The sequence below is a fragment of the Sceloporus undulatus genome, chromosome 4 (genome assembly GCF_019175285.1).
Source record: "Sceloporus undulatus isolate JIND9_A2432 ecotype Alabama chromosome 4, SceUnd_v1.1, whole genome shotgun sequence".
In the NCBI taxonomy this organism is placed as follows: domain Eukaryota; kingdom Metazoa; phylum Chordata; class Lepidosauria; order Squamata; family Phrynosomatidae; genus Sceloporus; species Sceloporus undulatus.
In genome coordinates, this window is record NC_056525.1 from 209,896,973 (window position 1) to 209,969,061 (window position 72,089).

At 40.3% G+C, this 72,089-nt stretch overlaps 1 pseudogene; it reads right to left on the reverse strand.

Annotated features, from left to right (window-relative positions):
* Positions 1-5,373: 5,373 nt before the first annotated feature.
* On the reverse strand, positions 5,374-45,843 carry LOC121929138 (annotated as a pseudogene).
* Positions 45,844-72,089: the final 26,246 nt, after the last annotated feature.

A 72,089-nucleotide genomic window follows, 5' to 3' on the forward strand; every position in this document is an offset into this window, starting at 1 on the left:
GACCATCCAGTCCAATCTCCCTACCATTCAGGAATAACACAATCAAAGTGCTCCAACAGATGGCTGTCTAGCCTCGGTTTTAAAACTTCCAAAATAGGAGGAGTGTGTTCCACTGTCAAACAGCTCTTACTGTCAGGAGTTTTCTTCCTAATGTGAGGTGGAAACTCTTTTCCTGTGTTTGAATCCATTGTTCCATGTCCTTGTCTCTGGACCAGTAGAAACAAGCTTGCCTCCATCCTCAATAGGACATCCCTTCAAATACTAAAGAGGCTGTCATATCACCTCTTGATCTTTCTTCTTCTCCAGGTAACATCCCCAGCTCCATAAGTCTCTCTCTCTAGAACATGTTTTCAAGACCTTTCACCATTTTGGTCACCCTCCTCTGGACAGCTCCGTTTCTCAACTTCCTTTTTGAATTGTGGTGTCCAGAACTGGATGCAGTATTCCAGATGAGGCCTGACCAAAACAGAATAGAGTGGTAACTACTACCTCCCTTATGACCCGTCTTTACATGCACATGTTGTGTTCCCTTTGGTCAAAATATGTGTATGAATAAAAATTTTTTGTTTAGTGTGCATATTTTCTTTGCATATTCATAAATATTCATTTTAACATTCTATAAGGAAATATCATTCAAATTAGAACAGTTTTATTTAAACAAATCCAATACTTAACATATGTGTAAGTTTTACACATAGGTTTCACAGCTACACTCAGTTGCTTCTCCTCTGTCTCCAAGGGGGTCTAGCCAGAACCGGTGATTGGGTCACCTTGAGCAAGAGTGCTGCCACCTCCTCCTCTGCTGGAGGCCACAGTGGAAACTGGCTCTCCAGCAGCATCTCATCTGAACCAGGGCAAGGATAGGACAGATGAGGGGAAGAAATAGTGACTAGGATGGGACCCACCAGATGCCATGACTAGCAAATCTCCTCTCTTTCCTCTTTCTCTCTTCCTTCAGGCAAAGGCGCTGTCGAAGTGCCCTCCTCAGCCTTCCTCTTTCCCTCCAGGACAGAAATTTTGGGAAGTGGAGAAGGAGAAGGAGGAGGGGAGGATCAGGGCCCTCAAGTTTCACACACACCACTTGGACAAATCTTGTATCCCCCCCCCCCCGGCGGTTCCTGCCCCACAGTTTGAGAACCACGCTGTAACTGCATGTTCTGTTTTTTTATTCTGATTCCCCCCCTCCTTGAAACTGCTGTTCTCCAAATTGTTTTGTTGAACTCATCACCAGTCGTTATTGTCTACATTATTTGGAAAAGCTAACACAAAAATGTGCTTTCAAAAAACACTGATTCATACACATTCCAAACAGTATGTTTGTGGTATGTATTCCCACAAGGTATGTCTATGCTCATACTTTGTACATACAGTTCAGCTGTTCCGCTGCAAAACTGAAAACAGTCCCAAATTTTGGAGCAAAAGACAGGTGCGGGGATTGGAAAAGAATGATATCATGACAATACAACCATTTAAATTTTTATTTAATGCATTTGTCTTATAGAACACTCAGAATGATCTACATGCTTATATTTTCATAAGTGCAAAAATAGAAAATGTACAGAATATGCAGAATACCCTTCTGTATATTTAACACAATTCATAATATCACCAAACATGGAAAAATAAACTTATTGATTGCAGCACCCATAGTGAACAATGAACTTGTTCTCCTGTAATCTTAATAGTAAGGAACTGTTAGAACAAAGTTAATGGAAATTGAACAATCTATTTTTGTTTTATAAATAAGGGGGGGATACAGAGATTGCTAGTTTCATGTAAAAACAAGCATAGCATCTGTTTCATTTGTGGTTTAAATCTCATCTGCTTACAATTCCGTGAACTATGTACAACTGATAATGGCAAGATGACTCTATAGTCATGTAAGCCAATATCTGATGTAACATAGGCCATCAGTTGAGCCTTCCAGGCTAATTAAAAGAAGCTGCTCACAGTATGAAATAGCTTATGTCATATGTGTTTCCTGCTTCTGTTGATCAACAGTGTTATTTATAATGGATAGACAGTTAAGCCTGAGCTTCATTAAAAAAATGCAAAAAAAAAAGGCACTGTTTTCAATAGATCTAGAGTTTCCTCCGTTATGAGCACCTTTGTTATATCACCAGCAGTCCACAGTTTGAGTGCAAAGAGGTGTTCATCCCACCATGGTGGGATGAGGAACTCCTTTTTCCTTAGGCCATGGGTACTGGTGTGTGTTTACTGTGAACTGACCTATGCACTGTTAATAATAGAAGTTTCATGCATGTATTGTAAAAATAATATTCCAAAAAAAACAGCTTATTCATAGCAATGTAAAAGAACAGGTAACAATACATATATTGTATAGTTATGCAGATTACATATGTATTCTTCATAATATTTTAACACTCAGTACAGAATCATATATTTACAATACTAGATCTCTTTAAAAGCATACTACAGTGCTTCTACCAGTTGCTATACAGTGGGACCTCAGTATCTGTGGGGGATACATTCCGGACCTTCCCTCACAGATACCAAAATCCAGGATGTTCTCAATGGCAGCACATGCATGCGGCTGCACCACCACTGGGACACACAGGGCATCTCTAATGGCAGGGCGGCCATGTGCATGCACCACCATTGGGGACAATGTGGACTTGCAGCCCGCAGATGCTCAAATACCAACATCCCATTGTACTTTTAATTTAATGATTAAAAAAAAAATAAATACGTAAGATCTGCATTTTGCTCATAATTCCTACCAGGATTCAGAAGAGAAACGTCAGGAGCTTATTTCACCATGAGCTTATTTACCAAACTAAAGGGATATTACTTAATGAATTTTCCCTAGGTGGGATTCAGTACTGGGTAGGGTTACCAGACTGAAAACTAAAGATGGTTTCTCTACCTTTAAGGTTATGTAGATGTAAGAATTTCAGTAGGCATTGCTGTCTCACAACCAGCTAATAAGCAACACCTGCTGAAATTTCCACTTCTATACGACCATTAAAGATACAGCAGTTCTCTCCAATATTAGTTTTAGTAATCCCTTACTGGACCAGCTGAGGAGATTTTTGTATTTTGGTTTGGGTGTGAGTTCTGTAAGATGCTGAAAATGATGAGGCCCTTTATCTTTTAAGGAGCTGTTGCCTGCCGCACAGTGCTGCTAAGAGAACAAACAAGTGCACATACTTAGTGTTTCACTATGAAGCACAGACATGATAGTAGGCCTAAGGCATAGGTGAATAAAGTGTGTCCTGCGGGCTGCATACAGTCCCCTGGGCTATTTTTTTTGTGGGGCCCCAGGCATGCCCAGGGGCAAAACATGAAACCAAATGCTCTCTAAGGAGTGTGGGGGCATTTTGGAGGTCCTGGACTATTTTAGGCCAGGAAAGAACTTTTAAAAAGGAAAGATAGAGAGTGAAGAGGACTTCCTCTGCCAAAAACACTGTCCTGGCCCTTGAACAATGGGTCACATCTTATTATTAGAAAGGGGCTGTGCTGGACCTGAAATGATCCAAGGAAGGCTGTTAAAATGGCAAAATGCCCCCATGCCTGCAATATCTTGTTTTCAGGATGTGTGGTGTACAACCCTGCAAGGTCTCCTGGAGGTCACTGCAGACGTGGCCTGTTAGGCCAATCACAAAATCACAAGATTTGTTCTTTAGTATTCTAGAAAGGATTAAAATACAAAGAGTCCATGCATTTCATATTTTATAACTGAAGACTCTCTATCCCTTTTATTTTTTATTGCATCAAGTAAGTCCAGAACAGGGTAAATGTGACTTTCTAGGTATTGTTGGATCATAGCTCCCATAATCCCTTAGTCAGCTTAACCCAGCCATTCCCATGAGGAATGGTGGGAAATGCCATCAAACAGCATATAGAGGGCCACACATATTTGCTTCCTGATGAAAATACTGGGGAAATACTAGGAAAATACTGCTTGTACACAGTGGGAACCAGGGAGATTCGAATTCAATTCGACTCCAACTGGTTCCCACTGGGCTGAATAGATGTATTTCCAAATAAATCTATTCAGACCCCAAAACACCCCATTTTACCAGCGTCTTTTGATGCAGGTTAAATGGGTAAAAATCATGGCCACCCTTTCGATCACATCAGCAATTCAAATTAAGTGGGAACCATGGGGGTTTAAACTGGATCTTTTCAAATCATGATCCGGTTTAAAACGTAGTGGGAATGAGGCCATTTTAGATGAGGCCCATTTTCTATGTAGCCTGAAAAAACCTAGGTCTTCCATTGATGTTATTGCACATCTGGAGACAATCCAGGAACCTGCCTTAGTGTTACAGCAGGGAGCACCTTTTCAAGGGGACACAAACAGTCCATAATGCAGCACTTTAGGACTGCCTGTGCAGGGACGTAGCCAGGATTTTGGGAAGGGGGGTCCAGACTAAGTGCCACAATTATAATGAGGCTTGGGTGCGGCGGCGCAGCTTCACCACCATTCATTTATCTAATGGAAGGGGGGGTCCGGAAACACCCCCCCCTTTGGCTAGTCCCTGGCCTGTGGCCCAGATATACCAACTGGAAAGAGAAGACATGATGTAGCAAGAGAACACCACAGGCAGCTCTGCTCTCTCTTGTTGTGTCTAGAATGTCCTTTTAGCAGCTTTATCTACTGTTTATGCTATCACAGATGAATCTGAGTATGTATTTGTAAGATAAGATATAACTTGGCCTAGGCTTCCTTACAGTCTAATTATGGAACAAGAAACATGCATACACCATTGCAAAGTAATTTTCTCCGTTTACTAAACTGTCTGAGGACCTGTGGTCATTTTTTAAAGATGTTTTAAAGAATTCTGAAGATATCTTTCAGAAAAAAATATCTACTGTGTTCTATATCTGTTCAATCATTGTGCATTCATTCTAAGGTAGATGTGCAAAAGGAATAACCCAGAAATAATACTGTTCTAAGGAACCAATTTGTGTTAAATGGCTCATTTCGTATGTCAAATTCGACACTTTTTGTTTTTTCAGTTTACCAGAAGACATTTGTGAAATCCAAAGAATTGCCCAATTACCTGGTATTACCCCATATTAACCTGTTTGTGGAATAATAACTACTTTGGATTTCTGGTTCTTCTTCTTCTCATTTCTATTCTTCTTTTAATAAATGCTGACTATCCCTACCTATAAATGTTCTGGGAGATTAACTTTACCATTGTGCCAGGACTAACGAATCTATGCTTCCTCTAAAAGTGATTTTTTCAAACAATTACACAAAGTACATTAAAGTTTAAAAAATTACAATATACATATAATACACATACATACATACATACATACAACAATGTGCAAATTTCAATATACAAATTTTGTTACATACTCATTTAGCTTGAACAGGTGTTAGAATGGTGCACAATTTTACTTAAACCAATATAAATAGTTTGATGTCACCCCTGGAAAGCCAAAGATGTTAGTGCAAGATCCCCATAACTAGGGGGACAAGCAGAACACGGCACTTCCTACTTATGGTGCTTCTCCGATCCAATTCCCCCTAAAGAAAAAAAAATCATATAATTTTTACTTAGAGGAAAAATGTTGAGTGATCTCCATCAGACTAATAACTTTAATTTTTCCATTTTCCATATGTAGGGCTGATTTCACTGTGATTTAGCACCAAAAGCCACAAAAGTGAGACTTCATACAGAATTTAGCTTCATCAGATATTGAAGAGAATCCTGTTACATACCTATGTACAACTGACTTTATGTGCATGCATTTTGTTTTATTTTTTTATGTTCACTAGCTGCTTACACAATGTCCCAAAACACACCCCCAAGGTAGCTGTCAAGCCCCAGGGGTTCTGCCACTGCCATGTATGGTGGTAGGGAGATGACAAGGCAATGCATATCCCAGCACTGCAGCTGGGGAAAAAATTGAGGTTCCTCTCCCAGTGTATATGCTCTGTATACTTTTTACTAGGTTTGTGTGTTGTGTTGTGTGCCTTTAAGTCATTTCCAACTTTGGAGACCCTAAGGCAAACCAACCATGGGGTTTTCTTGGCAAGATTTGTTCAGAGGATGTTTGCCATTGCCTTTTCCTGGGGCTGAGAGAGTATGACTTGTCCTGGGTCACCCAGTGGTTTTATGGCCAAGCTGGGAATCAAACTGTGGTTTCCAGACATAGAGTCTAACACTCAAATGACTACAGCACTTGTTTTCATTATCTAGGATTGCAACCAATGAATTCAATAACTTTCCTATCCCCTGTGCCTGTGAAATATGTTTGAAGTTTATGGACAAAACCTAGAGAAATCTGATACAATATTTTCCATGGTGACAGAAAGAGCCTATGGTGATTTTCATACATCTTATATACCATGCTTTTTCTTATCTGGCAGATTCACAATACATTAAATTCAGAAAGTAGCAAAACTTTTTTGTGGGGGAATTTTGAATTATGAAAAGAGGTATATCAAATACTATTAAATGCAATGCAAAAGTCAACTGACTTTTATGACAAGTATTTAGCCCTTCTCCACTATATAGAGGTACAAATGTTGTTTTTTAAAAAAACTGGATTCCCATAAGATTTTACCAAGCATTGCTTTAGATATGGAGGTATATGGGCCAACAGTCAAGAGAAAAGGACTAAGACTTAAAAACAACAAATGCTAGGAGACTGAAAACTACATTTGTGCTTCATTATAACTTTGTACAAACAGTTATCAAAGCAGTTGCAAAACTAGTTGGACAAGACATTGGGCCCGGTACACACTGCCAGGAAGCGGTGACCTGGCGGCAATAGTAGGGCTAACAACTGCGCACCAACCACACGTTCCCAAACCCTATGACATGCGGGCGGCGCTATTATAGAATGCACCACCCACACGGGGGCCATGTAGATGATGCATGGCCAGCTGAACATCCACACGTCTCTTACAGAAAGCGGCATCAGAAAGCCCTTATCACACCGCAACAAGGAGCCACTCTAGATGGCTCCTTTTTTGCTATGCAGCGTTCCTGCATTATTTGGTTGCTGGCGCAATGCTGCACAGCAAAAGGAGGTAGCGCTTCCGTCTGTCTGTGTGTACAGCTCCTCAGTGACACTAGCCATAGAAGCCATTGCATAGTGGTTATGCAAGACAATTCTCTTGAATACCATCCTTACATCAATTGTGAAAATTCACAACTGACAGCATGATAGGCTTTGTGCTAGAGCTGAACTGGACAACATGTAGCTCTCCAGATGGTGTTGGACTGCAACTCCCATCATCCTTCAACACTGTTTATGTACTTATACTGTAAATGTACATGGCACTAGAAAGATAAACGGAAAATGGAGTGCATTAGATAACAAGATAAATGGATGGTCAGCCAACCAGGCTAGGGTTGCCAGATCAAGACTACAGTAGACACTGAGATTTCACGGGCAAAAACCTGAAACCTAGGGACACCCCCCCCCCTTGTGATGTCAAAAAGGCTGAGCCCTGGTGACATTCCAAGAGTAATACTACAAGAGTATTCCTGGCAAAGCCATTAAGCCTGCTACATTGAAAATTAACCGTAGTTGAAACTCAGGTCTAACAAATGAAGAGAAGACACAAGGCAGTGAGATGCAGGGCCGGCCCTGAGCATTAGTACCCCAACACAAGCAGATGTCATGTATGCTGACACACATGTGAAATCAGGTGGAATAAAAAACAGAAACTTACTTTGGTGCATAGTTGCATACCAAGTAAACAGCTCGTCGCAAACTGAGCCCCAGACATTCATGTTTTGGCATGTGTGAATTGCACAGCCAATTCGATTGGAAGTAGCCCCAAACCATCTGGAGAAACAGTAATATTCTTTTATTAAAAATTATATTGGAAAAAACATTCTTCTCTAGCACAAAAGCTCCAGGTTTGAGTAAAAGCATGATCTAGGAAAAATGGAAAATTTATCACCTGGGTATAATGTGTGCACATAGGCCCATAGCATCTCAGTGACACCTCGGATTCAATCCTGAGGATGGAAAGGCATAATCTTTACTTCATCATACCATGGCTTTACCAGCTGGAGAATGGATCGATTCTAGGTAAAAAGTAAGAAATGGGGGATAGATTCCTCAGTATCATTGATGTACAGACCACATCTGTATTATGGACTAATAACACAAGTGAACTCTCCATTTAAAAACTGACAGGCACTACCATTCCACAATCATGGTATCTGAAAAACTGAGCTCCTTTTTCAGTGACACTAAGTATAGTACTGGAATGAAATGGACTAATGTTGCTAGGGGGGGGTCACTATTTTCAATGCTACATAAGAATGAAAATAAGAATGAGCGGGGTTTTTACACACGGGGTTGTGCAGTGCAGAAAGGGATTTAAATCCCGGAAAAATCCAACAAGAGCCGGATCGTTTTCACACTACATCGGGGGCATTGAGCATTAATCTGGCATTAACCCAAACAGAAAGTGGACAAAATCAGCTGCTTTTTCTTTTGGGATTCTCCCAAAAGTAAAAAGCAGTCAATTTGTCCACTTTCTGTGTGGGATATTTTCGCATTAATGCTCAATGCCCTGATGAGTCTGAAAATGATCCCACTTTTGCGGGATTTTCTGGCATTTAAATCCCATTTCTGCATGGGATTTAGGCATTAGCATTGCATGTGTTAAATTCCAAAGAGAGAGAGAGATCTAAGTGTGTGTGTGTGTATGCCTTCAGGTCACCTGTCGATTTATGGTTACCCCATGAATTTCATAGGGCTTCTTAGGAAAGGAATACCAGAGTTGGTTTTTGCCAGTTCTTTCCTCTGAAATACACCCTATAGCACCTGTATTCATTGGCAGTTTTCCATGCAAGTAGTAACCAGAGCTGACCCTGCTTGGCTTCCAAGATCAGACAAGACCTGGTGCCATTAGACTATTTAGGTCAGGTCATCTGACATGCAAGTACAGTAAACACCTATATCATGAAGATATGTTTCCAGACTCACAGATAGTGAGAATTACAGGTCATAGCTGTGGTACACAGATCCCCAGGATAACACAGGATTCTGTCCTGTCTTTCCCTATGGCCTGTTAACAGACTGCCAAAATAAAGCTGCTTCGGGTCTCTTTGGAGGTATGCTATTTAAATGATGCATGCATCCTAAGAGTCCGGAGGTCGCACCAAAGCCACACTCAGTTCCTAAGCACTGGTAGCAGCTTCCGGATTCTTAGATGCATGCATCATTTAAATAGCATACCTCCAAAGAGACCCGAAGCAGCTTTTTTTGGCAGTCTGTAACAGGCCTTTGTATCCCTAAGGCTTTTCTTCCCTCAGAACAGTGAGGCTTCTCTGCACTGTCCATTTGGGACGTCCGGAGGACGTCCCATTTTAAAAAGGGGCGTCTCTTTAGACGCCCTGGCCTAGTACGGACTCCGTCCGTACAGATGGCGCCGGCCTTCTACATGGCCGGCGCCATCTTTGCGTATCGGACGCTGAGCGTCCGTACGCGTCGCGTCCTTTGTGACGTAGCGAGTGCGCCCTGGCGCCTTGCTACGTCGCAAACACGACTCGAAAGAAGCTCCATTTTGGAGCTTCTTTTTCAGTCTGCAGGGGAGCCGTGCCGTGTGGGGCTCCGGCTCCCCACGGACTAGCCGGCTGCGGCGGCAGACCGCCGCAAAGCGGCGGTCTGTACCCGCCGATACTCTAACTCGGATCTGTCCATACTTCTTTAAGCGCTTTACTATTAAATGTTTAATATACACTTGGTAGGCATTTCTGATGTCATACTTAATAATCACTTCAGGCCACTCCTTTGAGAACAAGAAGAAAATAACTTTTATTTGCAGAAAGAACTGTGTGGTATTTCTTTTAGTAGTTGTTGGTTCTCAAAGCTGTGGTCACAAAGTGTATTACTTCAGGGTTACAAACTGACTTGCTTCAGTTCACTTAATAGTTTCAGTTACACTTACACTGTGTTTTAGTTGTTCGCATGCACCTTCCTTTAAAGCTCTTCATTAGGAGTATAAAGCCTATGAATCTTTAGCTTATTTACAGTTCTACAGATTAATGTGGATCTGAGTCTTTCTTGGTTTTCCACTGCTCAAAGAACTTATCACTTTTAAACTGATTTCACAGAACTCTCGTGTCCTTCCAAAATCCTCCTCCTTATATAGGAATCTGTATATTATTTATTTATTATTATTATTTATTTATTATTTTATTATTTTATAGCCTGCAATTTCAAGGTAACTAACAATGCAATGAAATATGAAAGCATGACTAACTTAACAACTTCTGGAATAATTTCCTCTTTCCTTGGATGTGTACAGTGGGTAGGATATTTATTTTAAAAAGAACTAACGCTGTGTTGTATGAGACCACTACAATAAAAAATATTTGAAAAATGGTTAAAGAATGGGCTGGGAAAGTCAGACAAGAAGAATCCTAAATGGCAAGAACCTTCACAGTTTGGGACTTACTCAGAGACAAAAAACAATTTTTAATGGACAAAGGGGAACTTTCTGCATAGAGACAGCATTTTCGTCCAGAAAATAACCTTGCTATACAGAAAACAAGAAAATGCTGTTTCCTGTATAGGAAAATACTATTTTCTGCCATTAAAAAATGTATTTTCTTTCTTTTTGGTTTTTGAAAAGTATTCTCCATTCCTTCTCAGTCCATAGGGACACAGATACATCCCAATTATCTTCAAAATGGTTGCAATTTTTTATTAGTGTTCCTACAGAGAAAATTCTTTATTCGTGCCTCTGACAATGAAATTATGAAGACTTACATCCCTAGTTCAACTGAGAGTGTGCAGAACTAAGTTTGTTCAGAGTTCATGAAATGAAAACCTCTTCAACTTATCCACCTACCTCAGTGCGTACAGACAGATTTGTCCCAGAAATCTCATAAGTATGAGGGCCATGGTCCCAAATGCAGGTAGCAGCCCATGCTTCAGCAGATTTGGCTAAATTTCATCCCACACCTGGCAAAATACAGATCATTAGTTTCTATTAAACACAAAGGAGGGGAATAATTCAGAAATAGGAATCATATTGGAGAAAGCATGAGAAAGGAAGAGGTGGTAGCAGCTGCATGTAGTGTGACATTTGTACGTCTAGTTTGGTGCTCCATATTGCTTACTCTCAGCCGGATGGATTGACTCGTTCCCACTTACCCTCAAACTGTAGCATAACATTACAACACTTCTGTGATATAGGTGAGATTAAGGGGTGACTTCGAGGATTTTCTTGTTTTCTTAATCTCATTCAACACTAAAATATTATCTACTATATAAAGACTGCATAGAGACTGCTGTCTACTTGCACTGAATGTGTAATCTCTCATGAGATAAGAGCGTTCTGATTTTTTCAGAGATTTCTATTTCCCAAGGTATTTCTAATTTCAACACTTTTATTCCTTTTCCTTTCCCCATAAAACCTTTGGTTCATTTGGTATGAAACTTAATACTGATGAGCCCAATTTCAGAGGCTACATAATCATGTTTGTCCACCATTAAGTAGGGGGCCGCCTCAATTGGTTGGGCACAGGCAGTGTTAGTTTGTTCTAACCATTTGAACTGTCAGGGATTGGCCTGGATCATGGGGATCCATATCTGTGTGTGTCCTCCAGCTCAGGGTTTAAAAATCAGTGACTTGGAGGAAAAATGGAAGTTGGATCCAGTTACATAGCAAATGGAAAGGGCCGCACAGGGTGATGAGGCTGTGGCAAAAACCTTCACTTAAGCCACTAAATACACATGCACAGTTTCTTTCTCATCCTTAGTAAAGGGGATTATTTCTAAGGCACATGATTAAAGATGCACTGATCAGTTTCATGCAAGAGTAATATGCTGTTTCAATGGAAGAAGAGTTGTGATGGATAGGACCAAACCCACCTCTAGCATCCCATCCCACAGTAAGATGTCTATGGAATAACCATAATACCAGATATCTAGAGAAGCTCAAAAGCAGAGAATGAGAGCAAGAGCACTGAACTAACCAAAGGAACTGACTATGCAAAACAAGATGGTTTTTTAATCGTGTCTTCTCTGTCAGCAATGCAATGTCTACACTGTGATATTAAGTACTTTGTAACAATGCAGAAATATTTTATGGTAATACCAGTAAAGTGAATGTACAAGCATTCCATTCCATTCATAAGAAACCTTTCTATATGTGTATATAAAAATACAGTTAAAAGCTAAACAACTTACTTCAAATGAATACCACACCTTTTTTAGAACTATCTTTTCAGAGTTTATACATTATTGCCCCCCACCATAAAGTACACATTATAGTCCTTCATGCAGCTATACACCATGGCATAGATACGATAGAGTCTATTTTTATTGGAAGAATTCCACATTATTATCCAAAGCTTACATACTGCAGCAGTAAGGTCTTCACGTGTAGGAAGATTTTGACATGGATCACTTTTTACTGGGAAAACAAATGAATAAGCTTAAGATGGAGGGAAACAAACAACCTCTGTGCCCTACATACATACATCATGAGATGTGACAGAATGTAGTCCCATGAGATTATGAGAATGGTATTCTGTGAAATGCTGGAGTGGTCTTTCAATGGGAAAAAAAAGATGAGTGAATTTTCTTTGCCTCGTGTCTTGTTAAATTCTTCATCTATTCAGGGACGAGGCAGCCGGGGGGGGGGAGGAGTCTTGGGGGTCCGGAACCCCCCCCCCTCTCATTAGAAAATGAATGGTGTGTCCGCTGCGCCGCCGCACCCAAGCCCCATATAATGGTGGCACTTAGTCTGGACCCCCCCCCTTCCTAAAAATCCTGGCTATGTCCCTGATCTATTTCAGACTAGACTCAGAAGCAACCCAATTAACACAAGGCACAACACTATCCACAGTGAAAGAGATCCATTTTGAAAAATCTCTCCCCCCCCCCCAGTCTTTTTTGTTATAACAGTGATAAAATAACTATGGCCTACAGTGTTGAAATCTGTCACCACCCAATCCCTCACCACTGGCTATTCTGGACTAAAACGAAGGGGAGTTTTAGGCGACAATTTTGTTTGAAGCCCCATCAGAAACTCATCCTCTGGAGTTGGACAATTCAGTCTCAGAGGAGTCAGATGTCCAGGAATTTACAGCTCCTGATGACAGAGGCTGAGACAGTAGGAGGCCTTGATCCCCAGCAGGATGTGGAAGAAGCTGAAAGACATGCTGCCATCCTTTACAAATTTATCAAAGGGACAAGGAGAAGATTACGAAGACCTAGTGATGTCAGATAGGAAACACTGACTAATTAGGAACTACATATCTTGAGCCTACTGCCTATAAATACCCAGCAGCTCCCGGGTGTGTTCTGTTGTTTTTCAGACATCTTGTCTATGTGACTGCCAGTACTCCTTGTCATTTGGTGTTGCTTGATTTGAACTGGATACAATTTCACAATTTTGTTTACTCCTTGCGGGGCTTAATGTATCGGGACTACTGACTTGATGTAACATCTTCGGACTGGCTAACAACCACTTCTTACTTCTTACTACTATGTGGGGCTAATCGGTGATTGGCCAGGACGGATAACAGCTCTTGCATGCCAACCACCTGCTTTCTAGGCCCTTGCTGACTGAAGCATAGGACAAGGCCCGTATTCCCCAGCTGAAGAAGCCCAGGTGGCAGATGGAATTGGGATTGGAAATATAGCATGCATATTCTCCATCATTTCACATAAGAAAAACCAGGACAAAGGATACCAGCAGCAGACGGACAGGTCAGTTGCAGTGGTGTAGAAGGAAGAATACAAGCAGGTAGTACTATATCAAATACAACTTCACCAGGGTTCCTACTTCCAACATTTCACATATGAAAACTAGGACCACATGTGGCTAAGCAACATCAGAGTGAGGTCAAAATGGCAAAAGTTTTATAAGGAAACAACATACAAGAGCAGTTTGCTTTTACTGAGCCTGCTGGGAAAGGCAAGATTTCATCCAATCTTTCCTTTTCACCCTGCTAGTGAAACTGAGTGCAAAACTAATTTTGCATTTGAATTCAATGTGCAACAACTGAAACAATCTGAGAATAAAGGGTGAAAGTGGAAGGAGGAGAGGAAACTTGAGCATTTTAAAAGAAGCTAAAAACAGAGGATTATCTCTTGGACTATGGTCCCATACAGACAGGCCAAAAATAAAGCTGCTTTGGGTCACTTGGAGTATGCTGTCTTAAATGACACCATGCATCTTAAGATGCCAGAAGCTGTGCCAAGCTGAGCTTCAGTCTTTAGGACTAGAGCGTGGCTTTGGATGTGGCTTCTGGCCTCTTAGGAGCATGCACATTCAAACAGAATACCTCCAAAGTGACCTGAAGCAGCTTTATTTTGCCTGGTGTATGGGTTCTATCCCTGCCAACTGGACAGTCAGAAGGTATGAGCATGGGAGAAACGGATCTTAATGTTTCCTGCAGAAATTCCCTGGTAAGTTTGATTTGAGAGGAATTATTACATTAGAAAATAAGATGCAGGCATGATGCTGTTACTCTTTTTCCGCAGCACCAGAGCAGCTCAGGGAAGAGGGAGATTTATTATAGGAGTTTATCACTGGGGGAGAAAGCGTCATGCTCCCTTTTTTTTTCTGTTACCATTGTGCAAAGCGAAGAAGATGATCACACGACGTCAGGATGATCACGGCCCAGAAGTTATCAAAATGTCCATGTTCCCGTCAACATTGTATTAACTATTTAAATCGTTAATAAACATCTCAAAAGCACAACTAAATGTTATTGCCACAAAATGCTATTCGAAATAACAGCAAGGACGGGCGGGGGAGGGGAGAACCACCAGGACTCTTTTGCGCATGTGCAAAGATACAAAAATGGAACCATAACTCTCAGGTATGTACACTAAAGCGCATTATTCTGTAATCAAAATTGGAACTGCGTCCGTTTTTTGGTTTAGGTGTGATCATCTCCTGTTACTGTTTTGTTGCTATTGTGCATTGGTAACAGAAAAAAAACAGGAGTATGATGCTTTCTCCCCGTGTGATAAGCTCCTATAGGGGATCAATGAAGAGAAAAGGATGTTAAATACTCCCTCATACAGACCAGGGCTAAAGCCTCTCCTCTACAGCTGTTTATGAGGAGAAGTGACTGAGTCTCCAGCAAGTGATCTCCTGCAACCATGTGCACCTTCACCCTAAAGAAGAAATATAGCCTCATACCTTTAAAAGGGTAGTCATATCAGTACACTCTTATTCCACTGCCATTATAAAATAGGTCCAAGAAATCTTTGATGTTAGGGAGAAAAGCTTTTGCACCTTAGCTTTGCCTGTTATGGAGTTAAATTGCCTCTGATAAAATTATCTGTTCACCCACAGGTTGCCTCATGATCAGGGAATGATAGAGTTGGAGGAGCCACAAAGGCCATCTGGACCAAACCTCTGCTATGCCAAGAATATACAATTATAGCACCCTTGAAGATACCCTTCTAACCTTTGTTTAATGACTTCCATGAAATTCTCTGAGACAATCTATTTTATTATCAAACAGTTTCTTACAGTAAAGTTCTTCTCATGTTTTGGTAGAATCTCTGTTCTTGCAATTTGAATCCATTGATTTCGTATTCTAGTCTCTGGAGCAGCAGAAAAATACCATCTCTACAATCCACTTCATCAGATATTTAAAGATGACAACCATATCACCTCTCCTTCTTCTCTTCTCTAAGGTGAAACATATCTATCTCCCAAAACCATTCCCATAGGGCTTGGTTTTCAGACCTTATCTTTTTGGCTGACCTCCTCCAAATATGTTTCCAGTATGTCAGGGTATTCCTGTGAACTCTGGTGCCCAGAACTGGACACAATACGGGTATTATGGTTATACAAACATTCCTTGATCACCAAAATTGTAACACCGGTTTTAAAGTACTCATTTGGTACCTACAACCTACTCAGCAATCAACCAGATTGGGTCAGAATTAATATAGAAGAAACTGTTTCTCTATAGTGCAGACTCCTCCCTCTTTTTCAATGCATACTAAGTGATGAAAACACATGAGCCAGGGGAATATGAGACAGACCAAGTGGGGCGGCCAGCGGAAACAGCGAGGAGACACCTGGAGCGGAGCACCCGTAACAAATGCAAAACCAGTCCAACCACAAGGCTGAAAGAGACACAGAGAAAAAAAAATAAATAGAGGAAGGAGCCCACCAAGAGCAAGGCAGGGCACACGCAGACCAGCAGGAAACGACCAACTTAAAAATCTATAGCAAGTCGGCAGCAGGATGGTATCCCTGGTGAATTTCTCAAGTAAAGAGTGTACTATGTGACAGCCTTGAGGCAGAGATTAAAATTCCATACAATCAACATGGTTCTCTGTGAATCAGCACATACAAATAACACGCACTGGGTGAAAACAGCAGTGCTTGCAAAAACAAATATGAGCTCCCAGATTTTGCGAGCTACCAAAGGCTTGATCTGCAAATCAAGATCGCTGAATTCAGTTGAATATAAACCACTTGTCAATATTAAAAAAAAAAAAAAACAGGCCTTGTCTGCAACTGTCCCCTGAACCTGCAGTTAATGCAGCCTCTGTTTCCGTGCCAACACATGGCGTCTGGAGAGGCATCCTGCTGAGTCACATCACATCCACTGTTACCACAGGTTGCTCACTTCGGGAGGTCAGGACAAAGCACCAGCCTTGATTAACACATGACTGAAGCACCTCATTCTGACCTCAGAACAAGTAACACTGGCAGTGGCAGTGGCTGCCAGCATGGAAACAGAATGCTCTGCGTCTTCCTGGATGTTCCAGGCTAAGCAGGTCCAATTGTAAAATTGTATTAAGTCTATAAAACCTGTTTCTTGTGTGTAACATGCCAGACACATCCAGATTGCTCAAACCAGAACATTTAGCAGTCCGTAGTATCTGTTGAAATATATGGACCATATTTAAAATGGATTGATTCTCTTCCGGTTAGCTTCTTCACTGTTCAACTTCACAAGCACACTTAGAAATTAAAAACAATGTGTCCTGGTTGATCCCAATCTTGGTATTTAATATGTCTTCATATTTAATTACTGTATTTCTGGGCATATAAGACTACTTTTTTTAACCCAGGAAAATCTTCTCAAAAGTCGGGGGTCATCATACGGCCGGGGGTCATCTGATAGTAGGTTCTGAAACCTTTATCTGAGCCGGACTAGAATCTGCGGTCGCCGCATATGGTAGGGGGAGCTCAAAAACGGCTGTGGGGTATGGAAAAAAAGCTGTGTTTGCACACCAGTCTGATAGTCCTTGGAGACGGGAGGGGGGCAGGCAGGGAGAGCTGACCAATGCAAGTAGGTTTTGTATACAACAGGTTGTTGCCTGCTAAGTACTTGCATGTCAGAAGCATTTGAATTAAAATTACCATATTGAATTCAAATCTGATATTTTTAAAAATTTTTTTGGTGGGCGTTGGAAGAGGGGTAGTCTTGTACGGCGAGTATATCCCAAACTCGATTTTAACTGGAAAAGTTGGGAGTCGTACTATATGCCGGGAAATAATGGTAGATGTATTCCAAAAAATGCGGACTTATAGTTTCTTCATAGCTGTTTTCTGAAATCTTCGTTTTTTTATTATTTTTTGACTATGTCAATTTTTATTAATGACTAAGCCAAGGTGTATTGTCCTCTCTTTAAGGGCAGAACAAGACCATCCTGTAATCCCAAACACCTCAGTCTTATATAATTTGCTTATACCAAGTGGAAATAATCTTGCCTAAAACCTGGGAAACCTGGTGTCATCAAGAGTTGAGGCTTATTGAGCTAAATGGTCCAATCAATCTGGCTCATTGCAAGGCAGTTTCCTGTCTCAGAAGTGTTAAATGCTACATAGAAGGTCCTTTAACCCCCAAACTGACCTAAGGAATAGTGGGGGCAGTGATGAGTTAAAATTCAGTCCTAATTGCTCCTGTACTTACAGTGGGGAGCACCATCTTATCCCTCTCACAGCTCACAACTACTGAACACATTTATATAAGAGACCTAAATAGTGCACAGGAGATTCAAGAGAGCCCTCCAGCTGCCTGCTCCCACCTTCGAGGTGCATGACATTATGTCCCTGGACGTTGTTCACATCTATCTCCAGTTTCACAGAGGTACATGCAGATGGTGGTCTGAAAATTTCAGATTTTGAGGCATTTCAGAATTTCAGTTAAAAGAGACTCACCAGTAGTAACATCTCAAATAACAGAAGCCTTTCTGCATTGAGATCTAATTTTGGGACTTGGGTAGTAATGAAACATTAACATATGCCTAATTCTGATGACTGGCTTTCAGAAGAGGTCTGGTTGCATTTATTTTTGGGGATACTTTTTTTTTAAAAAAATGGTTTTTCACAATATTAAATCTGCAAGGCTGTACTATTCATCTAGTCAAATCAGTTCTATGAAAACTAGAAGTACTCATGCCAAAACCATTTTTAAAAGGTCATTACTTTTTTTCTTTTTCTAGAACTTCAGGAAGTCCTTGGCACTAAGAAGATGTTTATTATATTCATTCAAAGGATTTCTGGCTTGATTTTCAAAAAAATTAAGTAATCAGTTTTTTCTCAGACTAATGACCGCTTGATGCACAGAAATTCATTATGTACATTATCTCTTTAGGGACATGTAGGAAGACTCACAAGGCTTTCACACTGCACAGTTATCAGCACTATGTCTCGGTTTTAACTGGCCATAGAAGCATCTTAGGAAACCTGGGATTTTTAGTTAAAGGAGAGGTATTGAGAATTTTTTACCCAGAGAGTTGTAGTGCTTCATCAAACTACAACTCCCAGGACTCCCCTGGATGTTGCCATGACAGTTAAAATCAGTAACTGTTTGCCGTTTGAATTGTTTTAAAAAGCTGCATTTTTAAAGAATCCGACTTACTCCTGCTGTGTTGAAGTCTATTTCAGGATGCAGTCAGGTATTATCACAGGGGAAAATGCAACCATGGCCACAACTCAACTGCATCCAGCCTAAAACCCACTTACAAGCCATGCTTAGATGCCCACTTAACAAAGTCACGAGTTTCGTAACTTTGCAAATTGGCCAGCTGAGGGCAGACTCTAGCCAGGTTTTAGTTGACAGGCATTTGGACAGCAGCATCAGCGCATTTTTCCCTGTGATAATACTCGCTACATCCCAAAATACACTTCAATATGGTAGGGTAATTAGACGTTATAAAAAATGAGATAAGTTCCCTAGTTATGTTTCTTGGTTGATATGCTCAGAGGGAGCAGCTTCTAATATTACATTTCCCCTTTAAAAATATAATGAAACTTGTTGGGTTAAACCAAAAGTCTACAGCAGCATTGATGCAGTGGCCAACCAGATATTTATGTGAGCCCCAGCATTTGGAGGAACAAATTTACAAGTTACTACAATGTTTTCTCTCTCTTATTAGAGTGGTGACTATGCCAGTACACACCGCCAGGAACGGTGTCCTGCGGCAATAGTAGGGCTCAGGCCACGCACCACTGCATGGTCCTGAACCCTGCTATGTGCAGGCAGTGCCATAATTGCATGGCACCACACACACGGGGCGTGTCTATGACATGTGGGCGTCTAGAGCCCTACATGTTTCTAGAGGAAGTGCTGCTCTAAGCAGCTCCTTTTTTGTGCGCACCTGCCATTGATTGCTGCGGTAACGCTGCACAGCAAAAGGGGTGTGTTTTCTGTCTTGGTCCAAAGTTACATGTAAACCAATGCAATCACATACCTTCCATTCACAGATGGAAACCAAAGATACATGTGGCCAAGCACATGAGAGTATTTCATGTTGGCAGAAATTATTCAGAGCAAGGTCACCTATACAGTTCACAACATTAGACACATGACAGTCATCTAAAGAATGCAAGTGTGATTTCCCCAAACAAGTCCAGGTGCCAGCCTCAAGGGAAAACGACACAACCGCCAAGAAACGAACAGCAACCGGGAGCGAAGCCAGGGGATGCAGTGGGGTTCAGTGTGAACTTTAATTTCTTTGGAGGGAGTTTCTCTCGGTGTTCCAATCATTCAGTTGCCTTTCACTCTTTCCCCTGTATAATATCTTTGGTGGTATGGTAACCATAGTCAAATGCCACTGGGCGAATTTCTCAAATAAATAAGAAGCGGCGGAATTATGGTCCCTCAGAAGTGTTATTTTTAGAATGCTGAAGGCTCTTAAAAAGTACAGTAAAAGTAAAGTTTTAGTCATGTCTTATAACTAATTTTGTAAAAACATTCACTAAAATCCTATATGACCTGTTATTTTGCATAACTTACATATACCCAGCTAGGTAGCAAGAGGCACTAAGAAACCCTTTAGTGAATGGCAAAGAGGCATAGTGGCAACACCAGCAAGAGTACCCAATGTGCATGATATCTAATGTGCACAGAATGCATCACAATGCAATGTGCATCAGACCAATGCTTCTACACAGACCCCATAATCCTTATGATACTCTAAAGCTGTGGTCCCAAAACGGTGCTCTTTAAGGGGCTTTGGACTCAGCTCCAGAATCCCAGTTTATTGGCCAACATGGCTCAGGCTTTGGGAGCTGAGACCAAACTCTAAAGGGCACATTTGGAGGCACTGCTCTAAAGGCTGTGCCTTGCAGTAACATTGGCTCCCAGGTGGACCAAAAGGAAAGGGAATGGTCAGTAGGCTTGACAAATCTTGTCAGACTCGTTGTTACATCATGGACATTTGCCCCAGAGAGACAAACACCTCTCAAGACATCTTGTCAGGCCTGCAAATCACTGTTTCTGTACCCCTCAGCAAGGATGTCCACCACACTATGCATCTCCTCCAGGGTTGGCAACGGCCATTTCCGTGGCTGATCTAACAAGTCCCTCACTTTCCCTGAAGATTGGCCCCTGCTGCTCCCCTCATTATACTTAATAAGGGAGAGAGCTTCAAATCAGTTCTGTACCTGCAAGATCAAAGAACAACCCTAATTTTCCTATTTCTGTGTGTCACATTCCCCAACTTAACTCCTGGGTATGGTAACTGACCTCCTCCCCATAAACTTCCTCTATGTGTTCCCCATCCAGTCTGTTCTGCTCTGTCCAGGAAAGCCTTTCTTCCTAAATGATGAAGTGTGTAACCCAGCCCCAGTTGCTGGACTTGTCTTTCAACAACTTGCTCTTGGTGCTGGTGACGTTACCCACATCCTTTGACAAGAATGCAAAGATACCACAACTGTTTCAGTTGACGGCAGCAGCTGCCCTCACTGTCCATACAAGTTGTCTTATGAGGCACTGAAACAGGACTTTAGGGGTCCACCTCAAACTTCCTCGCTGAAAGAAAAAGAGCCCTCCTTCCGACCACCATCTTGAGGGGGAGAGAGGCGGGCACCCACACAGGCCTCGCCTGGAAAGACAAAGAGCCCTCCTTCCACCACCATCTTGAGGGGGAGAGGGGCTATGGAGAGAGCAGATGAGTGTGACTTTCCCCTTCCCTACTGTCCATCCCTCTCCTTTGACCATCCTAAGAACCAAGCCCTCCCATTCATCTGCCTTGTCCAGGCTTCAGAGTAGAGAAGAACTGCTGGACCTGATCCCCCTTCCCCACCTCCACCCTCCCTTCCCTTTGTGTGCCATGTCTTTTTAGATGTGTAGCCGGCGGGCAGGGAACTTCTAACTAAAAAGGTTTGTATGTACAGCGCTGTGTAAATTACAGCGCTTTATAAATAAAGTTAATAATAAACACCCATGTGAAACACCCTGTTTTCCTCCACCTGTTCACCAAGCTCCAGAGCCTTAGGCGCAGCTCCCTTCTTCTCAGCAAAGTCCTGCTTCCCTGAGAAGCAAGGTGCTCAGGAAGGGGACCTGGAGCTACAACTAATAGAACAATAGACTGCCAACAAGAATAAAATCACACATCCCTCAGGTCACACAAACAACAGTCTTGACTCAGTTATAAAAAGTTCACCAAACTAAATAGAGCAATAGCCTCACACAAGAAGCTTCATTAGGCTCAAACAACCCAACAAAGTCATCCAAAAAGACTCTATGGGACTGGGGAGGTTATTTTTTAAACTTTTTATGACTGCTCTGGAAAGACTGCTTTGCAGAATTGTCTCCAACCCATGTTTGGTTTGATGAATGGATTGCCATTTACCCACGATAATAGACCAGATTGACACTAGCTCTATTGTCACATTGCAGAAATAAAACAGTTTGATACCACTAACTGTCATTGCTCCATCCTGTGGAATCCTCGGATTAGTAGGCGGGTTACACACCGCCATTAAAGTAAGCGCAGAGCGCGTACTAGGGTTAGGGAGGTGCGGTGCTTCCGCACCTCCCTAACCCTAATACGTGCTCTGTGCATAAAAAATGACGGCAGCCGTTCCAGACAGCCGCTGCCATTTTTACATAGCGGATGCTGTGCGTCTGCACGTGTCGCGGTGGCTATGACGTCGCGAGTGCGCCAGCGCCACTTCGCGGCGTCATAGCCATGCCGCAAGAAGGAGCTCCATTTTGGAGCTCCTTTTTTGCTGCGCGAGGGAGTCGCGCAGTTTGCACGCATCGGCTCCCTCGCACAGCAAAGAGCAGCGCCAGCAGACCGCCATATTTCGGCAGTCTTGTAAAGAGCCGTAGTTTCAGTCAAGTCTGTCAGAGAGTTGTGGTGCCTCACCAAACTAAAAATCACAGGATTCTGTAGGCTAGAACCATGACAGTTAAAGTAGGGTCAAACTACTTTATTTCTGCAGTGTAGATACACCCAACATCTCAGGCACTGTGGAAGGTACAGCACAGTGACCAATCTGCGCACACAGTTGATATTGCTTTCACTTGCAGTAGTACATAGTAAAACAAAAGAAAGCTTCAGGGAAAATAGTAATAATAGTAATAGTAACTATGCTCATTACTAATTGTGAGTCTCATCAATCAGGAACTCTTGGACATTTCTCCCTCCTTCTCTTACTCTTCTTCTTCTTCTTTCCCCCTCTTCAGTGAAGTGCACCTCCCACACACAGCTCTAGCCTGAACAACACAGCAGTGATATGCTTACTAGTCATTCATGTAAATTGTACTTTTGCTTCAATTAGTCTTACTGACTAAAACAGAAACTGTACCAAAGTACTGCTTGCTTGGTTGTGCCTTTATTGTTTGCAACATACCTGAGCTGAACAAATATTTCCAATAATGTTCTTAAAGCATTTATGGCATGTTTATGAAACAATTCATTTTTTCAGTATTAGGAATTTGTAATCTGATGTTGCTATTAACAAAAGCACACTGCTGTATTTTTAGTGACTAATTTCTTGACATATACCAATTATTCACAGCACTTTAAGCTAGTACAAGTTCAACCTCATACCTAATTTACCTACACCTCAAGAACAAGCTTGGACATGTGGAGGAATGTGGAAACAAAATATTTCAAAAAGCAGCTATCACAGTGACTTCATCCTGGTAGGATGAAACATAAAGATTTGGGGGCCTTTCACACTACATGATTTATTATTCCAGCTGCCATGGCAACATCCTATGGAATCCTGGGATTTTCAGTTTAGAGAAGAGTATCTCAAATTCTCAACCAGAGAGCTCTAGCACCTCTCCAAACTACAAACTCCATGATTTTATTGGAGATTGCCATGAGACTTAAAATGGAATCATAGGCCCGTTACAAACGGGCCTAAAAGTGTGTGTTCCGCGCATGCTAGGGTTAGAAAGGGGCGTCCTTTCTGGACGTCCCCAACCCTAGCATGGCAGAGTGTGCACAAAATGGCGGCGGCCGTTCCACACGACCGCCGCCATTATGATGTCATGACTGCGCCGCCTCTATACGGGGCGGCGCGGATGTGACATCGTCATGCCGCGCCAGGGTGCACAGTACGCCCCTTCCCCAGCCACAAAAGGAGCTCCGAAACAGAGCTCCTTTTGCCGTTAGCGTCGCTGGGCGCAGCCTTCAGACGGCTGCACCCAGTGACGCAGAGGAGAAAGGGGCCAAGCGGCCCCTTTCTCCTCCTCCCCGCTGCTGCAGGGTGTCCTTGGGACTTGAAGCCCCATGGACACCCCTTTCCAGGCTGTGGGGAAGGGGCCTTTTGCCGCTTCCCTGCAGCCTGGAAAGCAGCGGATTGGGGCCTCAGCGGCTGCTGCTCTGGCCACTGAGGTCCCGATCTGACTGGGAAAGGGGCGGGTGCAGGCCGCCGCTTTTCGGCGATCTGTAACCCGCCATAGAGCTGTAACTGTGGTGTATCAAAAGGCCCCTGATTATACTTAGAATAGATATAATTAAAACAGGGGACCCAACACACTTATAGTTAAAGTGGCTTCAACAAGTGGCTAAAGCCTTGTTGATTTCAGTGGATCTATCAAATGAGAGGAGTGACATGGCAGATCTGCCAACTCATCCCAAACACTTCCAGCTAACATGGAACAGCAGGGAGGGGTTGCCAGGTTTTTCAGAGTAGCAGATGATGATGATTTCCCATTCTACATGCAAAGCAAGGAAGAATTAGCAATGGTTACTCCAGGCTGGCTCCTGGTTAATCAGTACAAGATGAAATCTTTCTGGGGAGCACAGGGGCTTTGGATTGAATGGACCCACAGCTACTTGTGGCCTTTCTGCTTACAAAGTACTTTATTTTAGGGCATATACTTGTTGCTGCTACCAGGAACACCACATAAGAGATTTCTGAAGGCAGAATTTGACTACTGCATTAAATGAAGAGCACTACTGCTAGAAGCTTTTCTCTAATGGTGAGAAGGCACGCCACTTGATTTTGGCCCCTTAGAGAGTACTGAGTTAACTATTACGTGGTATAGACATTTAAACGCTGTTGCTAAGATAGCTCAAACTGTCTTGGATGCAGCCAGTTGTGGTCTACATACATGGTGCTAACACAGGGTCCCTTCATAGGGTATAATTATAACATTGGATAAAATAAATAAAAAACATTCTAAAAACATATTTAAAAACTGAATAATTTGGTTCCTGTTCCAGAAAACAAGCAGGATAAAATGAATTAATGAATTCAAAAGTTAAAATTATAAAGGTATTTGAAAGTGTGTGTGCATGAATTTGAATGAGGAGCTAAGGGTTTTATAAAAAGGCAAACTTTAAATACCAGTAGCACCAGAATGAGACAGGCATAGTACCAATTTGCCTTCCAAGGGGAGGTCATTCCAGAACCAGAATACAACAGCTGAGAAAGCCCTTGCCCATGTCCTCATAGAATATATTGCTCTAACTGGACAACCCCTTTAACAGATCTCAGTTCTCAGCACACATATAAGGAGAGGTATTCCTTCAAACATCAAATTCTAAAACCAATTAGGGCTTTAGATGTCCTTATCAGCATTTTAAATTCAGACTGGAAACATATGGGCACCCAATGCAATGCTTTTAAAACAGCTATTAGATTATTATTTTTGTACCCTTCAGCAATCTAAATGTTGCATTTTGCATCTCTAGCATCAAAGTAATCTTCAAAGACAGTGCCACATAGAGGGTTTTGCAGGAGTCTGTCCAGAAGGTGAACAGTTTATGAACCACTGCAGCCATATTGTCGCTATCCAGAAAAGGACATAGCTGGCAGACCATCTGCAGCTTGGCCTGAGCACTTCAAGCCAAAAGGTCCACTTGTACCTCCAGTGGCAGAGACAGATCTAGGACTACTCCCAAGCTATAAATCTATTCCTTCAGGAGAACTGCAACCCCATCTAAGATCAGCTCTTTTCCACTTCTTACCAATTCACAGGGTCTCCACCTTATTGGGATTGAGCTTCAATTTACTGACCTTCAAACAGTCAATTAGAGTATCCTGGCACATGCCCAAAATCTGCACAGCCTTGTATAAGCCTGTCAGAGCTCCAAGGGGAAGTCTTCAGGGGAGGTGCTTCCCTTGGTACCATCATCCTCACAGGCACATTTGGGTGGAATGCATGAGAAGTCTTCTTGGTGTCTACTCTTAGAGTCTGGAACTCCTTTCCTAAGAAATAGAAAAGTAGTCTTTAGGAGGGTGAAGATCTTTTTTTAATTATTCCAATAGGTTTTAGGAAACTGTCTATTTTACAAGAACATTCCGATACTTAGTGTTCTGCATTAATTTTATCCTCTGCTTTTAAATGAATGCTGTTTAAATGTTTTAATCTACAGACATTTTAATACCTCCCCTTTAAAAAAAAACTGTATGTGTTTATTTACGTCTGTTTCTACTTGCATTTCTTTTTCTCTTGTAAACTGCCTTAAGCTACAGCTTTTGGGGAAAGAAAATGTATAAATAAACCAATCCAATCCAATCTGCTGTTGGATTGCTCAAGAAAGCATCAAGGCCCTGATTCTCATTTGTAACTGGGGCACACTGGGAGAGGGAGTTGATCTATGAAAATCTATCTGTCTCATTTATATTGAGGTTTTCTGCTTCTATTGACATTCCCATGCATGTGGAAATATCTGTATCCTAAAACAAAACTCAAATTGGCTTTGCTCTATGCAAAGATGGGAATCTTTTTCGAATAAAAGTGATAGTGAGTTTAATGTAATCAAAGCCCTTTGCCTGTTAAAAGGCTCTGCCTTTTTTAATAGGCTTGAAATTACAATTGTAATCATACTCTGGAGTGTTAATCCGCTCAGTTTAGGATTAACAAGATTTGACAAAGCACCATGGGGAAGCCTGGATTGCCCTCACCTACATCGTACCTAGCCCTGGGATGGATAAAAACAGTCTCATTCACTAATGCGACAGGACTGAATGCCTCCAGGAGCACTAAATGTTGAGAGGGAAAACATGAATCTTGACTTTCAGCAGAGGTGGAACTAAGCCATTGTTCACTCCCCTAAAAAAGACATTCGGTGGCCAGTTCAGACTGCCCTGGGGACACCTAAAGCTGCATTAAGTACTTGTGAAAGTGAAAATCCGCTGGGAAACCAATTCCAGTGTTTAAACCTCAGCATGAACAGCAGAGTTGCTAGCAGGGTCACCTTTTACATGTCTTTATAACTATGTTCAAAATCTACTGTATATGCAGTATGCAGTAGGGGTATTTCACTGGAACTCACCTGTAAAACAGCCAACAAGGAGAAATGCTGAACTTCAGGCAGCTATAAGCAAGAAAAAAGAAGTGGTAAGAGGATGAGGAGGAAGCACATGGAAGTTAACTATCTGATGTGAGAAATTAGTGCTTCATACTTTGCAGGGTTATAAGTCTTCAAAGGTTTTGGAAGGATAACAGAATGTTTTAAAAATTAATAAAGCATAAGCCTAGATTGTATTGATAGTTCTAACTAGAACAGAGCCATTGAGTCAATTGACTGAATGGGTCTACTCTAATTAGGATTAACCAACAACAGTATTTTCAATTTATAGAATACATTGGGATGTCTTTAAACTATGCAGAGTTATGCTGCTGCCACACTTCAGAATTAATACAGTTTGACATCACTTTAATTGTCATGGCTTCATCCTATGGAATCCTGGAATTTGTAGTTTGTTGTATCACCAGAGCTGTCTCACAGAGAAAGCTAAATATCTCACAAAACTAGAAGTCCCAGAATTTCATGGCACTGGATCACAGCAGTAAAAGTCGTGTCATGCGACATTAATTCTGCAGTTTAAATGCAATCTTATAAGTCTGACAAAGGCTTATCAGCTGTCGTATGTGTGGAGAGTAGTTACTGTATTTACATTCCTGGGATATGGAAGCATTAGATGTAAAATATGAAGAATTAAGTTAACTCAGTGGCAAAACAGACGGGCATAATATGCCAGCTTGGGGAGGAGGGGCATGGGTTTAGATGACACACACCCCAATGCTACCCCCAAACAGGTGTCACACCACCCACCTGCCCAGATGGTGGGAAGCATTACAGCTCTACATCATTTATACGTCACATGCTGTGGCAGTGGTGAAAAGGCACCTTTTCCCCCATGCAAAAATGAGCGGCCTTCTGCCACTCCTTTTTACACCAGAAAAAGGCCAGATCAGAACTGCAGCATATGGTTGTCACAGCACTGATCTGGCTCACAAAGGGCAGTGTGATGCCACCACTTTAAGGCCATCTGTTTTTGGCCTTACTCAAGATTAATGGTGGTGGAGGGTGAAACCATCTAGCTCTCTAGATGCTACTGGACCGCAACTCTCAGAATCCTGCAGCATTGAACATACTGTCAGAGACAGCTGGAAGCTGCAATGCAACAATGTTTGGAAGTTCCCATGAGCTTCTCATTCGGGTAAGGCTTTGAATGACAACACATGCTAAAACCCTTGAACTATTCACTGAAAATAATCAAAGGTGGGCAAACCTTCTGGACAGTGTGGTTCAAATTTGGGATTCTCACTCAATCCAAATTTGACAAACAAAACCCTGTAACACCTTGATTCCAAATGTAATGCAGTGATGCAGGTGTGCATGTAGCAGTTACAGAACAGATAGCATCTCTATATTAGCTCTCTCCCCATCTCTTTCACTGTCCACAATTGCCAGAAAGATTAGTCCAGAGGATCAATTAAGCCAGAGTTGTTAGACAAGACAGCACAGAGGTTTGAGAACTGTTGTTCTTCAGCAACAGAATTACCTGGGCTGAAATTAGCTAACAGTTTAAAGCCAACAGTTAATCAGTCTACTTGGCCTCATTAGCTCAGCATCCTGTATCTAAAGTGGAGCAGCACTTTATCTGATCTTTTGTTCCCTACACTTTGATTTACATTGCTCAAAATGGTGAAGTTCACCTGCCTTCTGCTCATGATCTGCAGCTGCTATATGGAAGAAACCAGGCTCTGTCTCTGATGGTATACAGCAGAACTTAACTCTTTCACCTCCAGCTGATGCCCATCAACCTAGCTCTCCTCTTACCCTTCTTCATCCAAGAAAGCCTCTCATAGTAGAACATGACAGAAACAAAAAGGTCACTACATGGAGAAGATGGGAAACTGCTAAAGGAGACAGAGAGAAGGCAGAACTGTTTAACACCTACCTTGCCTCTGTCTTCTCATAAAAGGAAAACAATGCTCTATCTGATAAAAATAGAACAAATGTTGCCATAAGGGGACTTCAGGCTAGAATAAGTAAAAAGGTAGCACAGGAATATGTAGCTACCCTAAATTAATTCAAGTGTCTAGGACCTGATAAACTGCTTCCAAGGGCATTAAAGTGTCTTGCAGATGCAATTTCAGAGCCACTGGCAATAATCTTTAAGAATTCTTGGAGAACATGAGAGGTTCTAACAGGCAGGAAGATGGCAAATGCTGTCCTCATTTTCTGAAAGAGCTTCACATCAGACCTAGAGGAAGGTTCTAGAATAGATCATTAAACAATCATCTGCGAGCAATTAGAAAGGGATACTTTGAAGTGGCATGGGTTTTTCAAAAAAACAAGTCATGCCAGACTAATCTTATTTCCTTTCCTTTCTTTTCTTTTCTTCTAAGAATTACAAGTTTGGTAGCTACAATTCAGAGGAAGGAACTGGCAAAACCACCTCCCAGTATTATTTGCCTAAGAAAACCCTATGAAATTCCTGGGACCACCCTAAATTAACAGGTGACTTGAAGACACATACACACATATCAGACAAATGTTGAGGATATAGTATATCTTGATTCTTTGCTATTTTTGACAAGGTGTACCATGATATTCTTTCAGACAAACTGGTAAAAAGAGCTATGTTCTGCATCTGATTTTAGTTAAATATACTTCTCTCTCCTGGCCGGATCCCTCCTCCACCAAACCTAACAGAAATGTAATTCACCTGTGCTCTGATCACCAATAGAATGGACCTCCTTTTCCTCATGTAGCTTCTGCTTAGTAAAGGGGAGGGATTACAATCAGGTCAATAGGGCAACAATTTTGACGCAGTAGCAGTTGTGAATATGGAACAGTTACCTAGGTTTATTTATCTGCAGTTTTTCCATATTTGCAATCACTACTGGTGTAGTGGTCACTAGATGATGCAGAATAGTGGCCATTGTTTGTAACCAGTTGACAGACTGAGTGTTCATCAATGGTTCTTCATCTGGAAAGAAGTGACTATTGGGGTGCCTCAGTGTTATGTCCTATGAGGATTGCAATATTGAATTCCACTCATGGGGGGGGATAGGGAGGGGAGGAGAGAGAGGCAAATACCTCAAAAGTATTGCACAGTAAAGGTACCATTTGTAATTAATGTTTTGGGCAAGTCCATGATTCTAAAATTACTGATAAACAATACATTGGGAGGAGGGATATGAATGTTTTAAATGTTTTACCAGATTTTTAAAAGGACTTTATTTGATAAGTGTAACATTGTTATTTTAAAAATGCTCAAGAATTTATCCACCGTTTCATAGACATGCACCATAATGACACCAAAGATCACCATTGCACTTACATGAATGAATAAGAATTGCCCTATATGCAAAACAAGATGTACTGTAAATGCACAATGATAGACTGTATAGCTAGAAAATTCAGCATGATATAACAATCCCACAAATAGTGCAACAATTATATAACATCAATAATGCAGTCTACCACTTCAAGAAATCAATGTCCATGATTGTTGTAGGGCAAAATCAAGTAATCTTTTAACTGAGTAGTCTCAGCACAATCTTGAGGCCACAATAAGGTGTGTAAGAAGTTCTGGTGCTAAAGTAATGACATTCACATTTCTATGGTATGTATTAGCAATTGTACCTGGATAAATTTGCTCAAAACAAACTTACTTTCTTTGAAATTCCAATTATGTCTGAAATTCAGTTGTTAGATCTAGCTGGAGTAGGTTGCTAAAATATCTTTCTAAGGCCCGATACAAACGGGCATGAAGCACCATGCTGGCACTGATTTTAGGGTTAGGAACTGCGCAGCAACCCCACGGTCCCTAACCCTAACACGCACAATGCCGTAACAATGAGGATGCCCTATGTACATGGGCTCCGCCATTGTTATGTAAGCACCACGCGGCATCTGCATATCGCCACACAACACTTATGTAACAAGTGCGCTATTGGTGGTCTGTCTTGTGCCTAAGTTACCTATGGTATGCTGTTAATGTACTGTTACAGTTTTTCAATAAAAATAATTTTTAAATTTATATTTAAGCCTATGAACTCTGTTAGCAAATCTTCTATGATTGTTCTTAAAGTGAGCAAATATTCTATGAACATGCCATGAATATTTGGTATCCTCGACTTGTGATTGTAATTTGCAGATTTTACAATGACTGTACATAAGAGCTTATGTGCAGCAGCTGACATTTTATTAAGCATTTAATATGTACCAATCAATACTGGACAGTATCTGGAAACCAGCATGCTGTAGATGTCAGCATTTGACAGAAACTGGTATGTAACAGATGGTTAGTTTTGGACACTATCTTGCATGAGTATTTATGAATATTTAGCAAGAGTTGTCCATTACCATGTTGAACCTTCTGGCAGTATGCTATGATAAAAGCTGGTACGTTTTATATTAATTAATTCATTAATTTTCCTAATCAAAACTGGCAGCTATTAAATTTTGACATGAAAATATTGATTCTGGAATTAAAATGCTGAAATTTTGACATCAAAATAAAAGTTTGCACTTACTGAATATTCATCACATTTTGTGGTGTTTTGCTTGGCCCCCTTATACTTCTATAACATTTCCCATGCATGTGCCCTCCATCCACCAAACCAGCAAAAAAATCATGTTATTGTAAACATATAGACCTGAATCCTATGGCTAGTGCTAGCTAGAGTAAATCCACTGAATAAATGAAATTTACATTAATGTTGACTTATCAAGTTTCCATTAATTCAGTGAGTGCACTCCAGCTGTCATTAGCAATAGGATTTAGTGGGGTGGAAATCATGAAAATCATGAAATCCTGTGGAAATGCTAAGTCCTTATAGAAGCTATTGGACATGAAACTCCCAGCATTCCACATCACTGGCTAGGAGTTGCAGCCCAATAATGTTCGGAAAGCTTTATGATTCCTATTCCTGATTTAGGCCATACATCCTGACTAGACTGCAAAAGCCATTAAATACTACAGATATACTCATTAAAAGTAAGTAGATTGGAAATCTGGTTCATTTGAGCCTTAAGCAGCCTTCTTCACTACCATTTTTATCCCATGTGTTATTCTGATATATCTCTTAATAATAAAAATGCTTTAATTTGGGTCCAATTCCTGGAGAAAGGCAGGGTATTAAGAAAGAAAGAAAGAAAGAAAGAAAGAAAGAAAGAAAGAGAGAGAGAGATAGGGCCCGTACAAACAGGCCAAAATAAAGCTGGTTTGGGTCACTTTGAAGGTATGATGTCCTTAGGATTGGAGCGTGGCTTTGGCGTGGCTTCCAGACTCTTAAGGATGCATGTACAGAGCATATAAAGTGACCCGAAGCAGCTTTATTTTGGCCTATCTGTATGGGGCCATAGACAACAGACAGATAGATGCAACAATGTAAATTTAAAATGGTCATTTTCTGAAGGTTCTGGGGCCTTTCAGCATCATAACAAAATACTAAACAGGTGCCCAGTCACTATAAGCGAATCAGTACTATCTAGAACCAAGAACATTGAAGTTGCAAAACCCATTATCAACACTGTAATACTATTCAAAGATAGGGCTGTGTTAGTCTATAGAATCAGAGATATAGAGAAATCGTGTAGCACCTTTGAGACTAACTGAAAGAAAGATGTTGGCAGCATGAGCTTTCATAGACTAAAATCTATTTATGTTTACATAGGTGAAAGCTCCATTGAGTTCACTAGGATTTATTCCCAAGAAAGAATATATAGTAATGTGGTCTAAACTTTGGAACATGCCCAGGTCTAACAAATAATGAAAACGATTCATTATAACTTTCCAACTCATCTTGATCAGAACTTGAAAAATAAATATGCTGAGGGATCTTGTAGCACCTTTGAGACTGAAAGAAAGAATTTGGTAGCATGAGCTTTCATAGGCTTGAGTCTGCTTCCTCAGATCTATGCATCTGAGAAAGTGGATTCAAGTCTACAAAAACTCATGCTACCAAATTCTTTCTTTCAGTTAGTCTCAAAAGTGCTACAAAATCCCTTTGCATACTGATTTTACAGAATAACATGGCCATATCTTTGAATTCTACCACCATGTAGAGCTTGGAAAAGTTAGTCAAACTGGCTGGGGTATTCTGGGCCTTGTAGTACAAAATAATAAATGTCCCAAGCTCTGCTCTTGAGTAACACTGGGTGGTACTCTCAGGGAGCATGGATCCTGGAGTTACTAATTTGTGTCTTGGTGCAAGTGCTGTCTGTGCAAAGCCCTGTTGCCAAGGAAATTTGAATTGAGACAGACTTCTTGTCACTCTCTCAAGGCTGAAAACAATAACAGCAGGTATGCATTGAAAAAAGAGAGACACCAATCTAGGAAGTCCTTTATAATGATGAAAGCAAGAAATTCAAGAAGCACATGTGATTAGTTTGTGCATGTGTGTCTATGTCTGTGTTTGCATGTGTGTGTATTTTACAGGAAGAAATAAGAGAACAAAGCAGCTATCACCTTTTTAAAAGAGAAAAATCACCTCCTGGTCCATCTAACAGGCAAAGGGCAGGCATAGAGCAAAACCCACCTGTGTCAGACAAAGAAAGCACTGTAAAAATATTATTATTTTGAGCTGTAATGAAATATGAGCATGCACCAGGCAATGTTAAAATGGAATTGATTGAAAAAGCAGAGATATATGAAACTTTTAAAAGCTGGGCCTCTTTTCATTCAGAATAGCTCACTAAATCAGCAGAGGACAATACTCTATGACAGCCTTGACCCACCTAGTACTTTCCAAATATGTTGAACTACAGAACCCACACTCCAGGGCCACTGGATTTGCTGGCTGGGATGATGGAAGTTGTAATCCAACATATCTGGGGTGCACCAAGTAGGGAAGTCTGCTGTATGATATAAGTTTGAATAATGCCCATAGGTGATCACTGATAAATCCCTAAGGTTCCACCTTTTCCACTGCCGCAGAACAGATCAGGTCTCTCCTTCCTCAATGGGCAAAAAAGGCCAACAACCCCTGCTTCAGATTCTCTAAGAATAATGTGTTAACCTTTACATGCAGATAAACATCATCATTCCCAAAGCATTCTTGTTTCTCAAACAGAATGGAGGGATGTGTCCCAAAACATTCAACCTTTATTTCATGGCATAATATATTTCTCTGTTAACTTTGCATCTGGCATGATCAAAGCATCTACAGTATCCTTCTCCCCTCCATATATGCCTGGACAAAATAGCTGATCAAACCAACTGAATAGAAGTTTAGGATTGCCAGTTCAGGATCATCCCAGGCCCTGAGGTTTTCAAGACAAAATCTGAGATGTAGGGTTGGCCCATAGTGGTGTCATTTATGCCTTAAATACCAACCACAGTTGCTCCCAGCTTGTCTTTTAAATGGGGGAGCATATTTTCCCATATGGAAATTAAGAGAGAAATGGTGGCTAAAGTGGCTGTTTCCAAACCAAGATTAAATGAAAATCTTATTCCTTCTCACCTACTGAAAAAGATGAGATAAGGAACATTTAAACTAGCCTACTGTATATACTTTGACTATAAGTTGACCTCATGTATAAGTCAATGGCAGGTTTGGGAACCAAAATTATGGATTTTTATATGACCTGTAGATAAGTCAAGGGTAAAACTTTGGGGTTTGTAACAAAGAAGATAAAGGATGAAGCAAGGGGGGGGGGGGGTACCAAAAAACTTATAAAATTCCAGCAGACATAACTGTTTGTGATGAGAGAGTAGAGGGGAGCAAGTGCTTCCAGGACAGTTTGGCCTCATTCACACTGCTGGCATTGCTCTGGAACGAACTGGTCAAATTTGGGGGGGCTCCCTCCCGAATCTCTCCGGAAGCAAGTGCTGACTACCAATCAGGGGCATTTTAACATGAATGCCCTCTTGGAGAATTCGGGTTTAAGGTGCCTGGCTGTCAATCAAAGTTAGTTGATGGTCATAGGTGACGTTTCCAGCACTGATAGGAGCATCAGAAGTGTGCTTTCCAGCCCTCCCTTTTTTTTTTTAAAGGACCAGGCACCACTTGTCAAATTTAAAAACCTCTGGGGTGTGTGTGTGTTGTGGGCATTTGGGTCAGTGTTGTAGATTATGATCTGCCCTTGGCCCCATTTTCAACCTCAAAATGAAAGCTAGTGCCATCTCTGTAGCCTGTATCCTACTCCCTTGGCACCCCAGAATGCCTCATACACCGGTAATAATAATAACAACAACAACAACAACAATAAAATTAATTCCTCACCTCGGAATGCCAGAAAAGGATGTTGTTGGTTTTTGTTTTTGTTTTTGTTTTGTTTTTTGGCTTTCCCTAGGCTACCCCTGAATTCCTTAGAGACAGTAGCAAAAGCTGTATCAATTTGCCAATTTGCCTAATTGGAAAGAGAAAGCATTCCATTCAATTTCTAACATTATTCACTTTGCAGCAGTCATTCCCAGGAAAAAAATAGGCTACCCCTGAAGACAGTAGCAACAGTCTGTAATCAATTTGCCAAGTTGCACAGTACATTCGCAATTCTAAGGGGCCATTCATTCTCTTGCCATTCATTCTCATTGCAGCAGTCATTCCAAAGAAAAAATGTGCATTTTTTGCCAAAAATAATTTAAAAAATAATAAAATCCAAAGGAAAAAGGTCTCTGCTGGATAGCAGAGGCTTCCCTTGCTGTAGTGCCTGACTTGCCCTGAATTGACCCTTGCTCCTGCTCACATGCTATCTTATATCTATATATCTATATATCTTATCATATCTATTCTATATCTATATCTATTCTATATTCTATATATATATATATATATATATATCTATATATATATATATATTATATATAATCTTTACCTACAAACATGCCCTTTTTTGCCAAAATAATTAAAAAAATAAAAATAAAAGGGAAATGGTCCCTGATGGATACAGAAGCTTGGCCTCTTCTGCCCCCCCCCCGGCCTACCTGAATTGAACCCATCAGTACACCCCTTTTTGCCTTCGGTCACCCTTGCAATCCAGCGAGTCCCTTTTTTTCGGCTCTTCTCCTCCTCCACCTCCTTCCCCCTCACTTCTGATGGGGGAGGGAATGCTCTGACCTCTGCTGCCACCTGACCCTAATCCCTCCCTGAATTTTGCCCCGGACATGATCGAGGGCAAGTTCATATTTCACTGAACCGGTCTTTTTGAGAAAAGAGGTTTTAGCCCGATTCTGGATACCCCGGGGTAAGGGGCAATTTCCTTGTGCAAGCCTTGACATGGATTGTGACAGAATCGGGCCCAATGTGAACTTCACGTGCAAGAATCGATTTCAAAATTGATGTAAAAGGTATGTGAATGGCCCCTTTGTTTATTATTTATTTATTACGGTATTATACCCCGCCCTTCAGCCCTAAAGGTTTACACTTGCCTTTCACCAGGGGATGATTCCTTTTAAATATGAGTTAACATACAGTACGTACATTGAACCCATGGATAAGTCAATTTGGTTTTTTTTAAACCTAAGTTTCTAGACTTATTACATGAATATATGCAGTATTTGCTTCTAGCCAGAAAGTGTAGGCACAGCAGAAGGTGAGAAAACTCCCACCTGGGCTCCATCCATGCCTCAGCTCCTGGACTTAAGGAGGAGTCTTATCCCTCCCCCCCCCCCCGGTTATTTTTCTCTGTATAGTTTATATTGTTTTTTAGGATTGGGATGGGTGCTTGAGAATGGGGATTGTTTTTTTTAATTTGTTTTCCTCTAATAATTGTTATGTATTTTGCTTTAATTCTATTGCTGCTATAATTACTATGTATTTTTTTATATTCACTGCTATTGTTAATCACTATTTTATTTTATTGTTATTGTTTAATGCATTGCCATGTTACATTTGTTTTTTAATTCATGTTTATTGTTATTTCCTTGTATTATCCCCTCTGTTGTAATCCAGCCTGATTCCCAGTGATTGAGTGGCATATAAATAAATCCTATTATTATTATTATTATTATTATTATTATTATTATTATTATTATTATTATAGTAAATAAATACACACTCTGGAGAATCTTTGCAAGTTGCTAGAACAAATCAATTAAACCTTATGAATTGGAGCAAGGTGTTACACTATTAGTTTAGCTGGAGATTTGAATCCAGCCCTTTCCCTTCACCTGAAGCCCACTCAAACTAAAGAATTTATATTTTCACCTCCTGCCTTGAAATAACCAATGAAAACTTGGGACTCCAGTTCAGCCTCTGATATCTAGCAACCTTACACACAGGTAAGGGATATAATATTCTTTACACATGTTCATACTGTTCCACTGGTAAACAAGACAAAGAATTCATGGTGGAAAAGAGAAATGGGGCTCTGCTGAGTTCAGTTATTCTCAGCCAAATAAGAAATAGAGCCTTAGCTGTTCATTTGGTTTCTCATATGTATCTGACCCTCCTTCAAAGGAACCTATTTGAAAGTTGTCACTGTGTACTTTTTATTCAATCTGTTACATGGGGAAAAAAATCACCACATTATTAGTTGTATTTTTCTCATATATAAAAAAATAGTTCATAAAAAAAGAAAATGCTAGCATAGTTCCTGGTCATTCTTTTGTCTGGCCAAAGTTACCACAGATCAAAGCTGTCTGTAAAATGATGAGCTCCTTAGAATTTTCACATGAGTAAATCTAATGAGTAAATCTAATGTACTGGATTAGAGGTTGGGAGAGAACAGGATCTAGTAATAGATCTCTGGGTGGTCTTTAAACGTTCCTGACTTTCAGTTGCCTTAACGAAACTAAAATGAGATTGCTGAAAAAGAAAGCTACTGGAGAAATTGTTTTTTGATATTATTTCATAAAATAATTTGTGGCTTTGATTTTGGTTGGTGTTGTTATGCTCCTCAATCCAAATTATGGTTACTCTCTCATAGGGTTTTTCGGGGGAGATTTATTCAGAGGAGTCTTGCCATGGACTTTCTCTAAGGCTGAGAGAGTATAAACTGCCCAAAGTCATCTAGTGGGTTTCCATGGATTTGAACTCTGGTCTCCAAGAATGCTGGTCTAATATGAAAACCCCTATGCCATTTTGGCTCTGGTACTGATCTAATACAGATCAGAAATTCTTGAGCTGACCATATATTCTTAAAGGTGTCCTCTTCCTTATTTCTTTTTGTATGTCTGTCAGCCTGCCCCATCATATTGCACTTGGCTCAAGTTGCTAGGCTTCAGGATTCCAGCAAAGAACCTGAAAAATGATGTTCTTTACCACTTCTAAACTCAACAATATGTGAGTAACTGTAATAGATTATAACAGACAAAACATTCATAATTGCATTAACTACCCAGCACTCTTGGGCATCTGCCAGAGCCCAGTAGGTAAGGAACTAGAGCTCTCTGGGTGAAAATTGTAAATGCCCCTTCCTAAATAACAAATCCCAGGATTCCATAGGATGAAAGCATAACAGTTAAAGAGGAATCCTAGTGCTAGAAGAGGTGCAGGTCCAGGAAAGGACACTTTTCCTACAGCCTCCTCAGAGCCAGAACCAGCCTTTTAAATAATCATATAAACCCACAAAATACAAGCCAAAATAGTTGATTATTTATACAAGTTTTAATTGTTTAGTTAATCAATCTAATTTATGTATATTTGCATAAATTGGTGTCTTATAAAACATTTCATTTAGTGTTTTTAAAAGCTGTTTTTTATATTCTTAAGAAGACATCCCAAGAAAACAGAGCAGAATACTAATTTTATATTAAAGAACCAAAATGCTTTGAAGAGCTTCTGTCTTCCTTCTCAGCATTGCCAAGATATGTGATTTATCACAAGACTCAAGACAAATGCCCCCATTTTGAAAATAGTATAGGAAATAAAATACTACAATTTGTTATTTTCAGAACTCACAGACATTTAGGCAGTTTCAGACTTTCATGAGGTCAGTGCTGGATTTCTGAGGTTTGGCGATGCCAGTTCACTCTCAAATTCATTGCTGTTCTTCATCCTCAGAACAATTTTGTCTAGTACCAGAGAAAGATGCAAGAAAAATGTGTATGCATATGTATGTACATATATTTCAGTTGAAAGAGGAATACAGTCACCAGCATGCTGAAGGAATGTCCTATGTGTTGCATTGCAACAGCCTGATATGAGTAACTATGCTTTCTACAGTATTGCTGGTACCACCTGAAGTCATAGGGAAATTATTATCAATTTACATTGTCCATTGTAAATTACAATTAATCTTTTAAAAATCAGTTTTTCATTCCTGGACCTCTTCATCTGCTTTGATATTACAAGCCATTTCTTGAGATACAGCTGGAAAACAATAGATATATTTATTATTATTTATGGTCAGAAACAAGATGATCATGGAAGACGAAAATGCTCCCACCTGTCATGGAAGGAAGAGAGGTACATAAATGGAATCTTATGTGGTATAGTTTGCTATGGTCTTGGTGGTCATAAAATAAAATGTTGAGAAAGGGCCTATGGGCATTTGGGTTCAAGCCCTTGCTCAATGTAGGATCTCCAACTAAAGCATTCTTAGCAGGTAGCTGTCCAGTCTCTTTTTGAAGACATCCAGAGATGGAGACCCCATCACCTCTCTATCTGTTCCATTGCCAAACACCTCAAGAAATTGCTTCTAATGTTCGATCAAAACCTACTCTCCTGTAACTTAAAACCATTAGGCTTAATTCTACCCACTGAAGCAGAAAATACAGGACTCTTGGTGGCACAGTAGTTAAAATGCCGGTACTGCAGCCACAGCCTTGTGAGTTCGATCCCAAGGGACTCCAAGGCTGACTCAGGCTTCTATCCTTTTGTAGATTGGTAAAATGAATACCTATCTTGTCATGGGCAATTAGTTTACAGATTGTAATCCATTTAGAGAGTGCTGAGTTCACTGGTAAGTGGTATACAAATGTGCATGCTACTGCTATTACAAATAACAGATGAGTCCTTACCAGTACAAAATATAGGGGAACTAATAATAATAATAATAATAATAATAATAATAAATTTTATTTGAATTTTCCCGCCTCTCCCAGGTGGATTGAGGTGGGATTACAACCTATCTTAAAATGTAATACAAACAATCTATAAAATACATAAAAATTACAGTTAAAATCAAAATTTACAAGTGACAGTGAAGCAAACATGTTCTCATCATAATCAAGGAAGTCCATCTATATCTTACAAAAGATCAGATGGATATGCTCGCCGAAAGAGATCTGTCTTAACTGCCCGCTTGAAGGTCTCCAAGGAGGTAGTAAGGCAGATTTCTTCCGGGAGACTGTTCCACAATTTTGGAGCAGCTATAGTAAAAGTTCTTTGAGAAGTTGAAACTAATTTAGTTGTTTTTAGTTCTAATAGATTCTTCCCGGTTGTTCTCAGAGTGCGGGGTGGAATATATAGGAAAATGTGTTCCTTTAAGTAATTCAGGCCCAAGCCATGTAGGGCTTTAAAGGTGATAACCAACACCTTGTATTGCAACTAGAGGCAAATTGGGAGCCAGTGAAGATCTTTTAAAATTGGTGTTATGTGGTCAGACCTTGAAGAACTGGTGACCAACCTGGCTGCCGCGTTTTGTGCTAATTGAAGCTTCCGAACCTGGTATAAGGGTAGCCCCATGTAGAGCACATTACAGAAATCAAGGCGAGAGATTACCAGAGAGTGTACTACTTCTTCAAGGTCCTTTCGGTCCAGGTAGGGACACGGTTGGCACCAAGCACTTCTGGCCGTCACATCTACTTGAGATGACAACTGTAGAGACAGAGCCAGAAGTACTCCCAAACTGCGAACTTCATCCTTCAGGGGAAGTGTGACCCTGTCCAGCACTGGTTGACAAATCTCCATCCCTGGATTGGGGAACCTATTGCAAGTACCTCCATTTTCTCTGGATTCAGTCTGAGTTTGTTTTCCCTCATCCAGCCCATTACCGACTCCAGACAGGCATGCAGAAGGGAGATGCCATCCTTAGTCACTGCATCAGTCAGAGACATAGAGAAGCATATTTGGGTGTCATCAGCATTTGGGTAACACTGCGCCCCATGCCTCCGGATTATCTCTCCCAGCGGTTTCATGTAAATGTTAAACAGCATGGGGGACAAAATGGCATCCTGAGGGACGTCAGATGTCAGCTATCTCTTGGAAGAGCAACTGTCCCACAGCTTCACCATCTGGAATCTACCCAAGAGGTAAGAATGGGGCCAACTGGAGCGCATTGCCCCCAATGCCTAACTCCCTCAGGCGTTCCAGAAGGATACCATGGCCGATGGTATCGAAAGCCGCTGAGATGTCCAAGGGCACCAGCAGGGTCACACTTCCCCTGTCAATGCCCAGAAGGAAATCATCAACTAAGGTGACCATGGCCATCTCCACTCCATATCCCGCCCTAAAGCTGGTTTGAAATGGGTCCAGATAATCGGTTTCATCCAAGACAGCCTGGAGTTGGAAGGAGACTGCCCTCTCGATCACTTTGCCCAAGAATGGTAATAGGGAGGCCGGGCTATAGTTGTTTCTCACCAGGGGATCCAGGGAGGGCTTTTTAAAGAGTGGTTTAACCACTGCTAATTTTAACTTAGATGAAAATTTACTTCCCTTGACTTTGAAATTATGCTGTTATTAATGCAGACTTAGATAGCATTTGCCTTCATTGCTGCAGCACCACACTGCTGAATCATTTTCAATTAAGGATCAACAATAATCTCCAGTACCATTTCACATGTATTATTCCTGAGCCACATATCCCCATCCCATGCCTTTGTTTTTTGTGGCCCAAATGTAAAATTTTGTATTTGCCTTTACTGAATTTAATTTTACTATTTTTAGCACAATTTTCTAATTTATCTAATAATAATAATAATAATAATAATAATAATAATAATAATAATAATTTGTTTTATTTATAATACCGCTATTCCAAAGATCATAGCGGTGAACAGCAAGTAAGCTAATTAGCAAGTAATCTAGTTTTCTAGTCCTTTGCAATTCTGTTCCTATCTTCCAATTTGTTAGCTACCCACCACCACCACCACCACCAGTTTTCTAGCATCTGAAAATTTGATAAGGATTCCATCTACCCCATCATCATGGGAGATGATTCAGGTAATGTCATATTTTGACCCTTTTTGTATTTTCCCACTATTTCTTCCAGAGACAGAGGATGAAAAAATGGCATTACTCCATAGTATTTTTTGATATTATAAAAGTACCATCTAGAAGTACCCTTGAATACTATACCCATTATTCCCATTTATCTGGAAGTAAGCACCAATGAGTTCAACAAGAATAACTACTGAGTTGACATGATAGGCTACAGTCTTGTGTAAAATTACTAAGGTATAACTCCCATTGAACTTAGTGGAACTGATTAAACATACAAGAAATATTTTCATATCAACTAACATATTTGCTGGCAACTTCCAGCCCATAGCTTATTCTCCTCAGGAACATAACCTCCACTGCAGATGGATGTGTCTGTATTACTAATTCCTTTAGGTAGGCCATCCTGAACAGTTCTATAATTCATGTGGAATGTTCCAGGAATAATCTAAACCCAGGCTTCTAGCAGGCAGGCTCTATCCTGTTGTGCAAATCTGGTAGACCAAGTTCTGTGCTTGAAATATACCATCTAGTACTAATCCATTTGAGCTGATCCCAAGAACCATCAATATTCTCAAAATGTACTCAAAGAATACTGCCTAAGACAGGATGGGGAACCTGCTGTTGCAGCATAACTTTTCATTAGCCATGCTGGCTGTGGCTGCTGAAAGTTCAAGACCAATAAGATCTGGAGGGCCATAAATTCTTCATCTCAGGCATAAATACTATACACATAATATAATGCTTTACTCATTGTTGCTTCGAAAGTTGGCATCTGACTGTAGTTGAGCATTTTTATTTAACTGTTTGAAGAGATATATCCTTCCTTCTTGTCTTTATGTATTACTAAAAGCGCCAAGCAACAATTAAAACCAATTATAAAATTCAATAAATTCCCCCTCCCAAAAAAAGAAATAAAAGATAACACATTATAATGAAAAAAAGCAAATTAAGAGAAAGACATTAGATAAAGCTTTGCCATCTGATAAGACAAATACTTACCTAAATAAACAAAGTCTTTGTCGTATGGCAAAACACTATTGAAAACATTCCAACCTAATCTGTTTGGTGAAGAAGTCCACAGTTCAGATGCAGCCACAAAGAAGACTTTCTGTTGATCCCAGAAATTGTTGGGACCTACATTGGGACATAGAGAAAGATCTCAGATCTTAAGACACTGATTGTTTGGCCAGAGGCAGCCCCAGTAGGATCTTGGATTTCCACATTTTGAACTATGCCTAAAAACAAATGGTATGCTCTTGTGAAAACAGTGTAGTATGAGGACAGAAGGAATAGTCACACACACCCTCACCCAAAAAGAAGTTCTCAACTATCTGGAAACCTCAATGCCAACAAAAAAAAACTAAACCCATCTCTCCAAAGCACCTTCTCTCTTTTCTTGCTGGTCTCCTACCCAGAAACTGAGTGCTTTTTGCATGCCTCTAGAAAGACAGTCAAGTAGGTGGCTGGCCAGCACAGGAGAGAAGTGAGTCTTTTTCCAGGGCTGCCATGAAGCTACAGGCTTTAATCAGGTCCACTCAAGGAGAATATAAGGCATTTCCTTTGCTGTCTCTCTAGTATTCTGGTTCTTGCTCCCTTGCCAAGAAAATTTTGTAGAAAGAAGAGGGAATCAGAAAAGAATCCATTGGAAGAAGGCAAAAAAATGGAAAGAAGGGAGAGAAGAAGAGATAGAGGAGCAGCAAAGTAGCAAAATATTGGCATAGCTAGGCCCAAAGTGCAAGAACACACTTAAAAACTGCAGTTTTCAATTACATTTTCACAGCAGAGACAAAACTAAGCAATTGGTTCGTTTTCCCCTACAAGAACGAAATCAGGCAAGACTTACAATCTCATTCTCACTGCTGTGTTTTAGGCCAATTGTACTTGGAGGACTCCTCAAAAGTACCCCATGTAGAGAACACTGCAATAATTTAATCTAGATATAGCTAAAACAGCCAGATCTGATGTTGTCAGATGCAAATGTACTTTATCCCACACACTTTAAGCATGAGCATTACTAGAAAGGGCTGTGTGTGTGTGTGTGTCCATGCCTAACTATCAATGTGGTAGTTATAAGTTCCAGGTAGTTCTACTAATCAGAAAAAAAATATATTCCATTAATGAAAACCTGAAATTGTTACTATTTGCCTTAAAAATGTCTTCAAATGCACTAAGCTTGGAAGTGTTTGACAGCAAAAACTGTACAGAACTATATGTGATATTAAAAAGTCCTAAAGTAGAGCAATTCTGAAGTCAAGACAAGATAAGAGTAGATTAAATCCTGGATATTTTTTTAACTGGTGGGAATACAAATAAGCTTCAAGTTAACCAGCTTCCATCAGGTTACCACACAACTAATATATATGTTTTAAAAATGAGTGTGAAGGGTGTCCACAGAAAGGATTGTGTCCATTTGGATTGTGGCCAATGTCTCCATCTCAGTGATGACTTTAGCTGCTGCTCCAGTGCAGCAGATACAATTCAGCTGATCCATCACATCATAGACTACTGTGGGAATAGGTTACAGAAGGGGAGGGAATGGGTCTCTCCAGGAAGTCACTTTCATGCAGGATAAACTCCAGTTGATCCCAACTTATTTTCCATTCACAGCTTGAAGAACATGACTCTAACTGTTCTGTGTGACAAGAATGTGCATATTGGGAAGGGGAGGGGGATACCGCCATATGTTCTGAAATTAATGAGATAAAAATGTCCAGAAGATCCTACTTTAACTCAACAGAGGGTGCTTTAGAAAAAGCTCAGTAGGCCTTTGTTTCATGAGTTCCACTACAACTGTTCTCCCTGGGGCCGCTTAGGAAAATAAACTTAAGGGGTTTTTGTACATTGGCATTTTGGTCTTGAAAGTCAGCTAACAAGATCTTTGAACAATTCAAAATGTAGAAAATTATAAGCATTATACTTTTAAAAAAGAAAAAAGATTAGTAGGCCAAATCAAAAATACAGAAAGAATGGGGAAATTAACATGGCTCAAAGGGGAGTGCATTCCACAATCTAGGAGAATATGGGAGAACCTGTATTCAGTGTGTCAGCCAAGCAGTCTTCCACTGATTATTTTCTCATTTTAATGCATCTCAGCAGACTGGGCCTACATTGTATCTACACAGTAGATACATCTACCATATAGCAATAATGAAGTTTGGCACTATTTTAAGCGCTATAGATCCATCCTATAGAATCCTGGGATTTGTAGTATTACAGTGTCTTTAGCCTTCTCTGCCAAAGAGTGCTGATGTCTCACAAAAACACAAATCCCAGGATTCTGTAGGATGGAGCCATGGCAGATAAAGTGAAATCAAATAGCATTATTTCTACAGTGCAGCAGCAGGATTATCTAATTAATAATAATTAATTAATATTATCTGCATATGTTTCTGACTCAGGAATGGTTTCTGAACCCAAATCTATTACAGAAAATGATCCCATGGGCTCTGTCTAGTTTTAAACCAAAGGCCTGAATGTGTTTAGCAGAGCTGAATTATGCCAGTGATGTCTTTAGGGTTGGTGTCACCCGAAGTGGTAAGACATGGTGTCACACACATCCATTACCTCCTCCCATACCACACCATACAGAATTCTTATGTATGTTTTTTTATTCATTAATGTTTTATATCAATATTAATTACAGGTGTACAGAGCAGCAAGTGAAAAAGGATGAAGCTGAGCCAGGGAAGAGGAAACCCTTGGTTGAGTGAAAAGCCTAGAACACAGATTATGGGCAGGCTGGTAAAAAAGAAATGAGGACTGAAAGATGGGGAAACTTAAGTTGTGTAAAAGCGGGGCTTTAAAAGTTAAAACAAGAAGTTTGTGCTGAATCATATTTTATTTCATTTTATTGCACTCACATCCCACCTTTCTTCCAAAATGGGATCCAATTTGGCGTCATCGTGTAATCATCATATATTGTATTAATATATTGTCATAATTGTCTTCCTCCTCCTTGAGAATAATATTGCTAAGTACTGACAGGCATTATAAAGAGTGGGCTTACAAACCAAACACTTGGAATGGGTATTGTGCTCCTAGAACAAACATTATTGCAGAACATTACTAAGTACACTGGGGAAATCAACTGGAAATTGTAAAGCTCTTTTGAGTACATGGCAGCTTTGAAGATGTTGGCAGGGATGTGTCTTTTTGAGTTATTCCAAGATCAAGTACTGCAGGAAAGATGTTTTGTGCCACCTGAAGTTTGACTATAAAAAGGATCAGGTTTGCATCTTGACTTCTTGTTGTTTCCATTATTAAGCATTCATGCTGTACTTTTCTAGAGTGCAAAATGCTTGAAAAGTCCTATTGCAAAGGAGCATTAAATTTGGTAACAATCACTATCACACTTTATAGCCAAGTAAAAATAATAATGTGGGTCTCACCATTCTGAGGAGAGTACCACATGTGGCTTTTAAACAGCGGTTACAGCTGGGGGGGAAAGCATCTTTGGCAATATGTATTGCACAACAGCACCTCCAGCTCATAGCTGCTGTGTCCCCAAAGTGTGATGGGGACATCCCTTTTCATTGATGGGGAAAACCCATCAATAAGTTCACGATCACACTAGTCTTTAGGTGTGAAACATTGCTGCTGAGTTCCGTTATTGGCAGCTGCATGGAGTCAGTGTCTCTTCCTCTCCCCATTTACCCCCTTTCCCTCACTATTTAGTAGCAGGTTGATTGTCTTTAATTTTATTTCTATTTTTTTATTTTTTAAAACTTAAATCACATTATCTGAACTCCAGAATAGTGTGGAAAAAATGAAAATTTAAAAAAAAACTGAAAGGCATGCTATGTAGAGCATAAAGCAGGGAGACAAAGTTAAAGGGGAGTGACAATTACCAGTTATGTGATGGACAAGATGTGGCTGCTCTGAACCAGTATGTTTCCATGTTATTTTAACTGACAATTCCTGTGGTAATGTCCTGAGTTAACATCCTAATACATCACACTGGAACAAATCAAGCAAATTAGCCAAGTCAAACTTTAAAGGTTTACTTTCCCCTGACCCTTCCTGGTGTGTTTTCCAGTCATTAGGTAGGGATGTTAAGGTTACTGTGTGTCCAGCTTTACAGAGAACAGCCCATTATTTGAAAGGCTGCCAGAAGTCACTCCCCTGTTCAAAGGTGTTTTCAGTTTGAAGGATTTGTCCAGTCCAGGTCTGGTGGTTTAAAAGTCAAGAGTCAAAGAAGGGAGAACAACAGAGGTCTTGAAGCTGACCACCAATAGCCCCTGGACCCAGCTGAACTGGTCACAGCCTTTTCCACTATGATGAGATGCATCTGCATTAAAGACGACCACCCGACTGAGCGGGCAGGCTGTGTTGCCACTGGAGTGGTGATGCAGGCTCCTCGGTGCGCCCCAGAATGCTTTGCTGGGGCGTGCTTGCCGGCGATTGGTTGCTGAGGAGGGAAAGGGAGGGACTTCCGCCTCCAGAGGGCCACTCTAGGAGGCGGGTAGCCCCTCTCGTTGGTTGTCCCGGTCCTCCAGGGCAGCTGATTGGTTCGGCTGCTCTGGGGGCGAGGCGACTCCCTTCCCAGTAACCCTCTGGGCATGGCCTACTTAAGGCCTCGTTGCCAGTGCTCAGCACCATTTGCTGCTCAGCTCTCCCACCCACCCTCCCTAGGGTGTGTGGTGTTTGTCACAACTTTGGTGCAGCAGCAGAGGGTCTGGATCTGGTGGGCATGGTCTGTAAGGTTGCATAGCACTGTATCGGGAGTCCCTATGGGACATGGGAGCGATGACGCATGCGTTGTGGCCATTGCAGGAGCCATAACGTGACACTGCTTCCTGGTGACTAGGGGCTTTAATTTAAATGCAATCAGTAGATTGCATGGATATGAGAGGGTGTTTCATTAGCCCCTAGCTCATCCCGATATCTTGCTGATATATGACTGGCCAGTATCTTACAACAGCGGGTTGTGCGATGATCCAGACCTCATGCTTTTTGGCCAACCCTACCTTTGGCTGCTGGTTTTGCGTGAATAAAGTTGTGGCCTTTCCTCCACATGTGGCTCATGTCTTATTGTGACACTGCCCTCCCAGGCAATAATAATTTGTTATATATTTTCATATTTAGATATACATTTCTCTTATGAGTAGATAACCCAGATGATCAATTGTATTTTATTCAATTATATTGAACAGAAGATGATCCAATATGGCACTGATGGAACTACTGTGCTCACATTAGCTGGACTTGCTGGCACCACCTTTTTAATTGCCCCACAGAACAATGCAATCCATTATCAACATCCAGCCATCAGGAGCCAGACAGCATGTTGGTGCAAACAAGGAAAGGGATGAGGAGCAAAGCCCCTGCCCCCAAATTCTCTGTGTTAGCAAAAGAAAAACAGGAAATTAACCATGGTGTTGCATTAAATCCAGGTCTAATAATGTAAAGATGACCATCACCTTAGGGTACAGTCACTACAGGTCCTGTTCTCAGAGAATGGTTAAATTTCTGTCTGGGAGCCACTCCAAATCTCTGCAGAGAACTGGAAATCTTTACTAATAGTGCCGCATATGTGTTGCAGGGAAACTTACAATACAGAAATACTATGTCTGCAGCTGGTTTGGGACTGGCCTTGCTACACCCTGAAAAGGTGTTGTACTTAACAGAAATGGACTTTTATCCAGTCAGCTCCATTTCATCTTCATTTGTTGTGCAAAGTCTACCTCCTTTCCCTCAGGCTTATGGTTCTGTCAAAAGGAAAGGATGCCACATTTTCTGAGGATCTGAAGTACATTCTTTTTGTACCACAGAAAACAAAGGTATTTTCTCCTAGTACTGTGCCTTCTGTTCTTACAATTGTCATGTGGAAAGTGGCTGTCTGACTGTCACAGACATATGTCAGTTGCTATTACTCTTTTGAAGATACATCTCTTCTCCTACCCTGCCCAGTTTTATGGACTTCACTTATATATTTTGGAGATAAAGACTATATATGCTTATAATGTGCCTATATCAGTGCAACATGCCCAACTTCCATGTAACAAACAGCAGTGTGTTTACCATCACCATGCTGTTACCCTTTGCTTTGCCATTTTGTGAGCCTAAAGAGCAGTTGTTTCACATTTTTAGTACCATGTACTCCTTCAGGCAGAAAGTGAGCTACATTAGCTGCTCTTTTTAAAAAAAAAAAACATTTTTAAGCTGCCCTTAAAATATTTCAAAACTGACCATGGCAATGTACAAATACAGTCAAAATTATACAGTGGGTCCTTGATATCAACTGGGGTTTGGTTCCAGAATAGCCAGCGAAAGAGGTGGTGTCAGTGGGATGAGATTGAGTGGGAAGAGAGTCCCTAGATTTTTTTTAAATAAAATTTTAATATTTAAATTAATTTTTTTAAAAATATATTTTAAAATTTTCTGTAAAAACATCACATATCCCCAAATTTTCACTTTAATCACATGAAACCATGTATATGTAAATTTTAATACATATAGGCTGTGCATATGATACTATAATTTAAAGGTATAATTTTAATTTTGCTAGTTGTTTATGTCACAACAACGACTGCCATTACATTCAGTGGTATACAGGAATTAAGATTTATGAGTTACATTACTGTAAAAAACATTACTAAAGATTCTGTATGGTGTGATGTGGTAACACCAATCCTAGTGATGCCATTGCCCATGGATAACAAAATCCATGGATTCTCAAGTCCATATATATATATATATATATATATATATATAGGCATAGTAGAATGGTGTTCCTTATATAAAATGATAAAATCAAGGTTTGCTTTTGGGAGGGGGGAGAAAATTTCAAATATCTGTAGGCTGTGGATAATTGAATCTGTGAATGCAGAATTTGTGGCTACAGAAAGAATTTGTATAGTGAAACAATAACAAGGTGTGCTAATATAGTATTGCAGTAGGAAACAATGTATAGAAATAGGGAAGATGTGGCTCTCTAGCCATCAATGGACTGAAATGCCCGCCAGCCCTAGTAAGCCTAACCAATGGTGAACAACAATGGGAAACACAGACCAACAACTTCTAGACAAAATTGCATACTTTTCACCCTAGATTTTTATAGAACAAAGAACTTCCTTCTCTTCTCTGACAGAGAAAGCTATTGTATATAATAATCATAACATCAAACTAGGACTTTTCACACTAACACAGTTATAGCACAATCATTCCACTTGAACTGGAATTCTGATTTGGAAGATGTTTTTAAAATTTTCAGGCAAGAAGCCAAATTCCTTGCCAAACTTCAAATTCCAGAATTCCATAGATTACTGCCCTGGCATATAAATTGGAATCATACTGCTAAAGCTGTCTAGTCTGAAAGGGCCCCCAGTGATCCAAGTGCTATTAGAAAACCCCAAGATGTGCATAAGTGCAGAAGAATTTTGAATGGAAAATGTGGTGGTTAAAATTAGAGTGAGTACCAAACATGATTAGTGACCACAAAATGCTGTGTGCATGTGTTTCTGTTGGGAGGGGAAAGAAGAGAAAATGGTGAGGCAGTAAAATGAAATATCTTGGAAGACAGACTCTGCCATCATGCAACCATACTGTTACACTCTTCACTTTTTCCCTGCCAGGGAACTAATTTCAACAGGTATGTGAGATAATAGGAATGGGTTGCCCTTCTTCAAATTAATTTATAAAATGTTCCTACTATTCACCTCCTCCCTCTATATAATATGTTCACGCTTACCCTAGATCTATAGAAAAACAGGCACATCTGCATTCCTATCTTTTTTCTTTCTGATGAAATAATGTTACAATACTTGAAAACTATCATGACAAAAATAAATGAAATAATAATGGTAAGATAAACAAGTATGACGTTAACAATGTTTGGCTACATCCACTCTCAATAGGACATTCTCTCAGCTTCTTCAGCCTATGCTGAGGGTGTTAATCCAGATAATATAATCAAACTGTGACCTGGCCTTTCCTATGAATAACAATTGATTTCAAGTAGGCCTTTGCTATATTTCTTTCCTGTGGAAAAAATAAATAAAACTTTTCTCCATGCCGCTTGGTATCTGCATCTGTCTTATTCTTTATATTTTGTCCTGCAACCTTGAAATGAGAAGCTAATTTCAATCGCAAACTTGACCTTTAATGCTGTTGAACCTTATCTTTGCTCAGACTTTTTCCCTTTAACCTTCGAAGACACAAAAGTCATCTGAAACCCATACAGAGCGTTAAATCCTAAATATTTTCTAAGCAGCTCTGATCTCCTTGCCACATTAGAGTTGTAAATTAAGGTCTCATATGATGTAGAAACCAGCCTTCCATATCACAGTTTTCTCCTCTGAATGAGGCAAGAGCTGGTCAGTAAATATATATGGTCAGCCTCAGGTTTGCCTCACTGGGAGTTCACATGTATTTTTAACTGCCTTCAATTGTTAATGTATTCCTCAAATGAGATGCATCACCTTGAAGAATGGCTTTTTGCCCTCTGGGAATACGCCAAACAAGTATTTCATTCACTATGATAATCAGTTCTACCTCCAGCAACATATGAAACCCAAATTTAATAGGCAGTAGTGATTAGGTTTTAAGACAGAAGGGCATCATTGTCCACTGTAAATAATAATAATAGCAGAAAGAATGTTAGAAAGTCCTGAAAAATAATGCAGGTTCTGTGTCCAGAACTCATTAAGAAAAATAATGACACTCTTCATGCTGTACAATAAGTGTGTGTGTGTGTGTGTGTGTGTGTGTGTGTGTGTGATTTCTTTGGGGATTTGAAAAATCTCCTTTGGACATATGTCCTATCTTTTAAGAATTTCTTTGTTATAAGACTGGGCAATTTTGAAAGGAGGGGATTTCAATTATTTAAAACATATATATTTAATATTATACAATGGGAGAGAGAGATATACAATGGTGTCCAGTGAAAGCATTTCATGTTCAAAGTGATCTTTCTCTAAGTTATTTTTCCCCTTTGCATCAGAAACCAGAGAATAGTGCAGCATACTCTGGGAAGAAAAGGAGAAAGTGGGGGGAGGAAATTAACCCAAAACATAAGCCCTTAAATCAGAAGCTCGGGTCGTGGACAGTAAATGATACAGTGGTTCCACTTTCTTGGAACTGAGAAGCAAGAGAAAATGAAGAAGGATGCTACTGACAGGGCGAGGATGATGGGAGCAAGCTACCATTATGAATGATATGTTAAGTGATTGGCTCAGATGGAATCATGGGATTGCTGCCTTTTACAGAGGCTGATTTTCATCTATATTGTTTGCCTTTTTCTTGGCAGTGTTTAATATATGCAGGCTGCATGTGCGTGCTCACGCGCAATATATAAACCTACTAATGTATATTTACATTACACCTTATAGAGCATACCTATTTATATAGGCTCAGAAATCACCTTATGCCTATTAAACACCCTTACACCTTATACAGGCAGCTGATCAACATAATTTACTGTTTTGTGCTGTGAAAGATCTGTTTTATATGACTCCTGTATCCTTCTGCTTTTCATACTCAGGGGAGGAAAGATGGTTTTATTTGCAAGCTTGCTTAGTTGTTTTGGTTTCCCTGTGTGTTAGAGAGTGAAAGAGAGCTAAAGAAATATGGCTGTTATTTGGGCATATTAAAAATAATAATCATAGGATTTTAAATTGAATGAATTACCATTTTTACCAAAGAAAAATGCATTGTATTATGAGAGAAGGTCCTCTGACAGATACAGTGCGTATTTTCAGTTACAGATTAGGAAGTGTTACTGAGTTTATTTAGCCTGCCTTTTTTTTTCTTTTTTTCTTTTTTTCTTTTTTCTTTTTTGCAATTCAACAGCAAATCAGATATGCTGATTCTTAACACTGGTGAACTATTTCAGCAACATATGTATACAATTAATATGAATACCAGTCCTGAATTATTATTATTTTTTGTTTACCTATATTTTACTCAGTAGTGTTCATCAGCACTACCACCAGAAGGCATTGGCTAATGCTGAAAAGCCACTCTTCATGTTTAACTATTAAATTGTTTTCTACTTTCTTAAGATGTATCCACACTGCAGAAATAAAGCGTTTGACACCCCTTCAACTGCCAAGCACCAGACCTCTCTGACAGACCAAGCTGAATAACTCTCCACACTGCAAATCCCAAGATTCCCCAGGATGAAGCCATGACAGTCTAAATGGTGTCAAACTGCTTTATTTCTGCAGTATGGAAGAGCTGTTAGTTGATTGTACAATCTTCAAAGAAGGCACCCTGAGCAAATCTCTCATAGGACAAATGTGGAAGAACTTCTGTGGTCTTGCCATCACTCAGTTTCTTTCACTGTGGTTCATGCAGAACAATATCATTGTGGGCTGCAACTCGAGTCCAAAATTGAGCACATAACATAAATTACTTTCACAAAAGCAATGTGATGCAAGTAAGAATGTCGGACTAGGACATGAGAGAGATCCAAGCTGAAATCTCCACTCATCCATTTAGCTCCAGAACAGTCTCAAATTTTCTTTCTATTCTTTCCAATTTTAGTTTGCGGATATCTACACATTGTTTATCCCAGAATATTTTCTGTCCACTCATGGTACAATCAGATTCTTTTTATACCACCTACTCAGGTTGGTTTATTTTAACCCAATATAAAATCGGAACAAAATCTGGGACTTTTCAATCAATCTGGATGTGCACTCAGTGCAATTTGTTGTTGTGAGCAGTCAGACCCACATACACAGCTTGAGCTCCTTGCCTTATTGGTTGTGTTTGATTTCACCACTTTGAAAACTACTTTTACTTGCAGGTTTGTCATTTGTAGTCACCCTCAAAATTTAAACAAAGGTGGTATATTTTTAAAATATTAAATTAAAAAAGGGGAAATAGGGGTTCTAAATGTGGGCATACACTAAGATCTAAATTAGCACTTTATAACATGAATCCTTCAAGAAGCATTTCTAAACCCACTTTCATGGCAGTAAGTCCAGCTGAAATCAGTGGCTTCCATCTGAGTAGACAAGGTAGTTCTATACTGTTAATGTTAGAAGATTTATATGCACCTTTGTATTTTTTTTAAAAAAATTAACTTACAGCTCATTATAAAATGCAATATTTATTGAAAAATAGTGGGATTTATATTCTCTTTTTAAGCCTTGTAAATGCATCATTGTGATTGCTAATAAAATGTTTGTTACATATACACTTAATCAGCATATGAATCAGTATTTCAGATAACTATTCCAATTAGTGTCCCAAAACTTTACTTTTTACATTAGGTCATTCTTGATCTAGCTAATTTCTTGTGGCAATGTTAGCCTGCCAATTTTGTTACTTTGTCTCATATTTGCCAATTGCTTGTGGGGAAATATAATGGCTTCTCTTTTTACCCCCATAAAAATAAATATTGATAATTAAACTAATGAAGCAATATTTGAGGAGGAGAACTGGACATAAAATTGACCCAGGTGCTCATTATTAAAACTTTTTAATATATTTTTGGCAGAATGAGAAAATGAACATCAGTAGCCCAAGATAATTAGCATGCCTTCTAAATAAATGATATAGTTAGATACTTGTTAGTATTAGAAGAACCTACAAATTTCATTTACCATGATATAGCCCAGCAGGCATTTTAGAGTAAAAAGGGCGCCTGTGAATCCCCAGTATACCACTCAGATCACCCCCTGAGGGGAAGTGCAACTCACATTCAAATCAAATGTTTTCCTATCAAATGCTCTACTAATGGCTTTCCTATGAGACCCAAGCCTGTCACTCAGCCACAACCTATTTAGACATGTTAAAACAGAATTTGTTGTTTATTTGTATTTCATTGAAGTGAGTTTGTTTTCTCATATTGAATTTGTATCCAGACCCCAGGTTGTCAATACCACTTAGTCAGATCTTCGGTTTGTTGTGTGTTTTGCTCTGCATGTAATCCACATTGGGGGGGGGTGCTGTTCAGGTTCTTCTGTTGCACTATATTAATGAAGTGTTGAAAACCACAAATGAGTCCACTGTAAAAGAAAGAAAAGAAAAGAAGAAACCATTTCCAGTACTGTGCATTTCTGAATCAAGCACCGAGTAAAGAGGACTGAAATAAATAAATAAATAAATAAGACGGGACCCCTGAAAGGACAAGTGAAACTATAAGAAGGGTCAAAACAAGAAACAGACAAGAAGACTTTCATTGACAGGCTTCAAGCCTGGCTTCCCTCTCCCCTGCCCCCTCAGAAAACGTACAGTGCGATTTGACTGTGCTGTGTTACATTTTCTATGAAAGCTGTTTCTTCAAAACACTCTGCCAGCAGTTTCACGTTAGCAGAATCCTTGCGCTTAAGAAGACTAATTCTCTGCATTAAACATTCCATAAAAACAAGAACTAAGTGTTATGTTTGATATGCACTTCAAACGCCTAAAAGGCCAAAGAAAGCCCTTCCTTAATTATTGAAGAAGTGTCTGTAAAGGAAACATGAGCAAATAGCATCCATGCTTTCATCCCCAGTAACCTTTTATTGTCCTTTTCTTCAGATGGCCAAGTCAGTATATTTAATAAAGAGAGAAGCAACCATCAAAGAAGGCAGGGGTCTAATAAATGGTCCTGATTAAAGGCCCTGACAGGGTATGAACTTTGCATAAATTTTCTTAGGGTGTCATACTAGGATACTGATTGAAAACCTATTAACATAATCACACATTTAGAAAAAATGTTGCAATGTATCAAAAACATTTCTATTCATGTAATAATTTTAAGGGCATTAAAATGCAAATGATAAAAAGGAGCTATGCTCTAAGGATGTGCTGAAAGCATGATTACTCACATATTTAGTATGAAATATGCAGATTCCTTTTGAGAGAATGCATCAGTAGGATTTCAAAAGATTTTACCCATGTCTGTGCTTGGGAAGACATTTATCCTCAGGTAGAATGTTTCTTATTTATCTTGAACTTGAAAAAGTACATTCTGTTTAAACAGGAGCACCAAAATATCATAGGTTGGATGTTAGCTTCTTTCTTAAAACCATGAGGTACCACACATACCAGCCAGCTCATGATTTGATTGCAACTAATGTCAGAAACATCCATTTCTAGATTACAGAGAAGTCCAAAGCATTATGTTGTCTTGCTTTTATTAAAATGTGTGTTTAGAGTAACAGATTTACAATAGATTCGCAGCAGTGATTTCTCAAATGCTAATTTTTTTAACAATAAAAAGAAACACTATCTGCTCCCACGCAAATAACCATAATTATGTAAAGAATGACTGCTTCAGACTAATGACTTTCAATATGCTTTCGTCTAACACACTGGTGGAAGAGGCCAAAAAGGTCAACAGTAATTCATAACTGCTATAAAATTGTGTAGCATCCCAGGGCTTCTGGAGGATGCTGACATTATCCTGCTTCTTCGACTGGTTTGTATATGTAAATTCGTGATAGGAAGTGCACTGCTTGTGCCATATCGCATGCAGAGCATCAATCAGCCGGCAGAATACATCAGAGTATTTTCATTATGCCTAGTTATTTACTGCATCAGAAGAAATTACCCTGGCAAGCCAAGCAGCCTTCTCGGGGTAGCATGATATGACCAACCAGGTTTCAGCTCAGGAGTCTTGTAAACATTACAGGATTAATCTCACAATCACAATCATCAATCTTTCCTAGTCCTGCCTGGGTACAACTGCAGAGATTGGTAACCAGGCAATGTAGATTTAAATTTAACCCTGAACATTGAGCCCTGTACATCAGATCTGGACACTGCAAAGAGGGCTTGTACCATTTTCTGACAGAACAAGGAAAATATAACATTTTTGCACTGCAAAAATCAGGTGCAAAGCTTTCCTTGTTCTCATTTTTCATGTAAAGCTAGAAGATACATGCTAACAGAATTAAAACCCCAGATCTGGAGCTCTGGTTCTAAAAAGAGTACCCTATGGATTTATGACTATAAATCTAGGCATTAAGTCCTGTTAAATTGTGTGCGAGCTGCAAAAGAACACAAATCCCAAATCACTAGTGCATTGTAGAGAAACAGACAGACAGTGCTATCACATAGGAGAGCTAATTCATGTTCTATCTTTTGAGTTTGATGTCCAGATATCTGCATGAGTAACTGCTCTATGCATATGAATGGTGTGATGTCAGAGGTGTTTAGTTCACATAAAAAGACGATGAAGTAGCAAAGTATATGAGCCAGAGACCTTTGTATCCCCAGTGTACCCCATCATTAGAAGCCACCATTACTGCATTCCCCCATGAGTGAGCTTCTCCAGTGTTTCACTGCTAGCACAAGTCATGCATATCCACAGCAATCCATACCTATGCCTTCTTTGCCTTGGGACCAAGTAAGTTCCCTGGCAATGGCTCCTTAGTTGTAATTTTTTTTCCCAAGGGAGAAAAAACCTCTAACAAATGAAGCACGACCACACCAGGCTGAGTCACAGAAAAGACTCACATGTAGTGTAGAAAGAACAACTCACTCATCGCACTGCTAAAATTGAAAAGGTTTAGACTATGCATGCCTTCTCTGCATAAAGAGTGGAGAAAGGCACACTTCCTTGAAAAATACACTGTGCACATATAAACATTTCATCATGTGGCAGTTAAGTATGTGAACTATAGAATGTATCCTGGGTGAAGCAGAAGAAAAGACACCACATGTTGGGCTTTGAAGGGCAGGTGGAAACAGCTATGATAATGATTGTTTTTTTGATAGTGAAGAAACAATAAATATATAATGAGAAGAACGCACATAAAAGCTATATGGCAGTATAATTTCCACTCTGATTTCTTTTGTCCTCTTCAAATGCACTTTCTATATCATGCTATATACTTTTCTATATGGAAAAGCATAGAAAAGTGTGTGTGTGTGTAGGGGGAAAGAGTAAGTTCTTGGTTATCATACTGGCTTAGACTTTTCAGATTTATTGTTGGGTTTGTTAAGGTATTATTGTTACATTTTAATTGATTGATATGATGCCTAGAAATCATGTTTTATAAGACTTCTAACAATAAATAGATAAATCTTTCTTATGGGAAGTTGTTATAACTGTACAACTAGAAATCTGAATTTATATTCATTCTGAGCAAAAATGCTCAGTACATTCAACTCATGCATTTGGGGCTTTTTAAAACAATCCTTAATGCCATCAAAATAACCCATGTGTAAAACACAATGAACACAATGAGTTAAATCAAAGTGCAACTGTGCATGATGTTTACCACATATGTGTTGTAGCACTAAAACTGACATTACCTCTGATGTTCAGTAGAGACTAAAATCATATATTTAAAGTAAATAAGAACCCCCCAGATGAACGCACACCGGTAACCATAAACTCAGAATACTGCTAGTGCAATAAAGCATTTAATGCACACCAGTATAAACTAAAGAGCATTGGTTTGGGATATTACACACTGAGACTCAAATTCCTGCTCGGTCAAGTTATCTAGATGGCCATGCAGAAGTAAACCTAACTCATCTCAAAGGAGTAATGCATACAGTGTAATGGATACTGTAAAGCCTGTTCCACATGAAAATTACTACAGAAAGAATTAGCAGAGATACCAACTTACCTAAGATTGGAAAGCCTTTACTCTTTTTTTTTTACCAGCACTGTTCAACAAAAATTCATTAAAAACCACAATGACCCCAAATACACATCTCCCATGATTTCCTTAACATGCAAGATTCAGGTACATCCTTTATTAAGATAGCACATAGTAATTCCTTTCCAAGTCACTGTACATAGAAGCAGAGCATCAGCATGGCATAGTGGTTTGAGTTTTGGATTACAACTCTGAAGACCAGGGTTTGATTTCCCACTCAGCCATAAAACCCACTGGGTGACCTTGGACAAGTCACATTCTCTGAGCCCTATGAAGAACAACTTAGGGAGCTGAGGATGTTTAGCCTGGAGAAGAGAAGGTTAAGAGGTGATATGATAGCCCTGTTTAAGTATTTGAAGGGTTGTCATATTGAGGAGGGAGCAGGCTTGTTTTCTGCTGCTCCAGAGACTAAAACACGGAACAATGGATGCAAGCTACAGGAAAAGAGATTCCACTTCAACATTAGGAGGAACTTCCTGACAGGAAGGGCTGTTCGACAGTGGAACAAACTCCCTTGTAGTGTAGTGGAGTCTCCTTCCTTAGAGGTCTTTAAACAGAAGCTGGATGGCCATCTGTCAGGGATGCTTTGATTGAGAGTTCCTGCATGGCAGGGGGTTGGACTGGATGGCCCTTGTGGTCTCATCCGATTCTATGATTCTATGATTCTATGAAGGCAATTGCAAACCTCCTCTGAACAAATCTTTATGATAGGGCTGCCTTCGGTCACCATAAGTCAGAAATAATTGGAAGCAACAGCAATAAATGAGCTTATCGCACAGGCCCTGAAACGGACCTGTCACGTTACAAAAGGGGTGTGATGGGAACGGGAGGCAGCATAGAACGCATCTTACTGCACCGGAAAACACTGCTGTTGCCGGAAGTTCCCATTGCATTCCAGATGTGTACCAGAGGGGGTGATTTTCAGGAACGCTTATAAGCCATTTCTGAAAATCTCCCCCTCTTGGATGCATCCAGAATGCAATGAGAACTTCCGGCGGCAGTGGCAGGAGCATTCTCCTGCGCGGTAAGATGTGTTCTATGCCACCTCCCGTTCCCATCATGCCCCCTTTTGTAATGTGACAGGCCCATTCCAGGGCCTATGTGATAAGGTACAAAGACACAGAAGACCAGATACAGAATGTGAAAAAAATAAAAGTGAAGGAGAATGAATAACTAATAGTACAGTATAGAAGGGTAACCTTGTTGTTGTTGTTGCTGGTGGTGGTGGTGGTGTTCTTGCTGTGTGCCTTCAAATCATTTCTGACTTCTGATTACCCTGGGGTAAATTTATCACAGTGTTTACTTGGCAAGATTTGCTCAGAGAGGGGTTGCAATTGCTTTCCTTTGACGATGAGAGGGGGAGATTGTCTTCACTGGCCAGAGTGCTCTGGGCTGCTCCTGGAGTATTGTGGTCCCATATTCTCTATGAATACTTGTGCTTTCTCTGCTTTCTGATATGATCCCTGTTTGTTGCCTTGCACTGCCACTGAAGGCATACTGAGGTGCCCAGCCATGTTATTGATGCTAGGCACCTTTTTTCTGACTTCAGAGAAACTTGCACTTGCAGCAGTGGTGCCAGACAACTCATAGGGATGGAGTGAGAAGGCAGCCATCCATTGTTGCTGTGGAGAAAGCTGAAAACTCAGAGCAAAAGGTAAGGTTTTTAAATTGGGCTTGAGGAAAGGCCAAATTGGACATGGATATCATGAAGACAGGATTTAAACAGGATGCAGTGAGATCAGGTAAATAAATTCAGAGTAAATAAGCTATGTGGACAAAACCTGGGTGACTTACCTAGTTCAGCCATTTGCATGGCTGGAATTCAGACTCTGGTCTTCCACAATCCTAGTCCAACATTCAAATGGCTATACCACACTGGTTCTCACAAGGTAACCATACAAAACCATAATTATATTTCCAGGCTGTGTTCTAAAAGCAAATGATGTAACAATTTAGCAGTTCTTGGTCTGAAGAACACTTTGGTAGCAGAAGGCCTAGAACTCCTATATATACCACCTTGATTTTTGTGGAAGAAGAGTGGGATTTAAATATACTAAATCAAATGTTGGCAAGCTTATATTAAATCAGCATACCAAACAGTGCGCTAAATCAGGGGTGCCTAGAACCTAAAGTCTTCCCAACATCCTATAAAGTTAGATCAGTTAATATATAAAATGGAGCTTTCTCTGTAGTGACACCTTCATTGTGCAATTACCACCCAAGTGAAGTCAGGCTGGCTCCAACTTTGTTGAGCTTGTGGCAGCCAGCCTGAAGTGTACTTCTAGGTTTTTAAAGTTGATGTCACTCAGTGTGGGTGTGTGGAACAACTCCACTACTGTTGGCTGAATTTATGGCAGCACAGCAGCAAAAACAAAACAAGACTGAGGGGCGCTTCGAAGGCCAGTATGGTGTAGTACAGCCATGGTGAACTCATGGCACGTGTGCCAGGGCTGGCATGCTGAGCCCTCTCTGTGGGCACTCTCAGTCAGTGAGGAGAAAAGGCAATTCTCCTGTACTGCACACCAGACTTATGTACCCCCACAAAAGTCAGTGGCCAATATCCAAGCAGGGTCCCACTAGCATGATGAAACTTTCTTCCTCTTGTCCCCCACCCAAACTTCTATATCAGCTAAAAACTTACTTCAGAAGATTTCTCAGCATTTAAGAGGTGATTTTAATGTTCAGGAAAAAAGGATCAGTTTCCTCCTAATTTTGCTGATGGAAGCAGCTCTATCAGTAGAACCGCCTCAACAGTTCAGGCCAGTGGACTTATAAATGTCTCCATCATATGGTCTGATTAAGTGAAAGAAACATGAAGATTAATGAAAGAAACATGTAGAAATTAAAAAAACGGAGAACAAGGATGAAACAAAGAGAAACGGGCAAGCTGTAAAGATAATGAATTCTTTCATCTAACTTGAAGTCAGATGGAAGGAAAGGCAGATGTATTTTCTCAAACTCTGTTTGAAGAAAATTATGACTTCTTCAATTTGTTAATGTTGATGTCTTGATTCTCATTGAATCAGCATGGTACCCAAAAGAAAATGTCAAAGTGTAATGCTCAACACAGCTCTCTGTTTCATAAAAACAATGGACTGGCCAGAAAGAAACTATCACTTCATGATATTTCAAGTGGCAATTATGCTTAACTCAGAGAGTAATGAGGTGCAGATTGGTTCATTAATTTATGCAATGAAGTATGAGAATTTCAAACTACTATCAAACCACATATCGGTTAAAGTAGCACATGCTTGCATGGGATGAAATATAAACACTAAGAATATTGAGTTGGGAGAATTGTTAGACCTGACCATTATCTCATCTATCAGAGAATAAATACAGATTGTGAGTAAGCTTGGAACAAGCCTACAGTGGCAAGCGATCTCTTGTATAGTTGTACAGAATGTCACCAATGTTCAGTTTACAACATAAGCTTTATACATAACTTCCCAATGGCTGTTGGGGTTCCATGAAATTAGAGGCAAAATATTCAATTGCCTCTGGGTATTTTATTTCCAAAAACATTTCAAACCTATTAAAAGAGTATTAAGTAAACAGCCTTCATTACACACTACCTTATTTATTTGCTTGCTTATTTTTTATTTTAATTTGTCAATCATCTCACTGCACTAGCACCCACAACGGGGCCTCTTGGTTCCAAATTCTAAGCCCTGCCCCTGCCCCCCCCCCCCCCCGCCCCCCCCCGCCCAAAGGGGGCCAGTGCCCAGGCCAGGGTTTGGGTTTCAGAGCCCAGAGAATCCATCGTGGGTACTAGGCCTGGGGACTGGGCTCCAAGGCACAAGCCTTAGCCCCAGCCCTAGCCCTGGCCTTGGCTGACTGGGTGGCAGACTTTGTCCCCACAGCCAAGCCGGGGGAAAGAGGAAGGAAGCAGGTAAGGAAGGAGAGTGGGGGGAGAGGGGAAGGAAAAAGAGAGGAAGGGGGAGGGGGGAAGGAAGGAAGGAAGGAAGGGATTTTGTCCCCAATGGCAGTGTGGCTGTATTCATGCCACCATTCAGGACAATACGGGCTTGCCATCCACGGATGCTCAAATCCACAGATGGCAAGCCCATGGATAAGGAGGGCCCACTGTACAACCAAATTCAATACTTAAGCCCAGCACTACCACAAAAAATAAAATAGCCACCAATTAAACAAGAATGAAAACTATTTTATAAAGGCTAATGTCAAATGCCACCCAATTGTATAAGGGCTAATGTCCAATGCCACTGCAATTAAAACAGAGATTAATAATATTAATGGAAATGTTTACAATAATCTATAAATGGTATTCCAATAAAATATAAAAGGGTCTGGAAGAATAAAAAAAGATCTTTGTTAGCTACTGGATGGACAGTAATTTAGGTGTAAGGAAAAATATTTCAAAGCCACAAAACTACTGCCCATAAGGCCATCTTCTTCTTCACTGCCTTCAAACTGAATGGACATTCAGAAAAAGGTCTCTCTTGGGGCCTCGATAGATGATCTTAAGGTACAAGTACATTAATAAGAGAAGATGTCATCCTTTATATTTAGAATGCTAATTATAGTAGAGTCACAAAGCTTAGACAACCTTTGAAGTGGTATATGTTGCAGAAGGGAGTTGCCTTTAGAAAGACCAATCTTAACATTTTATTGCTGATCCAGGTATATTGGGTGGCACCTACTGTTCATTATACCTAGAATGCTCCCATTAAAATAAATGGGACTTGTTAGTCACAAATTAACTCAAGTTCTGTTAGTTTGAATGAGCCTCTTCTCAATGGGGCTGTAAGAGTTTGCCCATTTTAGTTGTTGCATAATGGGATTTCTACTGCTGGGATCCTGTTACCAAAGTCTTTCCAAGCCCAGGCTGAATCAACTCATGAATGGAAGCTGGAGCAGCTTGAGGTATAGCTATTTAAGGGTTGCATTGGACTCTCAACCCTTGCCACAGCAACACAATCTTCTGTGCTTCCTATAGCTGTTCTGTTTGCATTTTGCCTTGTGAATTTGTGTTCAGACCTGGCCTGCTTCCTGACTCTGACCCCTTGGACTCCTGGAACTCTGCCTGACTGTGTTCAGACTCGGTCTGCTCCCTGACTCTGCCTCTAGCCTCTAGCCCCTTGGACTCCTAGGACCTTATCACATGCAGGGCAAAACATCGTCCAAATGTCATGGAAATGTTGCACAAACATTCCGGAAGTGCCAGGGATGTGATTGTCTGAGGCAATTTTAAAGTGTAATTGAGGCTTCCCGCTATGTTCCCGTCATGGAAACGTTCACGGGGAAGCCAGCAGGACCCATTTTCTGAATAATGGGATATCCTGTTATTCAGAAAATGGCTTCCCGTGAATTTTTCCATGATGGGAACATAGTGGGAAGCCTCAATTACACTTTAAAAGTGCCTTAGACAATCACATCCTGGCGCTTCCGCAACGTTTGTGGAACTTTTGATGACATTTGGACCACGTGTGATAAGGTCCCTAGAATTCTGCCCTGCTGTGTTTAGACCTAGTCTTCTCCCTTGCTCAGCCTCCTATCTCTGGCCCCTTGGACTCCTGGAACCCTGCCTTGCTGCATTTAGACCTGGTTTGCTCCTTGAGTGTCTCTTGCCTCTCGCCCATAGGACTCCTGAAACTTGGTCTTGTTGTGTTTGTACCTGTGCTGTTTCCTGACTTATCTTCTATGTCTGGCCCATTAGACTGTCTAAAGCTTGCCATCCATGGCCATGGCTCTGGCAGCCTGCCTTGGAATCCAGGCCGCCCATGCCACTCACCCTAACCGGGGCTAAGATTGGATTTAGTTCAAATGCCACAGCAAAATTACCCATTTTGCCCATTGTTCAGCATGTGCATTACTTGTTTTCAGTGATGTAGACTCAAGTTGACTGACTTGGACTCAAGTCAGAATCAAGTTGCTTCGATGACTCAGCTTGGACTCGGTTCAGAAATAAATTATGCACTAACTCAACTTGTAGCTTGTATATTTTTAGTGAGCAACTTGCTGACCTAACTTCATCCAGAAATTGCAAACACATTAGGCAATGGGCTTGAGGTGGGGGGTTAAATCTATATCATCATCATCATCATCGTCGTCGTCGTCGTCGTCGTCGTCGTCGTCGTCGTCATCATATTTCTTTGTATCCTGCTTTCCCCAAAAAACTGGGACTCAAAGTGGACGACAGTTTAAAAGCACAGAACAATTAAAAATTTACAAAAGTGAAAATTAAAACAAAATTAAACTATTACAATATTAAAACAGATAAAGCAATTAAAAAACCAACTCACCAGCCTGTCCCTAGTGCACATTGGTGGAGCCTTCTAAAGCTTTTGAAAACGTAGAAAGATCTTTCTATCCCAACCTCCCCTCCCCCCTGCCCCACCTTCTTTTTTGTAGTAAAGTTGGCTCCCAGACTTTGGACTCGAGACTTGACTCAAAAGTATCTTGCAGGAACTTGTGACTTGACTTGAGACTTGGTGTAAAAGACTTGAACACATCACTGCTTTTTTAAGAAGATGCATTCTTAATTCTTATCCTCACCAACTATGATTCTACTTAGTTTTCCTATTCTTTATTCATTCAAAAAACAAATTATTTATGCCAACTGGTTATCCTTCAGTCATACTAGCATATGGTAGTAATAGCTATGTTGAATGGCACAATATCCATTCCAGTCTGCAGAATCCTTTGTACAGTACTAATAAAGGGGGAAAGGTCTCTTATTCCAGGGTCAAAGCATCATGCCATTTTATAAATTAGGGCCTACTATGTAAATCATCACATACAACATATGACTTGTGTTAGCTAGCATCTAGTGTCTATGGCCAATATTTTTCCACTTAAGGACTCCCAAACAGATTTAATGTTATGAATGTTCATCAAGATGTCGCTTCTGTGAGTTTTCCTTAGCACAGCACTGCCCAGAGATCTGTATGTTGTATTAAAAGCAATACAACCACTCATAGAGGAACAAAACCTATGCCATTCATGAAAGCAGAGCATGAGACGCTTGCTTGGAATTACACTAGCAGTTCTTGACCCTTGAACACATTAATCCTCAGGGACATCCCACAATCACTGCAAGAAGGCTGACATGCTGAGTTCACAGCCTGCTCCCACCTGAGCTGGCAAGGTACTAGCTTAAGCTGAAGGTACATGGTCTGGAAGCACTGAAACAGAGTAAATGATAAAAAAAGTAGACTCTTCCAGATATGCCTTCATCATCTGGTGCAACTCACATTTCAGACCATAATGGAATGTTTCAGGTTTGAAACTTGCCCCCCCTTGTCCCTGCTTCTGCTGATGAATAAATCTAGGTAACTTCCATAGTCATGATCACTACATAGTAGTGACCCACTGCCACAACTGTAATACCCTTCCCCTACAACCTATTTTATTGGGCTTAGCTGCAGGGAGAGAAGGAGGTCCATTCTACTCGTGATCTGAGCACGGGTCGGAAAGGTTTGGGGAAACTGGGCTAGGAGACATTACTTAGTTAATTGGCCATTATAAATACTCCAAATTATAAGCATTATATTGAAAAAGAACTCTATATTGTTTGGACAAAGCATTTCACCCTGACATTTTCACATGTGCAAATTTATTTATTATTTTTATCATAGCTGCAATTGGAGAGCATCCATGTATGCAATCTGATATTTGCCATCAAAAACAGTACTGTTCAGGTAGTCTTTAACACATATATCAGTCATGCCAGCCTGAAAATATTACTGTTTTGGATTACAGCTCCCTGAATACCCAGTGTAGATATACTGCTTTGGTTTAGAAATCACATAACCCAGTATCTTCTGCTTGTAGTACAATGTCCTTGTTTTCTAAATAGCAAGTTTTCCTATTTTATTTCCAAAAAACATTGGAAAGCGGGTTGAGCAGAAAATTAAATCCAATCAAATTACATTGATTAAAATAAACTACTTATATTGGCCTTAAAACCTAGGAAATGTGTGTTTACTTTTCTTCTAAATACTGCCAAAACTACCAAAGTGTGCTTATGTTACAGCAGCAGATATGAACAGTATGCTTTCAGAGCCTGCTCAAAGATGTTTCCTGTAACCCAGGTATTTCCTTACTGTGTAAAAAAATGGATCAAGCATAAGGCTGTAATATATTATACAGAAAATTCCAAAAGAGTTTTTTTTTCTTTTTCCTGTGTCTTTCACTTCTCTGTTTGCAAAAATTAAACAATAACACAGAATATAATTATCATACAAGAAACAAAAGTTCATTATATTACTGCTCATATGGATTTTATATGTCATGTTTATATTTAAAATGCCTAAGGCCTAATTCATATATGTTGGTGCTTCATGTTTGGAGAAACAGCATATATGCTGAAGTTGTGTTCTCACCCACATATAAGCTGGGTATGGTTTTAGTAATTATGATTAGAGTTATACTTAACTAATGCAAGTACTTAACTAAGTAACATATGACCCAACCTACCTCTCAAACCTGACTGAAATGTCATTCAAATATGCTCTGATCATTGGCAGAATAACTTTCTCCTCCTCAGGATGCCTGATAAAGTAGGTTGGAGGTGAGGAGTTACAATCGCGGCAATAGTATAATAATAATAATAATAATAATAATAATAATAATAAATCATTTATTTGTAGCCCACTTTTCCTGGGTAGATCAAAGCGGGTAACATGGTTATATACAATATACAAATTGTAACAACAATCAATCAATACATCAATATAAAAACAATCAAAACAAGGTTAAAAAATACAAGGTAAAACATACTAGCTGACTCAAAACTGTGGTCTTAAACTGTGGTCTTAAATAGACAACTGGCAGGGCTTGGCATCTATGAACCCTGTACATTGTCTCTGTGAACTAGAATTATCACTATTGACATAATTCTTTGCCAGCCATGATTGCTATTTTTTCCATAGTTTCTGGATGTTCTTGATCTTGTTTCTAATCCAGATTTCACTCAAAACATTAAACTTAAGTTGCCAGCCCCTAAACAGTATTCTAAGGTGTCAGCTTTGAAATACAGAGAGCATGTTCTGCCACTGCATTAAAATCCTGAGCTGGTCCTTTAGCCCCACCATTGCTCCTCTGATCCATTGGCCCAAACTTGCAAGGTCCTGCTTTCTATAATGGACAAAGAAGAAGGGGACCCATTTAGCCATTGCCAAAAAAGAGGGCAAATGAAGACAAACATTTGCATAGTATTTGCTCATGTATGTTTATACAGGTGGATGCAAATTTAGAAATAATTATTGTAGTTTTGATATAAATACAGTACTTTGGTGGGGAATGCTATGTGGGGAATAGTGGGAAATACTGTGGCCATGTGACCTGTGTGCCTTCACAATCTGCTGTCCAGGTGCTGACTGCTGATGAGTGATGCTAACTAAGGACCATGGTTTTCCTTTTTGTCACGCTTTAGCATTAAACTGAATTTAGTCAGGGCAGCCCCCCTAATATATGAATACAGGACTGTTATTTGACAACCTTCCAATGTGTAAAATGAAAAGCATGGACACCCTAGAAGCAAGGCTGGATGCAGATACTGGTGTGAACAAAAAAACAGTCAGAAGATATATGCACTTCTGATTTTCCAGAATATATTTTTCCTAATTTGGAAGAATCTATGTTGATGAATTCCAACTCTCAAAATCCAGCAGTCACCATAGTAACATCCAGAGGGCATACACTGGTGATTGCTTCTTTGGAACTAATTTATCTGCTTTGTAGCTAATGTACAGTTTTCCATTTGTTCTTGGAATGCATAATACAGATGCTATTTCTTATAGGTGTGGCAGGCAGACCTCAGTACTTTATGAGTTAGATTGGAAAATGATGATTAGAACTGGTTCACACAACCATAATCACTCTTGATCACTGCAACTCTCAATGGTTTGCCTGGACACATGAGACAATGATATTCCTTCAGATCATAGATACAGTTGTTGCTTTTGTTGTTGTCACCTCAACCAAACATTTTTCAAGAGAGTCAGCTACTGGCTCAGTGTGAAATAACTGGATGAGGAGTAATCCACTGAAGAACACACATGTATGAATCCACACTATATATCTAAAAATGACCAGTCTCTATAGTTCCAAATTTGGCTTTTGTTGGGAGCCCAACCACAAATGTAAAATTTGGGTTTGATATGCAAAGGGATCTTGTAGCACCTTTGAGACTAATTGAAAGAAGGAAGCTGGTATCCTGCACTTTCATAGACATGGGCCTACTTCCTCCCCCTGTATCTGAAGAAGTAGGCTCAAGGCTAGGAAAGCGCATGCTAACAGTTTCTTTAACTTAGTCTCGAAGGTGCCACAAGATCCTTTTGCATGCTGATTTTCCAGATTAACGTGGCTATGTCTTTGATTTGGATTTGATACTACTAATGCATCCCCTGCTATAATGGGTGAGAAGGAAGAGGAAAAGGAGGACATAATAGTTACAAACTTCATACTCATCAAAGTTTTTAGTTGTTTTTTTAATATCCAGTCAGCCACATCATTGCACACATAATGGTGGCAAGAAGATTGCTTCTCTGAGCAAACATTCATGTTTCCGGTCATCAAGCCATCCAGTTGCACTTTGCTAGCTTTTACTGGTCATTAGGGCATAAATATGTTTAATAAATAATATATGTGAAGAGCCTTTTGCATCTATTAAAATGCACAGCACATAATTAGCAGTGCTATGTAGAATTCATTGTTTGTCTTCACTCTTCCCATCTGTTTATCTCTCAAGACATGAAGAAAAAAGCTTGCCTGGACAGGATCTATAGGATTTTCACATAACTTTGGCTTAGAGGCTATTACTTCACAAACAGTTTGTGAGCACAAGAAGGAATCTGCTGTTACTGCCTTGTATCATTTTTGGCAACGTTTATATAACACCATTAATGTGTGTAGGTGTTTGTCAAAGTCCTAATTTCATGTTCCTCCATGTATCCTGTTGGATGAAATGCCTGTAGATGAACATCTGATCTCACATTGGTGTTAATGCACAGATGTTCTTACTCAGTGCATGGATGTCAGATGAAGGGAAAGGCATGATGTTGGAAGGAAGGCCCAGGGTTGCTCCTACTTGCTTTTCTTTGCCTTACACATGTAAAACAAAGCCTAGCCAACACCAAAGTATTCTATGGGTTTCAGTTACTTGGAATATATATACACAATACTTCTTTTCTGTCTTTAAAAAGTGAAGGTTATGATTGTAACTTGAAGAACTCAGCCTAAAAGCCACTAAATCCACTAGATTTCATATCTGTATTTGTGCCACCAACACTGGAGAAATTATGCATCTAGGAAGTCACCTAGCAGTGGTACTCAGACATTTTGCCCTTGGGGTAAAATGCTCAAGGTGAAAACAAAGGACTCCAGGGAAGACAGTACTAAAGAAATGACCTTGGGTAGTACTTAAGGGAAAAGAATGAAATGGCTCTACAGAGACAGGAGGGCTGTCATACCAGATGCATGGAAGCAGAGAGTAAGGGCCTGCACAGACTGACCTCAAAGGCCAGCTGGGGGGCAGAGTTGGGGCATAATGGCTACACGACGCACACCCCAGCTCTGCCCCAAGGGTGGCATGATGCTGCACACCGCACCACATGGCACGCAGTATCATGTCGACCCTCCAGCACTGCAGCACTGAAGGAGTACTGTAAAGCCACAGTTATGGCGCCCTTTGTAGGGCATAAAGAGCAACTGCTTTTTGCAGCTCCTTTTTGTGCCCTGGAAAGGCCAGAATAAGGCTGCAGTGTACGGTTGCTGCGGCCCTGTTCTGTCTCAAAAAGGGACGGCTGGAGGCCACCCCTTCGGGGCTGTGTTCACAGCCCCTTTCAGAGATACAAGTGAGTTATTTTGTACCCTGGACTTAAATGAAGAAAGGGGGGCTTCATGTTTGCTAACCCTTAGAAAAGCTTTCAACCTGTGGATTTTTACTTTTTAGATATACTTACTTCCTTGTGCAACTGAGGTCCAAAACACACTGCAGAAATAATCCATTTTGATGCCTCTTTAACAGCCCTGGCTCAACACTAGGCAATTCTGGGAACTGTAGTTTTGCCAGACATTTAGCCTTCTCTGTCAGAGAGCTTTGTTGCCACAATAAACTACAGTTCCCAGGATTTCCTAGCACTGAGCCAGGGCAGTGGTCTCAAACTGGCTTATTTCTCCAGTGTGTTTTGGACCTATGACTACAAAAATAGATCCAAAGCCATGGTCCTGCACTGGGCAAGAGAGCTGTGTGGCACAGATCTAATCTGCACTGCAAAAATATTACAGTAGTTTGACACCACTTTAACTGCTCTGGCTCAATGCTATGGGATCCTGGGTTCTGTAGCTCTGACAGAAATGGATAATATCTCACAAAACTAAAAATCCCAGGATTCCATGGCACTGAGCCGTGGTGGTTTAACTGGTGTCAAACTACATTATTTCTGCAGTGCAGGTTACATCAGAGCTACAATAATCTTCTGCCCAACTCCCTGAATACACATTTTCTCAGGAGTAGCCACCAGACCTGGGCATTTCCTGGCTCATGGAAAGTAGGGAATAGCAATCAAGAAGCCATCTATTTTTCCATAGAGATAAGTATCTGGAGGTCCTTCAGAGGTCGTGCAGGTGCCACTGCTCTCCATTCAGCTACAGAAAGACAGCTTGAAAGTTGTCTGCTTTTCCTCCTGCTCTCCACCAACCAAGGTGAATTGTGGGGATTTTCATCATTGTGTAGGTGGTAGAGAACACTGACCACCACAATGCACCAAAAATTAATTGGAATTCACCTGGAGCATCCTCAGCCCTCATGTTAAATAGGGGAATGGATTCCATTTTGTTCTCTAAGTAATATATTTTGAAAGTGAGAATAACTTTTTGAAAGTGAGAACTATGTGCGTGACCTGCTGGCGATTCCTGTCTTCTAAAGATTTATTTTAAAAGGAACAAAGGAGAAAGCAGTCTCCTCCAGTACCACCAGGCATGCCCATGCTGGTCCAGGTTTTGTTTGCCACTGCCCTTTTCTAGATAGTCCCTGTGGAGCTGGCCTTTCATACCAAGAGGAATAGCAGAAGGAAATAGTGTTGAAATGAGGCAGGGAAAAATGGGCCACACCACATATGAAACCTTGACACAGAAACACCACTCCAGATAAACTTTCTGTTAAAACTCTGAAATATTTTTTTGCTGGAACCATTTTGATTCATATCAAAGGGATGATAAGGACTGTTTCAGGCAAATGATCCAGTTACTGCAAGTCCATAAAACTATTACATTTTTATATATAATTCTAGCATTTTTTAAAAATCATTCCAGAATGGTGTAGCCAGTTATACTTAAACAATCAGATGCACCAAACTAAATAAAATATTTGCATATGCTGATTTATAGGTATAGAAGCAAAATTGGGTGGGGGTGACTATAATATATGTACATAAGAATCATAGAATCATAGAGTTGGAAGGGACCGCAAGGGCCATCCAGTCCAACCCCCTGCCATGCAGGAACTCTCAGTCAAAGTATCCCCAACCATGACAGGTCAGGCCAGCATCCTATTCAGTGCAACATTCTGTTCAGGCAGCCATCAACCACTTTTGAGAAGCCTACAGTTACGCCATGAGTGCATTTGTAACAA